The 72,089-nt window shown below is 47.1% G+C and overlaps 2 protein-coding genes across 2 annotated transcripts; both read right to left on the bottom strand.

Annotated features, from left to right (window-relative positions):
* Nucleotides 1-9,284: 9,284 nt before the first annotated feature.
* LOC142587020 (uncharacterized) lies at nucleotides 9,285-22,476 on the bottom strand. Its single transcript, XM_075697895.1, has 4 exons — nucleotides 22,335-22,476; nucleotides 12,899-13,072; nucleotides 11,485-11,601; nucleotides 9,285-9,568 (listed from the first exon to the last, which is right to left on the bottom strand). Exons 1-4 carry the CDS (start codon nucleotides 22,395-22,397, stop codon nucleotides 9,419-9,421), a joined length of 504 nt encoding a protein of 167 aa, XP_075554010.1. The 5' UTR covers nucleotides 22,398-22,476; the 3' UTR covers nucleotides 9,285-9,418.
* A 1,883-nt stretch (nucleotides 22,477-24,359) lies between these two features.
* Nucleotides 24,360-55,381, bottom strand: LOC142588785 (uncharacterized). The gene is made up of 9 exons (XM_075700605.1): nucleotides 55,302-55,381; nucleotides 55,163-55,189; nucleotides 54,350-54,373; nucleotides 52,721-52,768; nucleotides 45,470-45,567; nucleotides 42,301-42,744; nucleotides 30,017-30,230; nucleotides 28,241-28,394; nucleotides 24,360-24,479 (listed from the first exon to the last, which is right to left on the bottom strand). The coding sequence occupies exons 5-9, from the start codon at nucleotides 45,537-45,539 to the stop codon at nucleotides 24,360-24,362; spliced, it is 1,002 nt and encodes a 333-aa protein (XP_075556720.1). The 5' UTR covers nucleotides 45,540-45,567; nucleotides 52,721-52,768; nucleotides 54,350-54,373; nucleotides 55,163-55,189; nucleotides 55,302-55,381.
* Between the last annotated feature and the right edge of the window lie 16,708 nt (nucleotides 55,382-72,089).

A 72,089-nucleotide genomic window follows, 5' to 3' on the forward strand; every position in this document is an offset into this window, starting at 1 on the left:
CGCTCGGCAGACGGAATGCGCAGTTCTTCCCTCCCAAACCTATACTAGCGGTACATTAGCGATGCAGGTTGGGCATCCTCTTTCGTTCAGCGCGCTGCTAGCGGCATCTGGAAAAGGGACAACTTGAAGAGTGTTTTTGTGGGGAGTGAGTAGGCTCGGGTGGTTCGAGTGGCGCCCACTGCCGATGTGAGTCATGAAGCCCGGACCTTTGGTCCCGAGGCTGGGGGTGAGAATTTGCGCCGCTGAGCGGGCAGTGTGGTCCGAGACTTGAGAGGCAACGAACCGATATCCCAAGTGCCCGATCGGAACGACGGACTGCCCCGAGGCCTATGCGCAGCCTTATTCGATAAAGTGAACTCGCTTTCGTCGTTTATTATATACTCAGGGTAACCACTAACGTGAGTCTGCAAACAAATTTGGTTAAAATTTTTGATATCCACGATTTCGAGTCCCCGAACGCCGAAGCACGAGAACAGTTCAGCCGCTTAGGAAGAGCCGACAACGACAACGAACTAAAATTACCTATTATGAAATAGGGCTCTTTCTCTCCTCAAATTCAGAGCATTCCGGCACATCCCTGGCATGTGATAAGGGCCCCTTACTCTACCTAACACATCTACCTTGTCCACTACGCTGGTGTCGGCAATAATTAGGTAGGAAAGTTGTCATCTCTTTTTTGCCCATGAGTGCTTTTGCAGGTCCACTTACTGTTATTGCGCTTCTGGAAGAAGGTATCATTTTGAGTCGATTTTTTCCCGCTAACTCTACCATACAATCTCTTATGCTATTACCGAAATCAATTCCGCAGTGGCCTATTTTCTGCTACGAGCTCTTTTCCACTGCTTTCACATCAAATTGGACCGTGGAGCGCAGTATCTTGAGTTGCCCTTTTCTCAGCTAACTTCACGTTCCTCAAAGAACTGTTCTATCTCTTCATTATCGTGACTGGAGATTGGATGATATGTTTGTACTACACTTAATATATATCTCCTATTTAGATTTGTTACGATGACAGCTAGACTTTCATTATTCTTGTAGAACTGACCAATGTTGTCCTCTGTGTACTTATAGATTAGAAATCTTACCCCGTATTCTTGTCTGCGGGGAAGACCCCTGTAGCAGAAGGCATGGGTGTTAGTCAGCGCTGTATTTGGCTGCCTACGTCTCCTAATCTTTCTAATATCCATGATGTCCGAGGCAATGCCGAATAGTTCCTCAAAGAGGCTTGGAAAGCTAAACTCACTTGAGACGGGTTGGCGTCTTCAACGCTACCAGGTTCAGTATCCCGTAGTAATTTGTCGGGATCCACAGATTCTTAGCACTCTCTGCTACATTTCAATGCACGGAGGCGCCCAGAGTGCTGCGCGAAACACCGCAAAGCCACATTAGATTAGCTCCTGTGGTTCGTTCATGAGAAGAAGCCACAGGAATACACCTCAAAGTGCTCATGTGCCCGTACCCTATTATTTGTTATTTTTCCATGCCAATTATATCCCCCGTCAAGATTGCATAAGTATTTCAAAAAAAAAAACATACTTCAACAACGACTGGGCTACATCAAAGCTCTGACCGCCGACTCGGTCAAGTGCTTCGCAGCCATGGGGACACATAGGGCAAGAGTTAATTGAAGCAATCGTGAACGGGGTGCGGCAATATACTGCACCTCGAAGGGTAAATTCTATTTGGTCGCACCTGCACCAGTATAGCTCCTTCGGCTCTCGGCATAGTCTGTTTCTCTTTTTTGCCGGTTTTGGACACCATTTAGGTCTGAAAGTATAGTGGCCTGGGTTATTTATTTATTTATTTTACAAGTACTGCCAGCCTTGTTACCAGGCCTTAGGCAGGAGTAGACATTTGAAAAAAAAACAAGTATGAAATAAAATAAAAGATATCAGACACTGACCAAGAATCTGCATAACAAACAACATAATAGAAACTTTTTCACAATCGTGATTTGACTGGTAAAAACGAGGGATGAACGCCATGGTTTATTCACAAAGTGCATAAAGAAAGGATGAAACCATTGGACAGCCGACAGTTGTGGCAGGCAATGCGTTCCGTTCGGAAATTGTGCGCGGGAAAAAGGAATTTTTAAGTGCATTCGTCCTGCAGGAAAAATATCTAACCTTTTGTTGTGATAAGAGCGCGTGCAGCGGTGGCTAGCCGGTAGAATATATAATGTTTTATCTATTCCGAATTGACTGTTATAGAGTAAGAAGAAAAATTTCATTCTGTCCCGGCAACGCCTTATTGCAAGGTTTTCCAGTTCTGCAGCTTCTAGAAGGGATGATGGGGATGTGCGCCGGCTGTACGAATTGAAAATAAACCTGGCTGATTTTCTTTGGACTTTCTCAATTTCAGTGATGTTGGTTTGTGTGTGCGGATCCCAAACAATCGCAGCGTATTCTAGAATGGGTCGGATGAATGTTTTGTACCTAGGATCTTGTACGTTGGAGTACTACCAGATTGACGATACAAGCAAGTGCATAAATGGGACCAAGAAATAAAGTTCCCTGTGCCTCAGAAGCTGAAAAGAAGCCATACAAGCATGGTGCGCCTGATTGACCTTTGTGTCGTATTTACGAACAGTTACACCCATCTCACAGATTCCTGTGATACTATTCGCAATTGTGAATACTGTCAAGTGCCAGAAAAATCTGATGACATATTTCGCGTTTGTCCCGCGTACGCGCAAGAATGACAGCAACGGGTCTCATCCATTGCAAACGTCGATAAGAGGCCGCTGTCAGGCGAGTTTCTCTTGGCTCCTAGGCCTAATGCAAACAGTGCAGCCTTGAGAAGAAGTGCCGCTATAGCCTTTCTACAATCCTATGTAGGGGATACACGACCTTTTTGGTAACGTTGTTAAGGTGCCGATAATCCACGCAAGAACGCCATGAGCCGTCCTTCTTTTTTACCAGCACAACAGATGACCGCCCACGGACTAGATGACGGTTCAATGATGTTCTTGACAAGCATTTTGCGAACTTCGGCGTGAATAACTTGACGCTCAGCCGGTGACACTCTATACGGGCGGCGATAAATAGGAGAGGCATCGCCGGTATTAATGCGATGTTTAACAGCTGTAGTTTGGGCCAAAGGACGATCGTTAAAGTAAGAAATATCGTTGTAGGAAAACAGAACGCGGTAAAGCTCACGAAGCTGCTCGGACGGCATGTCGATCACAATTATTTTCTGTAAGTCGGCGATGGTACAAGTTGCCGACTGCGATGGTAGAGGAGGATCGGCTGAATTGTCGTCTACTGCAATAGATGCTACTGAGTCATCCTCAAATGAGCAAACCTGGGCCAGAGACATCCCGCGTGGCAGCACTTGTGTCGTCAAGCCAAAATTGACCACTGGCTGGCAGACGCAATTCGCCGTAATAGATAAAACTGTATGAGGTACTGTGATCCCATGTGTAAGGAGGACGTCTTGCATAGGAGCCGCGATGTAGTGACCGTCGGGGACTGGTGGTGATGACACTAAGTCAACGTAAGTCAGTGCCGAAGGTGGCAAGCGAACGATGTCGATGGAACTGAGGCGACTGGGTTGTGGTTCAGTGGGATCCAGAACAGGCAGGTCAAGGCGGAGAGTACTGGCGGAACAATCGATGAGCACAGAATGTGCAGAGAGGAAGTCTAAGCCGAGGATGATGTCGTGCGGACAGTGGGCAATGACTGTATATAGCACGATAGTGGAGCGATCGGCGAAGGAGACGCGGGCGGCACACATACCAATTACGGGGGCTATTCCGCTATCGACGACGCGGACAACAGGCGTTGTGGCGGGCGTGATTATTTTCTTCAGCCGGCTACGAAGGTCAGCGCTCATTACCGACAAATGCGCCCCAGTGTCTATAAGAGCAGACACAGAAACACCGTCAACTTGCACGTCAAGAAGCTTCAGATAAGTGGGCAACGTCAGTAGAGGATTTGGCGGCGTAGGGAGCTAGCAGCGTCACCTTGAGGCGCTGCATCGTCTAGTTTTCCGACTGGGAGCGGCGTCCGAAGGGAGTCGGTGAATAGGAGCGACGGGTTTGGGGAGAGCGAGTTTGTCGTCGTTGGGGCGAAGGCGAACGAGAATAGGGGCGGTTCGGCGCAGGAGAATCAGTGTTGGCCTTATCGGAGTGTGCGGCATAGGGACGAGAAGGGCCGCCAGGGGAGTGGGAGTAGGCAGCATAAGTAGACCGGGTCGGGGAACTCCAGCGACTGCGACAGTGCCGAGAAATGTTCCTGACTCGATGACAGTGAAAATAAACGGGCTTGTCGTCAGCAGTGCGCCATTCAGATGGGTTGCGGAAACGTGGTGGGTGAGAAGATGCGGGACGGGACGGAATTGAAGAAGCCAGGTGGGTATCAGGGTGATGGGCCGAGCAGATGGTGTGAAGACCCATGTTTTCCCAACTCCTGGCGGACAACTGCCTGGATCAGGGAAACCGTGACTGCACGTGCGTTGGAGGGGCTGGAGTCGAAGGCAGCCGGATAGGCGGCCTCGATCTCACGCCGGACGATCCTGGTAACATCGTCGGTGTTGTTGGGACGCGGAGCGTCGGCACAGGAAGATGTCACTGGGGTGTTGGGCAGACGGGCAAACTGCTGGTTGATATATCGGATTTTAGCGAGTTCCAGGCGGCGGCACTCTTTTATAACTGCATCCACCGTCGCCACGTAGTTGAAAACGAGCAAGTTGAAGGCGTCAACGGCAATGCTTGTGAGGATGTGGGAGACCTTGTCGGACTCAGTCATGTGTGCGTCAACTGTGCGGCACAGAGCTTCGCGGCACAAATCTCGTCCTATCTCTGTAGCAATCTCATGTTGTAAGTCGTTAGTTGTGAGTTGTTAGCCATATTACCAATTTTATGGAGCGAAACTGAGCATTACCATATTATCAGCACAGTTTCTTAAAGAGTAATTCGGCAAGCTCACACTTTGTTACAGTCGTTGAAAATTGCTAAGCAACCAAGCCACGATGGCCACACTGACGCCGTATTTCATTTCATTTCATTCATTCATTCATTTATTAATACTGTTAGCCCATTTTCGGGCAGTTACAGGGTGGAAAATATTTGTTGCAAATGCAGTAAATCACAGCCTTGCAGACATGCGAATACAAAATAAATTTAGTGCGCACAACCTGCGGTTCACAACAAAATACAAATGCGGTAGTAGAAGCACACACAGCAACAATCATATTTCCAAATAGGTGAGATTCGCTACAAACGAGCTGTCGTGGTTAATTTGGTAGGTCAAGGTAAAGGTGTATTGATTTTTCAAACAAACTGACAGAGTCTGTTTGTGTTATGTGCTGTGGCAACGAGTTCCATTCCTCAATTGTTCGTGGGAAGAATGAATATTTGAATGTGTTGATCCGAGCTTGGAGAGTTGTAAGTTGTTGGTTGTGGCTGTTTCGTAATGTTCGGGCTGAGCGCTTCGTTATGTACAGTCCGGTGTTTATGTTAAAGAAGTTACCCCGCAAAAGATAGAGGAACTTAAGTCTAGCAAATCTTCGCCGCTCTAGCAGTTGAGGTAATTTAATTTCTGACAACATACCCGAGACTGAATTGATGAACTTTAGTAAGACATTTGATACAGTTAGTCACCAAAAGCATATGCTCAAACCCACAGACCATCTATCGGATATACTGATTTTCTTTATCAAGAATTACCGCGCAAACCAGGGTTAGTTTGTGTAAGTAAGAAGAACTCCATTTTTCTTTCTGTGACGACGGGTGCACCTCAGGGTAGTGTTATTGGGCAACAACATTTTTTGTACATCAACTACTTCGTTAGCGTAGTTACACCCCCCCCCCAAACATACACACAGACAAACACTAATAAAGGTTTTTAGAAAACTTTTATGGTATTTCGCAAAATTAAACTTCCGAGTGAATAAAACAAACTGTATCCTGATATAGAAAACTCCCTCCACTGGTGCAATAAACGTGCCGCGTATATTAACACTGCTCGTTTTGAACAACCCGCAAATATAGTCTAATGGAGCTTCAGTATAGACTGTGAATATTGCCACTGAAGGAGGTCAGTAGCTGCAAGTACGCAGGTGTAACAATCACCAACAATCACTCCTGTAATCTACACATAAAAAAACTTTGCCTTTTCCACATTCCTTTAATTTCGTTTCTTGATATATAGGCTTAGAGATTATCCCCTAAACGTAAAACAGCTACCATATTTTTGATATATCTGGCAAAAACTTGAGCATTTTTCTTTAGTGTGGGACCCTTATACTAAACAGGAAATAGTGAAACCGAAATGTGTTCAATGAAAAATAGCAAGGTTCATTTACCATAAATTTGAGACAACTGATTCTCATACAAAGCACCAAACAAATAGCATTCAAACAGTTAAATCCAGACGGGAAAATTGTAGTCTCCAGTCTCAGTCGGCTGTTTATTAATCACAAATTAGCACTCAACCGGACTTCACAGTTACCCCTTTTATCTTCAAGGTACGTATAGCCCCATCACAGGGCCCACTGTACAAGACATTATTCTGCGCATGTGATACCTGCATGTATTGTTCTATTTCCTTTTGCGTGCAATTATTGTAAGGATTAATGCCAAAGAACCTTATTTGAAGCGCACAGAGTAGTATTTCTATGTACATTCTTCGAGTATTTTTAAGGTTTCTGCTATCTTTTGTATTTTTGTTGCTAATTGCATCATCGTATTATTGATAATTGTGTCTTCTTCTAGAATATGACGCTATGTGCATTCAGTTGACGATTGCAATATTTTACATTACCATGTTTCTATTTTTTTTGTGCCTGTATCGATGAGTTAAATATTTTTACGGTACCATTTCAGATTATTTGATTAATTTTAATATCCTTGTATCTTCTGCTTCTCCGTTGTTAATAGCACCATTGCGATGAATAATTAATGGCATTTTTTGTTATGTGGTGTATCTCCACAAAGTGTTTTTTAGTGTAATACTTTTATACGATGTGCCTGTATTGCCTGGAACATGCGTTGGTCTGCAGTCGGCACGAAGTAGATAGCCAAAATGCAAGCATTTGTTCGCGAATTTCGTACAATCTACAAACTCTACTTGGCGTGAGTTTAAGTTTCATGACAAAGAGATGGAACCGCACCGATTATGCCGCAAATATTCTACAGCCGTTGCAAATGCCTCTAGCCTTTCAAAGATCGATATACAGAGCGAAGCAGGGGCTTGTCAAGCTGCTTTCCTGCTATTTCCCCCCTCCTCTACATGTATATTTGGAAGAAAATGGTCTAAAGTAAAGTATCAGCATTTATTTGACCTTTCAAACATTAATCCAGGATCTCGGGTTAAAGCCAAAAAATGTCTTGAAGACAATGTTGTCGGCAATGTTCACGAGCTTCATCTGAAAAGAATGAGCTCAGGCTATGCTGCGAGTATACCAACAGGTCTTGACCATGTCACCCCGTTTTCTTGGAGAAAAATGCCGAGAGTTTTCCGGTAAGTCAAAGTGATCATGAGCAAGGAAAAGAAGTTGTAGTATCTCTCCATACAAGGCGTGCAGGACTTAACTTTTTACCGGCCTTGAAGGTGAACCCACCGTTGACATTCGTCTACGTCGTAAACAAAGCAGATACATTCGCGCAAGACGTTTGACTCACGAGCAAGGCTATAAGAGCCACTACTTGCAAGCTCTTCATACCAGTTATTTCGACTTCGCCGAAAGTTACCGCTATTTCCTATATGCCGGGTTTTATGATTGCGGAACCATCTGGAGCCGAGCCAACAGAATTCTGTGTGTTCAAGAGGCGCTGAACAGGTGCTGTCACTATCGGGGAGAAAAAGTTTGGGCAGAACCCATCTAACGATGACTGTCGACGTTAATGCAGTTCGCAGTTAAAGGGCCGCTGAAACGGTTTGGACAAATTTTGTAGACGCGTAAGGTACGGCTACAGTTAATCATTCGCACCATAATTTGTGTGATACGCCTCATATTTAAAGAGCTACGTACGATTGCAAGTTACCTTCCTCCATAGTCATGCATTTTCTCCTCAACACGTTCGCCGAGTGATCGGGGCTAAGCTCCGCCTCCACTGGCTCTGCGTTATGATGGCACGTCGTGTCGTCGACTTCCGGTTCTCTAGGAGCGAGCATGCGAAGCCTCTACAATATCTTCGCCAGCTGCTTAGAACTCGACCCCAAACGAGAGCTATCGAAGCAGCGTGCGTTGCGAGCATTCTGTCGCAGCGCCGAACGTGTCTCGTATTCCGGTAACCACAGGCGAGCTGTGCGTTTCGACGGTACGGTCGAGACAAATTCAAGCTGATGAAGGAACTTTGCCGTAGACGTACGTGAGCTGGCTGATCGCTCTCCAGGGTCCAGCCACCAATTGGCGCAGAGCTTAACCAGCCAAACAAAGAGCTAATATTACTCTAACCAAGTGTAAAACATTTTAACCGTTTACAAAAACAACGCGTTAACGGTTACGCTCCTGCGAAAAATCTGCGCCAACAGCAGAGAAGAATACATTTCGTTGATGCTACTGTGTGTGGTTGAGCTCTGTGCCACCAGGTGGCTGCACCGTGCAGACCATTCACATTTGAGCTTCTGCCCATCCCGTGAAACCGGAACGGTTTCACGGGATGGGCATGGGCAAAACGGGATGGGCAAAACGGAACAAGCATTCGCCGGCCTCGTCACATCATGACTGCATAGGGACTCGAGTCAGCAGCGGTACGCAAAAGTCAAATGCTTGACTCTATACTCTTAAGCAAAATTACAGCTTTTGCCGCACAACAATAAACGTCATTTCTCTTGTCCGCATTTCCTTTCTTTAACGCGGCGAGCCCAATACTTGCCAGTAACGAACGGCATTGGCGTTATCAGCGTGATGTAGCATTCCCGACAGGAAAGTAGCGGGCGCGGCGTTTTCAAGAAAGGAAACGCAAGCAAGGCAGATGACGATTATTGTTGTGTGGCAGAGATACACCCCAAAGGGTGTAACTTTGCATAAGAGTGTACTTATCGACCATGTAAAAAAGGCAAGTATAAGGCTTGAACCGTGAGCTGTCTGACGAAGTCGGACGACCCCAGATTCTGCTACATATCGTGATAAACACGTGGGCGACTAGAGGACACGGGGAACAGGGGAAGCAAGCGAACAGGTGTTCGCTTGCTTCCTGTATAGGTCTGATACATCGCCGCCACCATGAGCGCCGAGGCTAAAAGCGTCACGAATTCGGCGACATATTGCTATTGCCTCCCGGGGGAGCGGGTGGCTATTTTCTCTTACAAAACAAGTTAGAGAAAGTGCTTCGCTTCAGTAACAACATGTATCTAGCACCATCACAGACGACTCAAAGCTTCTTTCGCTGGCACGGTCTGTATTGTTCCACAATCGATCAGGTGGAAACCGTCCACCCCCCAAACAACTCCAACCATCACGCTCCGAAGACTCAGTCAGACGCAATCAGACGATCTTTGAGGAACTGCACCCTCTCGAAAGGGTCCGCCGAGCATCTCCTGGAGATGTCCCCAAGGTGAACGTTGTAAAGAAGCCATGACCAGCCTTCGCGAAGTTTGCTGGACTTCTTGAGGGCGTCCAGCTGCAAAGAAGGTGAATGCAGTGCGCGGCCTTTGTTAACGATAAGTTGATGGGTACACGCGTTTTTTTCCCTATTTTCAGCCTATTCGAAGCATATTCGCATATTCAGCATATTCGAAGCATATCAATGTTTCGAATATTCGAAGCATTAATATGCCTAAAATACGGTCACAGCCGGTTACTGTGTTTAACACAATTATTGCGATTGTGAACTGTAACATCCGTCATGGTAATTTAGAGGCCATGGCTTCGCGCTACTTTTCTTCGAGGTCGCAGGTTCGATCCCGGGGGTGTTGAAGTGCAAAAAAAAAGACAAACGCTCGTGAACTTTGACTTAGGAGCAAGTTAAAGAAACCCAGGTGGTAAGGATCAAGCCGGATTCTTGCACTACAGGGCGAATAATAATCATATCGTAGTTTAGGAAATACAACAGCCGAATTGACTTATGTGGTAATAGAATGACGTCAGTGCACAAGACATGACCTCTTAGGAACCCCGAGACTACGAACCATATTTGAGACATTCTAACCCAAAAAACAGGTTTAGAACACTACTGGTACATGATAATACGAGTAGTGTTCCACTGTAGTGTCGCCCCACGCCGTATGAGGAAAGTTCTGTGGGAAATTGGAACGTCGAATACAGGTGTGCTGTACCGGAAGTCTGCGAGTATATTTCTAGTCTCGGCATTCGTACAAAATGCGCATGCCTTCAGCAATGAGTGATACTAATTTTCAACCTCGAACTGAGCCTTAACATATTTGAAGAAACGATAACTTTAAAGAATTAATGAACCTATCGGCTATCATATCGTAGAGCCTTTGATGGTGTCCCATCGCATAAATAGTTTTTGTCCAGAAAAAAAAAAACTAAAGAATACCCTATTTTCGGGAGCGTGCGTGCATGTCTCGTTCAGTCACATATGTCCAAGGTGCGCATATTCGCGAACGCAGATATACACATTAGGCACAGCCTAGTATTTAGCTTTCCAGTCTGCACCAGTGTACACGAATACCGCCCAATGTTCTACGCTTTCATCAACTATACTGCAACAAACTGCGGAGAAGGTCCACGTTTTTTCATATACCGTGCCTCGTAAAGTTCTGGCACTGGATGTACCTCCGACAGAACCAGACCGCTCTTGTAAAAAAAAAAGCAAAACGTTATTGTATTGCAACTGAAGAGCTTCGTTTAGTGCAATACACTTTGGCGCCGTTGTCGGCGACGTGATAAAGTTAACAGCGCATGCAGATTTTTATGCGCGTTTGCAGTGGACAATAAGGAGCGCCTGGAAGTGCTCCAGCGCTAATCTCTTGAGGGTTTGTGGAGGATTGGGGAATGCATCCGAGGTGTGCAACGAACTAACATTCCTATAGTGTTCGTGCAGTGAACGAACACGAAGAGCACAGAAAGCCACGTGAAAAGCGTTTTGACAGTAGCCAGCGCCTGTAACGGATGTTTACGAGCAGTTCTAGGTGGTTCTGTTTTCTCGCTAAAATGCTTTGCTAGAGCAGTACTGAGTGCTTTCTCACGGCTACACAGACACGGCAGAGCAGTTAAGAGTCGGTGGCTGCCCAATGGCAAGCCCTTTCCTCACGTTCCCCGAAACATTGTCAACAGCATTCTAACCACCACATTCTAGAACGTCCCTCCACACTGCTCCGCCTCAACACAAGAAAGTTGATGACAACGCGTCACCTCGACATTACATGTCACTGGGCTACAGTGACTCTCCACGCCAGTTCTTCAAAAGTTTAGAATCTTCTTCAGTTGAGGAATGCACTGTACTCAACTTGGTATATTGCAGGAAGAACTTCGGAGTCAACGATGGTTTGAGAATGTGGCGGTTAAGGCTCGGGTGAGCAGTCTGTGGCACGGGATTATGGAAGTGAAAGTCCTAGATGTACCAGGGCTTACCTTATCTGTTAATGAGTCTTCGTCCTCCCAAGCGAGAAGTATGTCGCTACGAGTTAGCGGCGAGCCTATTTTCATGCCACCAGGCAGCAAGATGCTGTCTGTATGACCGTGACAGTCCTGCGTTGAAGGACATGGGAGAGATTCATCGTTGCATTGCCACCCATGGCTTTAAGAACGAGCACATTTTTGAACAATTCTTTTCACCTTTTTCTATTCCTTCTGGCGCTGTTATTTTCCCGCATGGAGCGGCTTCCCGCCTCTGGGCGGACGGATGATCAGAATTAATCGGAATTGGAGGAACACAATCTTTCCAACATAGAAGCCCTTGGCGATCTTAAATCGTGCTGGCGAAGCAGACGCTGACAAAGACCCGGCATTCGACGAATCCACTCAAAGGGGCGCACCTAATTTCCGCAAGAATACCTTAGGTTTAACTGACGGAACACGGCGGCTTCGCCCACAATGCAAATTTTCGAAGTGGTGTCCTAGCTGCCACTTGTTCGAAGGAAGTTATCACGGCCGTTGACATTTACTCGACGTGAGCGGATCTTCATAAAACCGGCTGACACGACCGCGCCTTAGGTATATTGGGTCGAGAGAATCAACCGCGCATTTTGTCAGGCTGCCCCAAACCACGCCGACGCTCCTTCCGGCTGATCCACTTGGGTTCAAAGAACAGTAAACATGTTATGCGTGGAATGAACACAACAAAGGAGAAAACGTACAACAATGTTGTGCTGTCGATTCCGCGCTCCACTTGGCTACTTCTGAATATTGCCAAATAGCCCCACGCCACGTCGTCTACACTAGCCCGATGAGCCCGAGCCCGAGAAGCAAACCGGCTCCGATTTATGGTCGGGCTCATCAAAACGTACCCAATGGTCTTGACACACCTGAAGAAGCGCCAGCGATGGTGATTAAAAGGTCACGCTTGCCTTAGCAAAAAAAAATGCAATGTACGGCGGTCTGTCTGTTGAGCGCATCCCCAAATTATGGTACATGCAATCGAATGACATGACAACTGGTTGTTGCAGGGTATCAGGATCGTGCGTTGAAGAGGAGCGAGCCTGCCATACAATGTACGACCTGCCTGGGAAGTAGGCTAAACCTGTGTACTAGCTACTCGCTTCAAGCATGCCGCCAAACATGTCACGTGTGAACGAGCATTGTCGTCCCTGCGATTTCCTAATTTAAAGCATGTTTGTATTTGCACTGATCCTCCCGTTCCAAGGCCATACTTCCTGTTTGCAATATATTACGCACACGTACACGCGCACGCACGCACGCACGCACGCGCGAGCATGCACACAGACAGGCGCAATCATTTCGCATATCATATCCCGTGTTGTGAGCATTACTATGGCGGAACCTGGGCCTAAAAACATTGAATGCAACTAAAAAGAAAGGTAAGTACCACCACGGTGTCTGATTGTGTGAGGTAGAAGTTCGTGCACTGGCGGTACGCCCTTTTATCGACACTTCCTGTGGTTCCGTTCAGCACGTACAGCAGCGTGCCCATCTCCACAGAGATACCCAGCCTGGTGATGTTCTTGGTGTACCTCAAGGTGGCCAGGTACGCTTGGGTGTTCTGCAAGTATTTTTAATGCGAATATCATTTTTTGGCATTGTCACACCAGTTTTCTTTCCGGCTATCTGTCTATTATACCAAAAATGTTGCTAGATCCCGGAGGCAGTGCAGCCTAAAAATGTAGACCATTTGCGTGGCTATGTGCCACTGGGTATTGTTACGTCTGAAAACGGCAACGGGTATTTTTTGGGTGCTCCCCACGAACAGACTCCGTCATCAGCTCTCATCTAGATGACGACATAGGCCGTCACTGATTACTGAGGGGCAAATAAGCAAACTCTCTTCGAAGTGACAGCAACCAACACAGTCTGCGGAAGCTGAAACAATCGACAAGTCTAGGGTTCTCAAATCGCTACAAGCTGACTGTCATGGAGAGTGCACAAATTGATTCAAGGGGCCCACGTCGACGACTTCCGTGGGAACAGCGTCGACTTGTGGTTGCGTCGTGGTTGCGACGTATATGGGAGCGATTGCAAATAACCAGAGGGGGAGGCCAGCAAGTTGGTGCGACATCAAGGGCGGAGAGCTGCGAACACTTCGACCCTTCTGGTTGGCCAGGACAGAGTAATGTAATTATCTCGTCTAATGACCTAGAAGAAGCGATGGCGTAAAAACGCGGCAGAACCAAATTCACGATTACTGTCGAAGGTAATGCGTTAGCAATGAATCAATATAGCGACATAACTTATGGCCACTGTTGAAGCGAAATAGCCATGATGTGTCTACTGAAGCGGCACTTTTATTTCACGTTTCCCTAAGAACACTTGACACCACCTAGCGCCGCCACTGCGGAGCTTGGGCGTGGCGTCCGATATGCATGGCTCGCCGGTGCATTGCGAACGCAGAGAAACGTGCCATGTGGCAACTGGGCTCTTCGCGTGCGCTTCGTTCTGAACATAGTGCGCCATCTGGCGGCAGTGGCAAAACATTCGAGAATAATGGCCTAAATGAATAAAGTTGGGTGAAAATAAAAAAAAGAACACGATGCCTCTTAGTGGGCCACTTGCCACGTACCCCTCAAAACTTATTTGAAGTAAATTTCCTCGCCAAAATTTTGTTATCTGCAGTTGCGCATAGGGATGACAGGGTATATTGGCAGTTCGGTACACATATTACTGTTTACGGAATTTGGAAACGCCTGAGACAACTGAGAGCATACCCCCCGTGGTTGCTCAGTGGCTATGGTGTTGGGCTGCTGAGCACGAGGTCGCGGGATCGAATCCCGGCTACGGCGGCCGCATTTCGATGGAGGCGAAATGCGAAAACACCCGTGTGCTTAGATTTAGGTGCACGTTAAAGAACCCCAGGTGGTCGAAATTTCCGGAGTCCTCAACTACGGCGTGCCTCGTAATCAGAAAGTGGTTTTGGCACGTAAAACCCCAAATATTATTTTAACTGAGGGTAGCGACAGCTTTTAGCGTTTTGTTCAACCCGTAGCGTTAGACCCGCTTTTTGTGTCACTTAATAATACAGGAAGCAAGAGCCACTAGGCAAGTGGCAAAAACGCACGATAACAGGCTAAAATTTTGTTTCCGGTGGTGTAATTGACGTACTGAGAGCAAAAGACAAGCAAGGGACTATTTACAGGGACATTGGCAGCCTATAAAGCGGCCGAGTTTACACATCTTGCACGCTCAATCAAACACTCAAAACTCTACACTGAGGGCATTCTACATATACTTGTTCGCTTGGCGCGCTCCTGACGGCCGCTGTTCGGCTGTAAGAAAGTCCACCATCCAAGGGCGATAACGTCGTCACCGCGCGCCGTATGCTGTATGTGCGAGTGAAAGCATGTGAGGATGAGCAGGCGATAGTGGCTAAAACTCGCGCGCGCAATGCAGTAAAGCCGAGAGGGAGCGCGCCGTCTTCAGCCGCGCGCAAGGCGCCGGGAGTAGAAGAGGGAGGGGTGTTTTACTCCGGCGGCTGCTGCGTATGGTGCGGTCGCGAGTGGTCGCGTGGGCTATATCTTGAAAGCGATCTGCGATGAAGAACTTGAGTTTGGACTAGTTGGGGTTTAACGCGTATCATATTCACCGCTGTCAGATTTGTCGGACGATCTCGCCGCTGCCACCATTTGTAGGAGTTGTAGGTCGTAGAGAGGAACTCGGGAGGACAGGAATAGGCGAGCAGGATTTATTTACAGATATTTACACTAGAACAAGAGATACATTCAACAGACTAGCGTGGCTCCCAAATGGAGCCCGCAAGACGAAGCATACAACATGTGAGCACGAGGCTCCAAACACATTGCTTCTCCAGCACGAGCACGCAGCTCACGAGTACGATCACAGAGCACACACTAGCAGCGACAAACAGATGATTATAAACACTCCGTGTTCCCTAGATCCCTAGGTGAGGCAAACGCTCGAGTCATCGTAGCTGGCCCGCCTTTGAGGGAAGGGGGAGGGGGCTTACATACACACATTCCGCACAGGTTTCACTGCCCCCTCCGAAGTGAGACAGGCTTCGCAGAATTCGAGGCTTACGTCTTGAAAGGCGCGTCTTATTCCCCGAGCTGAGCGCCGCAGCGTGGCCGCCGGTTGTCCATTGTCGTGCGTCTTGAAAGGCGTGTGCGACGCTGCTGCCAGGTACATTCCTTCGGGAACTCCCTTGCTCACAGCAAACCAGGTCGGTCGTGGCGGGTTCAGTGACAATAGTTGGTCCGCCGATCGCGTTAACCATAACGGCGCCGAGGGGGTGTTGAAGTGGCACCACGAGGTCTCTACGAAATGAGTCACCGCAGCAATTGTGGTAGGCTTCCATGGTTCTCTTCGTGGAAGCTCGCAACGCTCGCAGCTGCAGCTTGCTGAGAAAACTTGCATGTTGCCACCTCGGCAGGCCATTCCTAACAGCTCCTCCATGGCCCGGAAAATCTCGACTGGCCAGTGCTGACAACCGCTGGGCAGGAAGAGATTGGCTGGCGAGCAAGAATATGGCTTTGCTCTCTGCAACCCCTGCGCACTCGGAATGCCTGCAACCATCTCACAACAACGGGCACAGAAGAGTCGGTCCTGGCAACACAATACCACTCAGTGTGCAAACGCCCGGAATCAGCTGTTAACCCACCAGGCTTCCTATCAAAATTTCAATGCAAGCCACTCAACTGGGAATCCCAAATTTTGCCCCAAAATTTCGTGCCGCCAAAGCGAGCGTTCATGTTCCCCCTGAGTTCGACAAAACCTGACCGTCGGGCCGCACAAAAATGAAGGTTAACGCAGAACTAAACCGAAGGCTCTCAAACATCAATAGCCGAACATAACTTAAGCAGCCTAAGTTCACGAACAGCTTGTTCTTACCCTATCGCAGTGGCGTACTTATGTCACGTACTGTCGCCACTGAACAGTCTGGCCAACTCCACAGGTACGTAATTACAATCGCACTAGCTTTGTGGTTCCTATTCCGAACACGTGCTTGCGTCGCTCGCAAACGTTCCATGATGCTTACTCATGTGTCTTTCTCTAGTCCATACAGGACACGTAACTTAACCGACCTACTAAACTTGCGTATCTCACGCACACTGCAGAACCCTCAAAAATGCGTCTTAACAAGTTCTACGCACGCGTACTAGAGGAGTCAGAATACGGCTGCCCTTAACATACACGAGCAACCCACTCGAACATTCTTCCTTCCGTCCGCACAGGAAACGCGCTAATGAACCTAAGAGCTCTTCTCATTGCAAATGATGCACTAACCGAAAATCTACGCGCTTAACCTTAGAAAATTCAAAAACACTTATAAAAAAAGAAGGTTAACTAATACACCCGCGCGTAACCATAGCCCTCACAACGATAACCCTGACCTTCATTTTACTCACACACACACACACACACACACACACACACACACACACACACACACACACACACACACACACACACACACACACACACACACACACACACACACACACACACACACACACACACACACACACACACACACACACACACACACACACACACACACACACACACACACACACACACACACACACACACACACACACACACACACACACACACACACACACACATACACACACACACACACACACACACACACACACAAAAATAAAAAAAAGCCTATCTATTCATTAATGAACATCTCGCGAAACTACAGGTTTACATAAAACGCATCTTTCAAATCTCGGAGCTTCTCAAACAAAACATTAAGCTCATACCTTACTTACTATAAGAAATACTAGCCTCAAATCGCGAAAATTTTCAAATGTTCTAAAATAAAACAAAACAGCATGTTTTCCTTCTACGGACGCTCTCTTGGCCTCCCGTTCCAAATGTTTACGCATCATCATCATCATCATCATCATCATCATCAGCCTGGTTACGCCCACTGCAGGGCAAAAGCCTCTCCCATACTTCTCCAACTACCCCGGTCATGTACTAATTGTGGCCATGTTGTCCCTGCAAACTTAATCTCATCCGCCCACCTAAATTTCTGCCGCCCTCGGCTACGCTTCCCTTCCCTTTGAATCCATTCCGTAACTCTTAATGATCATCGGTTATCTTCCCTCCTCATTACGTGTCTTGCCCATGCCCCCCCCCATTTTTGTTTCTTGATTTCAACTAATATATCATTAACTCGCGTTCGTTCCCTCACCCAATGTGCTCTTTTCTTATCTCTTAACGTTGCACCTATCATTCTTCTTTCCATAGCTCGTGGAGTCGTCCTCAATTTAAGTAGAACCCTTTTCGTAAGCCTCCAGGTTTAGACACAGCTGTTATAAACTTTTCTTTTGAGGGATAATGGCAACCTGCTGTTCATGATCTGAGAATGCCTGCCAAACGCACCCCAGCCCATTCTTATTCTTCTGATTATTTCATTCTCATGATCCGGATCCGCAGTCACTGCCTGCCCTAAGTATGTGTGTTCCCTTACCACTTCCAGTGCCTCACTGCATATCGTAGACTGCTGTTCTCTTCCGAGACTGTTAAACATTACTTTAGTTTTCTGCAGATTAATTTTTAGACCCACCCTTCGGCTTTGCCTCTCGAGGTCAGTGAGCATGCATTGCAGTTGGTCCCCTGAGTTACTAAGCAAGGCAATATCATCAGCGAATCGCAAGTTACTTAGGTATTCTCCATTAACTCTTATCCGCAATTCTTCCCAATCGAGGTCTCTGAATACCTCCTGTAGACACGCTGTGAATATCATTGGAGAGATCGTATCTCCCTGCCTGACGCCTTTATTTATTGGGATTTCGTTGCTTTCTTTATGGAGGACTACGGTGGCTGTTGAGCCGCTATAGATATCTTTCAGTATTTTTACATACGGCTCGTCTACACCATGACTCATACTTTTGAGCCGTACTCGAGGTAATCGCGGTTCGAAAGCTATTCTGGCTACCCAGGAACAACAAAAGGGCTGACACACTATCAGTTCCTTCAAGACGTTACAGTCTCCTGCCAGTTTGCGTCCCGGCGCCACGTTTTCATCAAGAACTGGACTTACCGCGTCGCGACTCCCTACCACTTCGTCTCATCTTGCCACCTTGCGCGCCTTCGCACTACATGCTGCACTCCGAAAAGAGCGACGGAACGACGAGGAACGTAACTGCCCCGTGCCCTTTGTCTGCGTTCGCACAGAACATGCTTCTTGGTCTCTTTTTGACCGGTGGCTCAAACGAGCTTGATGCGCCAACGTCGGTAACAACGTCCGCAGCTTTCTTTTCTTTGCGCTTTGGGTTTTCGCGCCTGTCGCCCTGTTTGGCTGTGCTACCTTATCTACGGCTTCCCGATTTTACTGCGCTTCTTTCTGCGGCGCTTTCTCTTTGAACTCCCTCTCATGCCGCCTTCTCGCGCCTCGTGCTGGCCGGTACACATCTCGTCGCTCCAGATCGCTCTCCTACCCGCACAGTCTGAGTGATTGTTATTTAAATCAGCTCCCATTTTGCCACGACTGGCGGACAGCCCAACCGACTCTGGAACAATGCAGCAGTCTTTACTCGAGCTATGCAACTCGCACTCTTGCGAACTGCCCTCTACTGCATTGCCCAGCTCACGCTGTGCATCGGCACACAGCCCGTCGGTCTCTATCGCTGTCTCACCCGCACAGTCCGAATGATTCCTAACTAAATTATCCCTCGCTTGGCTACCTCGACTGACGCAGAGCTGCACCGATCCCTGAACCATGCAGTGGTCTTCCCTTGAGCTACGGAGCTCGCAATCCTGTGAACTGCCCTCAACTGGATCGTCCAGCTGGCCCTTCACTTCGGCACGAAGATCTGACTCGACATGGGTGCTCGCGTCTGTCGGGTCAGCAGTACTCTGTACTTCGTCAGCAGCATCGCTAACATTGCAAGCGACGCACACGCGCGGTAACTGTGTTAATTTATTCACAGCTGACCTAGCTGTCTCTACAGTGCTCTTTTGGCACAGCACCTCGTCGCTCTCACTGCGGCCTTTAACGGCCTCTGTTGCCACTAAGGCCTCGTTGGCTGCCTAAGGCCTCGTTGGCTGCTATCACTTTGAGTTCACATATGAACGTGCTGCTAATCTCACAGGTACTACTACTTTTCACGTCTTTTGACCAAAATCTGCTGTCGACTTCCTCCCACTTTCGCTGCGTCCAGCCTACAGATTTCTCAAGCCGCTGTTGACTTCATGCGTTTAACTGCTGAAAATCTTGTATCTGTTTCTTCACTGTTGCCATTTATTTTTCAAGTTCTTGCCGTTTTTGCTCACGCTCTTGGCGTTTTCGCTCGCGCTCTTGGCGTTCTTGCCTAATTGATTCCTGTTCCTGTTTATTGTTTAGAATTCTGTTACCTAGTTTTTCGATGAGTTTCAAATCATTGCCACATTGCAAAATGGTTTTACGAATTTCTGCTTCCGTCAAGTCCTCCTCTACGTCTACCATGAGCTCTTCACACAACCATAACAGGTCAGCTCCCGTCAAACACAATAGGACCTTGGTCGCTGCTTTAAGCTTTGGCTCTGCTGTCACGCAATACGTGTTGCTATACCCACGCAAATCAGAATACAAGTAAAATATCCCAGCGAATCAAATCTACACACAGAGAAATTGAAGCCTGGTAAATCTTACAGCCAAAACCAAACGCTTACCCACTGAAGCAGCACCATATCACCAGTCTTTTTCCACCGTACATTCAGTTGCAAGAGGTGGTCAATCTCAAGTCGCCTCCAACTTGATCGGGATACCGGTCGGTCACCATGTGCCAAAGTCCGTGGGCTGCCGTTGCTGTCTACGAGCCGTAGGCCGATCTCACCGCTGCCATTCAGTTGTTCGAGTTCGAGGATGATCCCACCGCTGGTGTGCAGTTGTAGGAGTTGTAGGTCGTAGAGAGGAACTTGGGAGGACAGGACTAGGCGAGCAGGATTTATTTGCAGATATTTACATTAGAACAAGAGATACATTCGACTGACTAGCGTGGCTCCCAAATGGAGCCCGCAAGACGAAGCATACAACATGCGAGCACGAGGCTCCAAACACATTGCTTCTCGAGCACGAGCACACAGCTCACGAGTACGATCACAGAGCACACACTAGCAGCTACAAACAGATGCTTATAAACACTCCGTGTTCCTTAGATCCCTAGGTGAGGGAAACGTTCGAGTCATCGTAGCTGGCCCGCCTTTGAGGGAAGGGGGGAGGCGGTTTACGCACACACATTCCGCACAGGTTTCACTGCCCCCTCCGAGGTGAGACGGGCTTCGCAGAACTCGGGGCTTACGTCTTGAAAGGCGCGTCTTATTCTCCGAGCTGAGCCCCGCAGCGTGGCCGCCGGTTGTCCATTGTCTTGCGTCTTGAAAGGCGTGTGCCGCCAGATACATTCCTTCAGGAACCCTCTTGCTCACAACAGACCAGGTTGGTGTTGGCGGGTTCAGTAACAATTGTTGGTCCGCCAATCGCGTTTACCCATAACGGCGCCGAGGGGTTGTTGAAACGGCACCTCGAGGTCTCACGAAATGAGTCACCGCAGCAATTGCGGTAGGCTTCGATGGTTCTCTTCGGGGAAGCTCGCAACGCTCGCAGCTGCAGCTGGCTGAGAAAACTTGCATGCTACCACCTCGGTAGGCCATTCCTAACACCGCTAAGAAAGACGAAGATGGGTGAAGAGGACACTAAACGACGACATGGGCGGGTCAATTTGATATGGAGATCTGCGATGAGTACAGAGTCTAGGTTCGCCTGGCGCTCATAGCTTCGTGTGTGCTGTGTTATCGTCGCTTAGTCTGCGTTGAAGCGAGAGGCGCACCAAGGCCAATTAGCTTGCAGATGCTGCCGTTCTTCCCCACGCCAGCGTTCTGACAGCGAGTGTCCGCGCCCATCGAGTGAGATATGTTCATGTTTGCCTGTGCGCGCGTGACACTATACTTTTTAATTTAGTTAGTAGCCGAATGTTTTACCAGTTTATAAGGACAATAAAGCTACTATCCTTGCTTCGTGTAGTTGTCTACTAATTTGCTATCGCAATCGATGCCTCACCTTTCGGGCAAAACTGCGACTTTTTATGTTAGTTTTTCTACAGTCATTTTCACTGTCGATTCTACTGTGTGGTGACGTAATGACTCAGGAGGTCGTCTGGTGGGAGCAGAATATTGCGGCGTTTTGACACTCCAGCATGCTCGGTCGTTCGCTATGCTGCTACATCGGCTCTCGAGACAAGCAAGCAGCATAGGAGCCGACCGAGCGAGCGAGATCAGAACCTCGCAATGATCTGCTCTCACGTGACCACGTTAGTTGAGGCGCTGCGAGGCTTGCCAGTATTGCTTCAAATCTTAAGAGGTCTACGACTCTCACTTGACGAAAAAAAAAACTGTACTCTCAGAAATGCAATGTCAGTATTCCGGTAATCGCCCAGCGCACGCTCCGCGCTAATGCCCCGGCACTGCGCAGCAGCGCCTGTGCATCGTCGTGCTGCAATACTGAACAGAGTGTGGTGGTATTTGCTTATGGCCGTTGCACCTGGAGCGATTTTGCAGCTCAGCGTCTTTCCGAACCGTATCAATCAATCAATCAATCAATCAATCAATCAATCAATCAATCAATCAATCAATCAATCAATCAATCAATCAATCAATCAATCAATCAATCAATCAATCAATCCGCATTCGGATTTCACATGGAGTCGATCGCCTCGACTGTTTGCACATGTATGACCTCTCACATCTGAAGCTTGAGTTACCGTTGGGTTGATATTGTTCAGCACGCTTCTTGGGTACTACAAACACTGAAGCGAACTAGAGACTGTTGTAGTGCTCAGCTACAACGAGGCGGCACTCACAAGGTCGGGGTAGGACATCGCAGCTGTTCTCTGCGGTTCGACGAGTCTCTTGTAGTCGAACATCGAAGTCGGAGCGGCGACGCACTTCTTTAAGTTCTCTATCCAGCCCGTGGAACTGATGGCTATGACCGTGTCAGCCACCGTATTTCTGCGTCGAGTTAAGCGGAACGTGATTCAATTGATTTCAGTTTTATTTGATAAAGAGCAGACAACGCCCTTAGAACATCTGCAACAATACCTTTGTTTGGGTGAGTTCGTTCATCTTGACAGTTTTCATAAAAACGCTCTAAAGACGAAGACAAAAAGAACACATACAAGTAGACTGGCCCTACTTCCAACTCCAGACTTTAAGGTTGGAAAGCTCCCCTTAGTATAGAAAGGTAAGCGCTGCCGTTTCTGCAATGCTTTTGAAGGTAAGGGGTCAAGTATAACTCCAGCTGACAAGAGAGCATTGTGGCGACGCCTAGTGAGCTTCAGATGGCATTGTCCACATGTACTGCCTTGTATGTACACGCTGCGAACAACCTCCCGACGCGGCGCTCAAGACAGCGACAGCAGCAGTAGCAGCAGTGTAAAAGTCTAAGGAAGAGAGGAAGAAAGCCCGGCTTTTAAAGGCCTCTAACCAGGCCACATAGCAAATTTTGGTTATACGCTGCAAGTTATGTGCCGTCTAGGGAACGTTCTACGGCAAGGATAAGTTAAATTGGTTCAATAATAGCCAATATAATGACAGCGCTGTTTTTTCTGTGATAATGAACTAACGAGACCGTGAGTAAATCTCTGCTAGCCGAGATAGGAATAGTTCAAGTTCCTCGAACTCATGATTTCAGGACGCGAGCGTCAGCGCCAACGTGACACTCTTTCCACTTGGCCCCGTCTAGCCTCTGTAGGCGAAATTCGTTTTCCAATACGGGCGCTGGAGGATCGTTTTACGCGTACGTCAAAAACCCCGCCTTCTTTTTTTTTCCTCGTTTTTTTTTCTTTCTTGCTGCGAGGCGCACTTTCAGTTACGGCCTTGCGCGCGAGCTGTTCCGTTTGTCTCGTTTCACGTAACGTACAATCTGGCGCGTTTTGCAGGGGAACACCTGACTAGCTATACAAGTCAATGCTACACGAACACTGAAGCAGACGCAAGCGGATCACAGAGCATGATCGCGCGCTGGAACACGGCAGAAAACAACACTTTTGTTCTATGCGTGCGGGACTGCACAGCACGGGAACAAGCAGACGAAACGCAAGTGCATCTCTCTTGCTACACTTACGAAATAAAACAAAGACGCACAGCCATTCGGTTTGTAGGTTTTGTTGTCTCTCTATGGTTTATTTCGTCTACTGAAACAAGAGATCAAACAAATAACTGTTGCTGTTGCCTCAACGATTTCTCAGTCACGTGTCAGCGTCAGTGGCGCCACAGTACTGCGAACTACGCAAGCGCAGTTGTGCTATTGACGTCGGCTCTCCCGGTGGAAGCACGGTGCCCGTGAGGAGAACGGCGCATGTCGTTTGGTTTGAAATGACAGCTTCTTTTTTTTCGTGGAGCGTAGCGGTGTAGTACTCTGTAGGCACCGTCGTTAGCGCGCGCGTTGGGTGTATTGCATTTGCCAGTTCAAAATGGCCAGAACTGGTGAGGGGCCCTTTAAGAGGATCGATCGAACGACCTGCCCGGTCGATGGTGGGATGGAACCTCGGTAACCGGAACCCAGTGCTCGAACCATGCATTGGACCACAGTAACACTTACACTACGTTGTCGTATCAACGCTACCTTGCTCCTAGGTGATGGTCACGTGTGTCATACTGCGTAGTGCCGGAGCGCGAGAGCCGAAGCGTGACGCAGCAGCTTCCTGGGCGCCAAAGACGCGCGAATGAAATGGGCAAAACTTATAGCATTTGAATAGCCGCTTCGAGAAGGCTCCGCTGCCCCATACATACCAACACGTGCGCTCGATTTGCATAACTTCCTTGCGGCATCGAATGAGCGCGTGAACAAGGGGAACACTGGCTGCGGCGTCAGCGACGCGGGATACTTACTCTACGGCGTTTTTGATCACGGAGCGGTAGCGGTCCCCGGCCTTCGGCTCGGCGTAATCGTACAAGCCGATTGCCAGTACGATCTTGCCGTTGGTGCGTTGAGTCGCTCTTAATATCTGTAAGCACGTAGTGAAAAAAAAGGAAGACAATAAATCTAAAAAATTGTGGGCTTGGAAATAAGGGCAATCAACAGGAATATGTTTTTTCTTTCGCCTCTATACTTCTTTGTTTCAATAAACCACAACCGTTCAGCTCCATACTGTTTTCCTGGGTTCATTATTTGCTTCATGCGGTTGCTGCTATATTAATGGGTGCAAAGTAGCAATGGCGAGGCCAAGAAATTTCGAGACAATAAAAGCTATAATAAAACCGATACTGCGTAAGATTAAGTCCGGCTAATGGCAGAAAAGACGACGAATGACTCGAGAACGCAGCAAAATAGCCGAGTTTTATTAATCTATTTTTTTATGTTTGGGTCTCTGCCACAGCACGGAGCTCTTTCCTGATGTTAGAGGTTATGTTAGGGGTTCTCTCGCTCTGATCTGACACTTAGTCATTGTCCTTTTTTTGCGAGAGCCGGCGATTTGCACGTAACAGCATTTGGAATGAGCACACTAACTACATTATGCATTCTGTGAAAAAAGTAGCTATGCGCAGGACAATTCAAACCAACAACGGAGAAAATTTAGGTTCCACGAAAGCCTGATTTGATAAATGGCCTAACGTCGAGTTCAGAAGGGAAAGATCAAAAAGCTGCTACTCGTTCGTTTATTGCCGGCTCTTTCTAGCAAATTATTGGTAAACGGTTAAGGACAGCACTCCACGATGCTTCTGCAAGATGATTTTTGTTAACGTCAGAATCGTTTGCGCCGTGAGTGCATACTGCGCGACCGAACAAACGATGGGTGCGTTGCAGGTTTAAAGGATTCGCCTTGTCAGCTGAATCTGCTGCCGCCACTCATTCTGGTGTGGCTATGGCGCATAGCTCGTGACACGCAAGCGCGTAGGTTCGGTGGCCCGAGAGGAAGTAGCCTTCAAATTCTGCCCGATTGTCAAGATCTGCGTTGGTGGCGTATTGAGCCAATCACAGAGGTCGGGGCAGCCCCGCTGGCCAATCAGAGCTGACGAGATGGCGAGTTCGACAGTATTGTCACGCGGCAGTGACGGCGTCGGTATATCGCGGAACTTCATAGTATCCCTGGCAGAAAAGGGCTATTACGGCAAATTAGGTGGTCGTCAAAATAAAAAAATTACCTTCAGTTATAAGAAATTATGCCGGAACCCTTCACTGGCAGTACAAGTGGGATCACTTAGAAAAGAAAAAAACTCCGTGCGAAAGAAAGAAACGTTTCTGTGGAATTCGTCGTGTCGAAACGAAACATTGATAGCTAATGTATAAAAGAAAGTTTCAGTCTACATATTAATTTCACAGATTTTTCAGACTGTGCAAGCTACAATACAAGCTACAAAAAAAAATATGTGACCGATCCTCTTCCCTGAAATACAGGCCACAATGGATTACAAGCACTTGCACTAATATTATGAAGCACATTGTATGCTCTCATGCTGCCACCTTTCTATAATTTTCTGAACACCAACGAACATGGCTTCAGGAAAGAGATATCTCGTCACACTCAGCTTGCTCTTATCCTTCGTAACTTACACCAGCCCTTGATACTAGTTCTCCACTGATGCTATCTTTCTTCGCTGCTTTTGACCAAGTGCGCCTCCTTTCGTCTAATACTTAAGCTTTCACGACCTTAATCTCCATCGGACGGTCGCAAACTGCATTCATGGGTCTCTAACAAATAAGCAACAATCCGTTTATCATACCTCTTACTCTTTCGGTTTTTCTTACGTTCGTTCTGGAGCACCAAATGGTAACCCCCCAAGTTCCTTTGCTCTTTCTACTATAGATTAATGACCTGTCCCGCAATCTCTATTTTAAAATACGTCTTTTTGCCGATGGCTGTGTAGTTCACTGCCCCATCACCTCATCAAACGATGCCTCTATTCTTAAGCATGACATTAAACTAATCAAAGAATGGTACAGTAAATGGCTAATGTCACCTAACTTAAAAAAAACAATGCTAATATCGTTTAACCGTCGACGTAACTATACACCAAATGCTCTAGTTCTCAGCGATACGGCAGTTTCCACGGCTCGTGCGGTAAATAGTTAGGTCTGCACATTTCTCCAGGTGTGACTGTTGAAATTATTTACGTCATTAATTCCGCAATTCTTGTTCTCGTGTTTTTTTTTCTGACGACCTACACAGACTTAGCGCCGCGTGATCCAAGATTTCTCGCCTGCGAAACCCTGGTTGGAATACGCGTGTTTCTGCGTTCGACCTTCCCCAGTATCGGTTAACGTACGCCCTCGAAATCAGTCCAATGCCAGGCCGCGCGATTCGTAGTCTTTGGTTACTTTTTTCCCCGCCAGCGTTTCGGCTTTAAAATCGTAGTTTGATTTACCCCCCGCTAACCTCTCGCCGCAAAAGAACCCGTCCATACTTTTATCACAGTCTTTTTTTTACCAATCGCATTTCATCGTGATAACACGTTCATCACACCAGCACACCGCATCGCCACAACCAGCGACATGAACACGGCCTGCCCACCATGGGCTCGCACGATTACGTATACGAGCAGTTTTTTTTTTGCTTCGGCACACTGCGTGAAACTGGAATGCTCTTCCCTGTTCCATTGACACTATTAAACACTTCGCTTTCTTCAAATCTATTTTTGACGACGCACAGAAATCGTCACAATCACAACGGGTCGCCATGTAATAACCCACATCACCCTGACCGCCCCCCCCCCCCGCCCTTGGAGGTAACAATAAATAAAAATAAAATAAATAAACGAAGTAAATAAACTGTACTTCGCCGTCAACTTTAGGTACAAAAATTCACGGAAAGCGCTGAAGGGATTTTAGCAACAATTTGCGGATGTTTTTGTACTCGGATAACGGTGCAGTCATTTTTAAGACGCCATAGCACGACTGCTCATATGGCTCCTGAATAGAGACAGCAATAGAAAAAATATATGTTGCGCAAATGTATTCAGTGTAAATATAAATGAAGGCACTGAACTAAATTGAAATCTGTAGGCACTAGTGCGGGAAAAAGTTGACACTAAAGAAAACATTTCATCATGAATGTTGTTCGCGTAGCTATCTTAGATGTGCCGCGAATGAATTGCGTTGTTGTTATACTTCTGTACTACTTCTTCCCGCCGTCAGTTCTGCATACCCTACTGACATATTGAGCGCACAGAAGAATTGCACAAGATACGTCCTTGTAACATGTAGCTCACGTATCGGTATTAGGCGGGTGTCATTCTGACAACACGTAATATGTTAAGGGTAAAGGCGTGCTGTAAAATGTTAACGACACTGATAACAGGTCGCAGTGACAATGGAATGCAGACGCACGATTAGCAAATCTCTTTTCTCGGTGCGTCCGTTTTCCGTCGCAGCTGCACCTGGTCGACGTGACTATAAAACTGGCTCACGCGTGACCGGCTGGTGGAGCTTACTTTAAGCAAGCTGCTCATGGAGGCATCAAGTCCCGTGCCAAATAAAGACTGCTGCTGTTTAAGCTCTTCATTGTTAAGAACAGGAGCAGAATATATTTCTGCGCCCACTATTCTGTTCGCACAACTCTGCGGAGCATTAATGCATGGTTGGAGACCAACGCGACCTGAACATGAGCGGTACACTGTAAAATTTGCAGCCTTAAAAGCGGAAAAGCGTGTAAATTAGCCTATAACTCGTGCTTCTAGGTACAAAAATGGGCGTAAGAATGTGTTTTATTGGCCGATTTACACCCTTAAGTTAATTATTTAGCAGTGCAAATGGAAGGAGCGTACTCACTTCAAGCACACGTATGGCGTTACTCATGTATATATCCAGATTGGTAAGTCGTGCTAATAGTTTGAGTACGCCGTAGTTCTTTATGTTGTCCGCTGCCAGATTGGTGAGTTCCTGTTGCAGAACCCTGTCGTTCATCCTCTTCGGGTCCAAATAGCTGCATAGAAACAAAAAGGATAAACTTCACCCACCGTTTCTGCCAAACAAATTGGTGTAAATTTGGGTGGAGAGAACAGTATGCGTTCGTTATACGTTCATTATGCGCGGGAAAAATGTTTCAAAAGATCTTTCGTTTTGTAAGAGTGAAAGTCATGTCGCGATGTAGATAATAAGAATGGCACGCGACCCTAGTCTTTCATTTAGGCGTTTCTTAGTGGTATTCGCACCTCGGCGTTGGTGTTCGTTAGGTTAAGCGAGTGAACGTCCTTCCCCCGGCACGATATGCGGGCGAGGAGCGAGGGAGGGCGAGGAGGAAGCGCAGCGCGTGCCACCTGGCGGGGCCTAGCCCCCTAGCGAGCGGCGCACGAAGCGCACATCACCCTCCTGGCACCTCTGAGGTCACCACCTCTCCGGTGCTGACGTCAGAGCATGTAACGAGCGTTCAGGTGCACGCCGGAAAAGGAGAAGCGAGAGAGGAGGAAGTGGCGTCACATCCGCTCTTCTGGTCTGATGTTCAGTCAATGCCAGGCAACTGCTTTCCATTATTTAGCCGGTTAAATATGATGCCACCTTCTTGTGCGTGACGTCACTAGTGACACCATTACTTCCGCTTTATGCTTGCGGGTTTCCAGGAATTTCGCCAATGTCGCGCTCACGTTGCGAGTCTCTGAAGTCTACGATTCTGTGCTTTGCTGTTTGGTAGTCAGTGATATCTAATTAATTCTAGTTATGGCACAGACCAGTATCCCAACTTGAAACTAAACTTATGCAGCGATATCATACCTATAATCGAATCCATGAATGTTGTACTATATTATTTTTTTCGATTTCATTTCTGATTTATTTTGCATTTCGTCTCCGGTCGTCTCAGAAGCGGAACCGCAAGTGCTGCGCAAGAAAGAAGTGCCACTCGATGCTTGTGTCAATATAGAAGTCGCAATCAAAACATTACGTTTTGACATTATGTGTTTTTGAAACAATACGAATCGAATATTGAATGCTCTGATCATTTCATTCGTGAATGGAAAATGTGCTATCCAGTCTTTTAAAATATATATAAGTGCAGTTTGAGCGTGACCCACGTCACCTTGGCTACGCGCGGAGCTGGGACGTTGAGTCAGGTGAGGTGTGTTCCGCGCTTTCATTTGTAAAATTTTCTAAAGGACCAAAGCATGGCTAATTACAACAGCGAAAACGGAACGTTACTGGTAACAATGAGTATAGCCCGCCAGAGTTTGACGGTGCTTTTGGTGCCTCGGAACAGACGCTGAATCGACGCAGCTTCCACTTGCCACGTTTTCGCGTTTCCTCAGACGCCGAAGGGAAAAGCCGCAAAATAAGCAATCCTTTGCAATCGGTGGTGTGTTCTGTGTTACTTAACTGCTGCTAATAAGGTGTTTATGTTTTAGCTTTCCCAGACTAAACTAAGGTTGACTAAGCCACCGAAAGTTGTCCGCAAGCATAGGTAACGCGCAAATTTTCAACGTTCTCGCTGTATTGCAAGTATGGCAGCCATTAGCACGTCGGCGCATACTCCCTTTGTGCATGGAGAATCAGTCACCGATAAGCCTTGATGAATCGGTAGCATAGCACTGGACACGCGGTGAAATGTTCACTGACCGGGTGTCGAAGCTAATCCCGCCTTGTGTCACGGTGTAGGTCTTCATGTACTTCTTGAACTGCTTCCAGCTGGCGTCCACCTCGATGCCGTGCAGCGAGCCATTGACCACGACGACGTCGGTGTAGAACATGTAGTTGCAGAGGTCGTCCGGCGGGTACATGCTGCGTAAGATCGCGAAGCTGCCCACCGTGCAGATCAACTCGCTGGGTGGAGCTGCAGGGTGGCGGCCGATTATTATTATTATTATTATTATTATTATTATTATTATTATTATTATTATTATTATTATTATTAATATTTGTTTTGAACACATATATGCAAATAACAGGAAAGAGAAAGCGCGGAGCAGGCTGGCAATTGTCACCGTGGCGGCAAATTAAATTCAGGAAACACGCGCTGCAGGCTCAGCTTGCCGGCCGTTATTTGCAAGTAAGCCGAGAACACCACAACCACCTAAACGCCATTGCGCGTCAACGAAACAAGTTGTTGACATTTATTGCCGGCCATGGAGAGTATGTTCTCGCGATGAAGACAGTGAAATGTAACTGACTTAAAGTATAGTAAGTACAGTAATAAAGTAAGTAGTAAATGATCTGCTAAACTATCCACATCCGGGAACTCCCTCCATTATATAAAAACCAAACGCTAATATAGGCTTTACATTGCCTTTCCAGCGCTTAAATCAGTTTCTAGGCGTCAGATTAGGCGTATCCAAACAGAAACGTTGACCTGTGTGGGATTAAGGACCTTTCCTTCAGAATTCCCTTCAATCCCTCTTTAAGATCGCACACACCCACGCGTGTGCGTTGCAAGTATGCGTGCGTTTTCCAAGAACCGCAAGCTGGGTTGGTATTCACGTTGAGACGATGTTGTGCGCAACAGGTCGGTTGTCTAACAAAACACAGGAAGGGATACACTTCGCACAAAACCGCAGTTGTGCACTAGGCGACCTAAACCGGCGGCAAGTCGCACATTGACCAAAGCGACAGGTGTATAATCAATGGGCTCAGCGAACACGATCTGTCCCAGTGTAGCTAGGAACGCTGCCAATTCGTAGGTCATTGGCGTAAGTGTGCTTGCAGACCAACGTTCACGGCCAACCGCATTTCATTAAGAGACAAAGACAATATTAACAGAGAGATCATAGAGGCGTTGTACATAAAAAGAAAAGATCGTATATGTGCTGTATCTGAGACTCAGCCGCAGTGAGGTACATGAAGCGTCTGTTGCCTGCAGCAGTGGTCTGTGAGAACTATAAGCAGTAGGAGCTTGATGTGGGTGAGTTGGTGCAACATTCCTGAGGAAAGACAGTGCAAAAGAGACGAGGCCGAAATTGAGACAGGTACTTCAACGGACGCGCGCCAAAATCCAACAACATTTTTATAACGAAATTCATATACATGAAAAAGGAATTGCATCACCATGACGCCATGAACACCCTGTCGCATCAGAAACGCTATCTCTTTCTAAGCAAATGCTACTGGCGGGCAACTAATGCACGAGCCCTCGGCCCTCGCAATGTAAAAGCCTTCCAGCCTCTCCCTTTCTAGTCTGTCTCCGGAACGTGCCAGAAACTTGGTGTGATTGAGGTTTGGACTTCACTTGCAACGCTTGCAGTGTTCAGCCAGATGCTCGCCCGCTTTGTTGTTTACGACCTCGTTTTGCCCAATATGTACCTGCTTGCAGCTTATGGGGATTTCATAGGCGACATTTCTTGTCCATTGAGTTTTGTGCATTCCATGTTTCTTAGAGGGAGGGTCTGGTTATGCTTTCTTGGAGGGCCTGCATTTGACAATTTACACGGCGAACTTAGGAAAATATTAAGATTGTGCCTTTGCGCACCCTTCTTGAGGCTGTTAGACACCTTGTGCCGATATGGGATCACCTGTACCTTACTGCTATCACCCTTGCGTGTTTAACATATTGAACAACCTTTCACAAACGCTAGAAGCTAAATATGATTTAAAACAGGCTTCGATCAGCTGTGTGACCTGTTTATTAAAGCTGCTATCTACTTTGTGAACACAATATTTATTTAGTGCTTCATTTAAGACGTCACAGCGACTCCTCTTATTACTAATTTGGAGTGGGCACTGTCATACGAAATCAGCTGCTTGCTCAGCCGTGTCTGCTACTCCCAACACCAATGTGTGAACGTGTTAAACAACGTCAGCTCGAAATCAAAGTAACGAATGTACTGCTCGCACGCGACGTTTATAGCAAACCTTGGACGCGTTTTTAAAGGTGTTCATCACCGTTTCTATTGTGTCACCTAGTGTCGACTGCGGTACTTCGTTAGCGATCACTAGGCAGTCGTCGACGTAGCTCAGTACGGTAGGAGCACACGACTGATCCAGAATGCCGTTTACACGCCTGTCAAAGGTGCTAAGAAAAATATTCGATAGAATGGAGGTGAGCGACGACCCAATGCGAATGCCTTTGCGTTGAACATAATGCTTGCTTTCGAAAATAATGACGACCGACTGAAGGTAAATGTTCAGTAAATCTAAAAACTGGTCACAATTTATTCCAGTCGTACAAACGAACTAAAACTCATTTAAGTTTATTTTATCCCTAATGGCACGCAGGAAAAAAAAACGCTCGTCCGTTCAAGCTGTCTTTTTTTTTTGTCCTCGTCTCATCTGTGCTGTTTTTCTTCCAGCACTTTAAGGTACATGATTTACGGAACCAAATGCACAAGTCACATTTATTCACGCATTAGAAAGCTCACGTGCCTGACTTAGTGAAATTTTCTGATCGTGCTTGCTCCCAATTCGTAGCCGGCCCGTTTGTTTTGTCAAGGGTGTTTGAACACTAGTGTACAGAAATCACCTCCCCCGGCTGGTGACGCCCGAGATTGCTTGGCGCCGCTCAAGCCCGGCGCTCTCGCAGATGGTTGGGCTTCCTGGGCGTGCCTCAGTTCTCGTGCGCTTGCTCTCCCTATGGAGACGGACGCGTTCCACATTGGCCAATGACGTTAGATATCCATCTCTTCGGTGCACGAGTCACTTCACGCCATTTCTGAACCATACCTTTCCAACGAAGGAGGGCCAAAGCAGAACAAGCCTTAAATTACCTTATTACCCCTGATGGGCGCCAGTTTGAGTTTAAATTTAAGTTATATCCTGGCGTAATTAGCTCTCACAATTGCGACCATTCCTGCTCAGATGGACAGATGTACTCGCCAGTTTGCCATAGTTTAATGTATTCTTTGCTTGTTGTACGTTGCTTTCGCCATGCGGTGGTCCTTGGAAGAGTTCTTGTATAAATTGGCCGTTCCTTCAATAAATAAAAACACCCGTTGCCATTTTGCGGTCATGTCGACCGTTCCTTCCAATTCTCCATATGTTTTGCGCACAATGTGTGCTTGCTTGGTTTAAGCCAAATTAACAAGGAAATTAAAGGTAGCCAATAGGGCGTTTCGGACTTTCCGGAAATGTTCCCGAAGGGGCAAAAGATTACAGAGTTTAAATTTGTCCTACTGCGCGTCGCAGAATTGCGAACCATCATTGACGATGACGTGAACACCAGCGTTGGTGGTGGACTCTCATGGCGCATAGTTTAACCAGAGTGGGCACAGAGCTGGTATTACAGCTATGAACCATATTGTCTACTTAACCCTTTCAATTTAGGACATTGTGGGAGAAAGCGCACTCCAATTCCTGGGTTGCTTTCGCAGATATTATAAAACGAACACAACTTTTATTTTTGGTTATTCAGAAGGAAACAAGATGACACAGATGATGGCAAATGCAGTTTAGTATTGTTGTCCTCACTAGAACGTAGAGAACGTACGAGTACGTAAGCGACACGGTGTGACCGAAATGGCGGAAACGTACATGTGCGTCAGTGACACGGAAAGGGTTACATACGCTAGTGTAAAGTATCGACGGGGATATAATCATGAGCATTGCTTTTTTTTCCTTAAGAGGGAAGACCTGCGCATCGCAAGAGCTTTTCGTGCGTGTTGTGGTTGAACAAGGCATCATGAGACGTCGCTACCAGCGTCGGTTCTAATATACAGGGTGTCCCAACTGCCATGCACCAAGATTGAAAAGTTTGCAAATGTCATGTAGCTTGACAGAACCAAGGTAATATTGTTTCCCGTTGCTTGGAGATACTCAGGTAACTTTTTTCGTTCCGCCAAATGGCATAATCAACTTTTCAAACGCTATAATTAGATTAAAAAGGCGAATGAGCAAATTGTTGGGCAACATGAACAGCTCCCGATACAGCTTACATATTAACAGGAGAAGACGTCAGCACGTGTACACTTCATTATCGCTCAAAACTGTTTTGCGCCTAGAGCGCCATGCCAAGATTACACGGAACCTTGTTTGAAATTGTAAGATTGGCACCCCACCTCTCTTACGAGTGTAAGAGCGTAGAAACAGTGCGCCACTGCACGAAACAATGCAATAGATATAAATATTTTTTTTTGCATGCTGTGTACGACCTTGCGCCAACGCATTTACGCACTTGGACTCCGTTTTCAACCAAGCAAAACATATACAAATAATTTTTATCTTTATGTAAAGCAAAACTAGCCCAATATGGTGAACACTGGGACTCTGTCCAAAGTTGCCCTGCCTATGGGTGGTTCCAGGTCAAATTTTAATATACGCGTGAATATATAGTCTGCTGTACAGCGCCGTGACCAAATTTTCGTGCCAGGTATGTGTTCGGTGAAGCCTAGAGGTGTCCGTCAGGCCTTTTCTAATGTTCTCGCATACGCATGCATCGCCGTTTACAGATAAATATTTAATTCAGAGTGAACAGACAGCACCAACACTGCCAGAGGTAAGAACGGCGCAAGTGTACTAGCAGCATTTGGTTAAAGGACCCAGGCCGTCCACACCTTTTAGTTTGCTTGCCGAGATTTGTTCACTGCACTGCTGTACGATGAAGTAGTACTGCACATGCTAATGGGAAGGTAACCTGAGGTACTTGAAATAAAGACATGGCCGTCACGTCAGGAGTTTAGCCACTTCAATGTCCTTGTGAGAAATTGCCCTTTATCAGAAGAAATTTTCTTATTGCCTAACCTAGGCTTGGAATCCCTACACCCAGGGAATTGTTTTCTAGAGTTAGTAACACTGCGCGAAAGGGCGGTGTAAGAGTTGGGGTCCGTCATAAAATAAGTGTTAGCTCGCCTATGCCGTCGCCCGACTCATCCACGTTGAGGACATTCTTGAAGGGAGGGACTTGTTCTCATCGAGAACGAGGAATATGGGATTTATTTACAATATATACATGAAGGGTGGAGAACGCTACATTTCTTCAGTCTGACATGAGTGAAAACGAAAGCATACCAAGCAGCCCGAAACGGCTCCTTAAAAACCCTCGGTCCTCCCTAGATCCCTAGGTGAGAAAAAACTGCCGTTCAACCTTCGTCCAATGGGAGCGTCCAAAGTTATAGAAGTCGACCCGCCTTTGACGGGGAGGGTTCAGATACTCACTTCCGCGTATTGGTTTCACTGAACACCCCGAGGGGAGTGGGTCGTCGTAGACAGGGGTTGATACGCTTCACGCGAGCAGGCGCACTTTCATGCGAGTGCTCACCCCGCAGCTCGCCGCCGCGTCTATCAATTGACTGTGACGACTTCTGGGGCCCGTGAGAAAGCACCACAAAACCCCCTTTTCCTGGAGTTCCCTTGCTCCAAGTAGACCGTGAAGGGGACAGCGAATCGACCAACAATACACGGTGCGCCGGACGTGGCAGACTCGCTGGCGCCGGTAAAGGTCCGAAAGTTGCATTCCTGAAGATCGCTACTCTCGCAGGTCGATCGAAACAATTGCAGCGGGCCGTGAAAGGTTTACCGTTCGGTACCCCTGCAGGCCGATCGTAACAGCTCCTCCATGGCCCGGCAAATCTCGACTGGCCAGTGCTGATAACCGCTGGGCAGGAAGAAAATGGCTGGTTGCAAGGGGGGTGGGGGGCATGCCTTGGCTTGCAGCGACCAGCTGTGAAATGATGACACCGCCCCTAAACATCCAACAAGGACAGGCAATTGCAAAGCGAACCCCACAAAACGGCTCTGCACCGAGATGACGTTTCTTGGATCTAACTCTAGGCACGCTAGGCTTCAAAGAAAACGGAAGTGCAGAAACAACAGATGCTGCATTTCTCTACGCCAATTTTTGAAGGAATTTCGTGCTGACAAATTCAGCAATCATGGATGGAGTTCTGGTAAATGAGAGGGAATCTTCGTGGCTTAACAAAATTAACAATAACAACCCCCCAATTTAGGCGGGATCCCTTAACGCAGGATTCAATGTAGCCTGCCTCAACCATCCGCATTGCTATGAAACTATCCCTTCTTATATATAAGGGAGAAGTTGTTCTCTTGGAGAGTGAGGCTCCATCGGATCAAGCGGCCATTTTTGTGTGACGTTTGATTGAGCCACCTCAGAGGGCAGTGGTCGGTCTCGAAGATGGACCACGCTCCGTACAAGTAACATGACAACTTCTGAGCTGCCCAAACTAAACACGCCCATTCCTTCTCTGAAACCCTCTAGGCTTCCTCTCTTACAGTTAGTTTATGGCTGGCATAGAGTATAGGATGTTCCTTATTATCGTTGCCGACCTAAGTACCACGCCCATACCCCTGTCGCTTGTGTCGCACTGAACTATGAATTCATTTGCGTAGTCTGGCGCGCGAAGCACAGGACGAGAAGCCCATAGCGTTTTCAAACCTTGGAAGGCATTCTCTTTGTCCTTATCCCAGTGCACGCTATTCGGTGCTCCCTTTCGGAGGGCGTCCGTTAAGAGTTGCTATTTTCGAGTAATTAGGAATGTACCGTAGATAGTGCCCCACAAGTCTCCAAAACGAAGGAATGTCTGTTTTCGTGTGCGGCTGTGCAAAAGCTCCAATCGTAACTATTTTCAGCTCGGCCGGCCGTCTCGTGCCCTGGCCGACAACATGGCCCAGATAAGTAACTTGCAAACAGCCAAATCCACACTGTTCCGCCCTGATCGTTAAGCCTGCCTCCCTCAACCGTGAGAACACCTGTTTGATGTGCGATACGTGCTGTTTCCAGCATTCCGAGTAAATTGCTACATCATCAAGATATGGCAAGGCGAACTCCTGCAAGTCTTAAGACAATATCCATTAACTTAGAGAAGCTAAACGGCGCGTTCTTCAGCCCGTAGCTGAGGGCGAGAGGGCGAAAAGGGCCTACAGGTGAGATAAATGTGGCTTAGGGGCTGGCATTTTCTGAAAGGGGAACTTGCCAGTATCCCCGCTCGAGATCTATAGTTGAAATGTATTTAGCAGCGCTAACTCTTTCGATTCGTTCCTCAATGATAAGTATCGGGTACAGCTGATCCCTAGGGATGGCATTTAACTTACGGTAATCAACACACGGACGAGGGTCCTTATTAGGGGTTTCTACAAGTATTAGCGCTGACGTGTGGTCACCCTCAGCGGGCTCAATAACTCCCAACTCTAGCATGTGCTGTATCTCTACCTCCGTAATTTCTCTCTGTCCTGAAGACACCCTGTAATGCTTTGGTCTTACGGGTTCGGTTGATGTCAGCTCTGTTTCATGCGTTATTAATGCGGTTCTACCTGGCCGATCGCTGAATGTGTCGAGATATTCCCCTAATAGCCCTCTTAACTCCTCTAGCTGCTCGGGCCTAAAAGTGTGTGAGCTTACCGAATGTTTAAACCACTTCTTCCAGGCTGATTTCAGAGTTGGAGGTCGCCTTATACTCATTATACTCGGTGCTAGTGTCATCCTGCTACTTGATGGTGAAGTTAACGACTCCGCTACGCTCCATGTACGGCTTCATCAAATTGCAGTGGTATATCCTCACCTCCTTCCAGCGACCGGGCAACTTCATAAGATAGTTAGTATCGGAAAGTTTGCGCAACACTTTAACGGGTCCATCCATGTGGACTTTAAGCTTGTTCTTGAAGATTTGAGGACCATTACCTGGTCTCTGGCGTTAAAGGTACGAAGCCTCGCATTCTTGTAGTAATAGAACTTGCCGTTCTTTTGAGTTACTATCATGTTCTTTTCGACTAGTTCTTGAATTGCACTTAGCCTTTCCAACAGATTTAGCAAGTATTCTACCACTGTTGGACTCTCTCTCAATTTTCCTCCCACATCTCTCTTACCATTCTGCGTGGAGAACGCAGTGTCCTCCCATAGACTAGTTCTGCTGGCGAGATCCCTGTTGCCTCATGAGGAACCGTTCGCAAAGGAAACAAAGTGGCCGGAAGACAATTCTCCCAGTCCTCCATGAGCTAGTAACAGAGCGCCCGCAAAACTAGTTTAAGCACTGAATGCCTTTACCCCGCGCTTTTGTAAGAATGTGGAAGTCAGTGAGCTGGTGAATACTGACCCTTGATCCGCCTGAATTTCGGCTGGAAACCCAACTCGTGCGAATACTGACAAAAGCATGTCTACAGCTTCGGTGGAGCTGAGTCCTTTCAGAGCGATTGCTTCCGGAACTTTGTAGCCGGACGCAGCATGGTAAATGAGTACCTGTCACTCGAGTTTTGTCTTCGGTAGAGGCCCTACCGTGTTTATCACAAATCGTCTGAAAGGTTCTGAAATTAAGGGCTCTACATTTAGTGGAGCTTTCAATGTTTCTTCTGGTTTAGCCGAGCGCTGGCAGGCGTCACATGATCTTACAAAGTTTTCTACGTCTTTGAAACAGCCAGGCCAGTACTATTCTATAAGCAAGCTTTCCTTCCATTTGTTTATGGCTAGGTGGCTAGACCACCCATTTCCATGACAGAGACTCAAAAAGTCCTCCTTGTTCTTAGTAGGTACGACTAACTGATCTAGAATCATGCCCTTTCGGTCTCTGTAGTGCGGATACAACAATCCTCCTCTCTCTTGTATCGTCACGTTGCGCCTAGCAATACCTTCTTTAGCTGTGTGATGCAATTTAGCTAAGCTGTTATTATTCTTTTGCTCGGCTGCCAGTGACGCTATGTCCACATGTAAGAGCCGATCAGAGTTCTTTGAGGCCGATGAGAGGAACGACTCTGTCTCACTTGCGAGTGCGTCAGCTGGCTCAGCCTGCAGGTGTGAACTTTGACGCCCTCGTGATCCACTCTCATTGAACTGGTCAGCTGGCAGGGTTTCCTCAACCATTTTTTCGTCCCTCGAGCCTAGCTCGGATTCGGCTACTGGTTACTTTTTTTGCTACTTTCTCTGGAGCAACTTTTGCATTTTCAGCCTAAAGCGACGCGATTTTATGAGCTTGGCCTGGCGTCAACGCCTGTACTACGCCCTCTCCCAGTTTAAGCCCGTGGTCCCGCAGTAACTTATCCGACCGATTAAAAAAACTTGTAAGGGTACTGCAGCGACAAGGATTTGCAAACCGTAGTCTCGGTCAGGAGCTCCCCGAACGGTCCACTGATTTTCACTTTGGCCATGGGTAGCCACACGCTGTGTTCTTGTACATCCTGTTTGATCCATGCTACTTCTCCCGTGAAGTCATCTACCATCACCTAAGACGGATGGACAATATCCACAGTGGCCGCACTGCCTCGCAGCACCCGACATGGTTTGCCATTAACTTGCAGGTCGAAAAGTTATAGGCTTAAAACTTCCATATTCTCGTCTTTTTCATCCACGTAGGAGAAAACTACGCTAGGCTTCCCGCAATTTACAGCGATATGCCCGAAATTGCGGCGCTTATAGCAGCGGATCGGTCTAAACCATTCGAACTTTCTTTTCTGCTCTTTCTGTACGGGAGGGGGGGGGGGGTTATCCGTTTGACTTCTCGCTCTGATCTGTGGGCTTTTCCTGCATGTCGACAGTCTCCGGTAGTCTAGTCTGCGAACCCTTTTTGAACGGAACAAGACACATGCATTCCATACTCATGTCTCTGCTCTCGTACACTTCCGCGCTTTTCAACCACGCGACTAGGTTGGCCTTTAAGCCGTATGCAAAATCCGCATACCCCTCGCTATCCTTCTTTCCCTTGCTTCTAAACCTTTGCCGAAAAGCTTCGGCTGAAAGGCGGCACTTCTTCAAAAGACCAGCCTTAACCTTCACATAATCATGCATATCTTGTGCACTGAGTGTGGCGATTACTTCCGCAACATCATACGGACAGCAACCCCTGTGGCCATGTATGCGGACCGAAGTTCATCTTCTCGCAAGTCGTTTCAAAATTTCCTAGGAACAAGCCTATGTCGTTCCCGACCTCAAATGGCTTTAACAGCCTGTTCATGCGGTATGATTCTGCCTCACGTGATCGTCCCAAAGTCCCTTCACTTCCTTGAGACAACTCCAACCGTTTGCTTTCAAGCATTTTTCTCAACTCGCGCTCCTCTCTGGCCCGTTTCTCTCTTTTCCTAAGAAGTTCTAACCGATTTCAATGTCCTCCTCACTGGTTTGTTCGGAAATAGCCTGAAATAATTCCGATTTTAGCATTTCCTTACGTACCTCTAGGCCCAGTTCGTCACCAACAGTCAACAATTCGTCTCTCAGCACTGCCCTTAACTCCATGATTGCTGCTTTACTGCCTTGGTCCTGGTCACTAAACATACCTTAGTTAAACGCAACTTAGCTAACAATCAACAACCCAGCTTCGCTACTGTTCTAAAGTGGACAAACACAAAATGAAGCCTAGATAGTCAAAGCAAGAACCAAGCGTTCACCGCAGACGCAGCACCACGTTGCCATGTCCGTCTCACCGCTGCCAGCCAGTTGTAAGGGTTTGAGTCGGGCATGAAACAAGTGGTAGCTGGCCTATGCCATCGTCCGACTCATCCACGCTGAGGACGTTGTTGAAAGGAGGGACTTGTTCCCATCGAGAACAAGGAATATGGGATTTATTTACAATATCTACATGAAGGGTGGAGAAAGTTATATTTCATCAGTCTAGCATGACTGACAACGACAGCACACCAAGCAGCCCCAAAGGGCTGCTTAAAAACCCTCAGTCCTCCCTAGATCCCTAGTTGAGGGAAAAGTGTCGTTCAGCCTTCGTCCATTAGGAGCGTCCAAAGGCATCGTAGTCAACCCGCCTTCGAGCGGGAGTGTTCACGCACTCACTTCCCCACTTTGGTTTCACTGCACACACCGAGGGGAGTGGGTCGTCGTAGACAGGTGTTGATACAGCTTAACCCGAGCAGGCGCCTTTCGATTCCAGAGCTGACACCGCAGCTAGCCGCCGCGTCCGTCAATCGACTTTGTTAATTTCTGGGGCTCGTGAGAAAGCACCGCAAAACCCCTTTCCCCGGAGTTCTCATGCTACAAGTAGACCGTGAAAGCGACAGCGAATCAACCAGCAATTCACGGCCCGCCGGACGTTGCTAGACTCGTTGGCGCCGAGAAAGGCTCGAAGGTCGGTTCTCCGAAGATCGCTACTCCCGCCGGTCGATCGAAACAATTGTACTGGGCCGTGAAAGCTCTACAGTTCAGTACCCGTGCAGGCCGAGCGTAACAGCGGGTGGCGTGAAGGCGAGCGAAAGCGAAATTTTTTTACCTCCCGCGTCGGTGTCTGGGGTAACGCGAATGAGTCCTTTGAATCGAATAGAAGTGGACAAGTAGCATTTTCTTCCATCTTATAGTGCAACGCAATGTCGTTTTAATTACTTGTGTCTGGAGCAAAGTGACAGAATTATAATGAGGAGTGGCCACGTAACCGTGCTATAGTACTCGAAAGTCACGGGTGAGTCTCAAATCCTATCCTGCGTTTACCTCTGTTTCTCGATTTGTAAAGCTCTCTTCGCAATAACACTAACGCCTTAGAGGCTCTTGAGAATTCATCGGTCCCTTCAGCGTCACCTGACATTTGCCTTCAGCGTACGTTTAGACGTGAGTGCGCGCATATTCTAGCTGGCTGTGAAGATAGAAAATACCGGTCTACCTTCGCCGCCAAAATTTGCTGCGCGTTTTTCATGTTACTTTGACTCTGTGTCACGTTTCGACAAGGTCGAGCATGTCGTGTCATGTGAGTCCCAACACGTTTTAGAGCTGAAGTAAACTTCCGATTTCTCTACAAGGTCACTGAAGCACCATGGTGGCTGAGGGACGCGTTTACGATTGAATTTTCCGGCGCATCTCTTGTCGTGATTCGCCATTTTGCCTTGCTGGCTCTCAAAAGTTTCACGTACACCAACACCCAGATCGCATTTATTCTCAGCAATACCTTCCCCTCAATAGCAATAGTTATCATCGAGCTAGTTCCACACAGCCGGTGCGCAGTTGCCTCGCGTATTCTCACAACAGTGCGTAAAAAAAACCACGTGTTCGACAGTAACCAGCACAAGCACGATAGACCGAAGACGCAACTGTGGACATGACTTACGCTTTGGTGCCGGCGTCACCAGCACGACGGAGACTGGAGGAGGAACGATAACGGGAACAGGGGTGGGGGCAGGAACACGGGCGGGGTCGGCAACAGGGGAAGGGGGTACAGAGACGCCTCGCCCGGTTCCGGACCCACCGGTTCCGCCTCCTCCGCTTGGTCCACTTCCACTCGGGACTTTTCCCCTCGGTCTGCTTCCGCTTGGTCCCCCTCCGCTTGGTCCCCCTCCGCTAGGCCCCTTTCCGCTAGGTCCCCCTCCGCTTGGTCCGCCACCACTGGATCCATCTCCGCTTGGCGCCCCTCCGCTTGGTCCGCCACCACTGGATCCATCTCCGCTTGGCGCCCCTCCGCTTGGTCCGCCACCCCCTCCCTCGCCTTCCCCGCCGCGTCCGCCACCAACTCCTCCTCCGGAATCGATCTCGGAGTCTCGACCGGTATCCGACACTACGTAGGAAAGTGATAAGACGTTAGTAACGCGGCACAAGGAGAACAAAGACGACGAAAATATTGCATTGCATGACGCATGTGATGTAAGAATTCCTTTCATTTTTATAATATTTTTCCCTTCGTCATTGGTTCTCACGACGCCCCCCCCCCCTCCTCTATTGCTCGTATCGGCCACTCGGTGGGGTAGATGATAAGAAATAAATAGAATTCGAAGGCAAAGAATCGCTTCACAATATGGCTCTAGATGAAATAATCCTTGTGCGTTCAAATCGCATTCTGTTCCAGCACACGATTTTCGAATGTACGGACTCGGATTTTCGAAATTTGCAAGGTTCCATGTCTGTCCTAACTACGCGGGACGTAATGGCCATGGTAGCGCACGGGAGCAAAGCTACTCTTAAAACTCTTCCTTCAAATGGCTGTACTCGAAGTCACCCTTAAGAGGAAAGAGCTCAGGACGAAAGAGCAGTGGTGATGCCACCTTGAAGTTGCCGCGTCTGCTCGGTGTGACGTCAGCTATTTTTACCGGTTCTGCTCAGGCCTAGTTAATTTATATCGGTAAGGATGGGCAACAGGATGGTATTTTAAACGAGGACACATGACACGTTTCAGTAAAGCTTTCATCGCTACAATGGCTCAAATATGGCTGAAATACTTTAATATAAGTGACGTCACACTGGTGTACCGTAGCTGGGGTTACGACTCCAAATAAAAAAAAGTTGAAATGTGTCTTTTCCTTTATTGACCTTTTCATGTGAAAGTAATGATGTCAGAGGCGAATTAACTAATTTCGCAGGCAATGCTGAGAAGTGGCGCACTTAAAGGCGAAGCTTAAGTTTATTGACGGCCACAAGCGGGCTGATTTAGGATATTATTACTTTTACAAACATTTCTTGAAAATTAACAATCAAATAGAAACTAAAGTAGAAAGTTTACAAATTGATAACCGATTATACTAATAGCAGATATCACTCGTTGTGTCCATTCCACCCTTTGCAGCAGCTAAAGTGGACAAACGTGATAAACGAGTTTATTGTTTCCGTGAAATTACCATTCTTACGGATGCTGTGCTAAAGTCACACTAAGTTGTATATAGCCACACAATGGTAGTTATATTACCAGCGCATTGCATATGCTACTATTTTCTTCGTTTGAGAAGTCTTAATAGTAGCAGTTATGAGAAATGCGATATCGCTTCCGATAGTGCTGAGACAGGAGTTAACTTATTATTTAGGCTTTCTGAAAAATTCGCCTTTCCGACTAACGTTTCTAAGAAATTGGTAGCCTACACTTAACATTTACATTCTACAGATTTTTATCCAACAAAATTTAATTCAGTTCGCTTGCAGGGAATGCCTAGAAAAAATAAAGCACTTTTTCCGTTCACAAGTATTTACAGAAACTATGGCCGTAAACCTTCTCCTCAAGCTCGAGTGGTTCGTTTTCTTCATAGTGCTGGAACTTTACACTGAGAGAACGATAATTGCAAGAAAGTGATCTATACCGCGAAACAATTGTTGCTCTCATGGTTTTTGTCCGTAACGCGCCACTGACGTCGCTGCCTCCGAGCGACCACGACATGTTTTAAAGACACCATCAATCATTGTTTTAATTACGTAGAGCATTTCAAATATATTAGGGGATAAATGTAGCGGGTCCCCGTAGGTCGTGCAGAGGCTGTGAAAAAAGGCGACGCGGTAGCGGAGAGACGCGCGCACGCACAGGCGCACCCCCACACACGCACACACACGCACACACACGCACACACACGCACACACACGCACACACACGCACACACACGCACACACACACACACATGTTAAGAGCCTGTAGTTGGTAAACTTGTGCCGAAATCTACTACGCAAGCGTTTATCCCTCTCGCCTCGATAGAAATGGGGGTCGCCGCGGCCTGAATCGAACCCGCGACCTTGTACTGAACCCACGAATGCTATAACTATTGAGCTAGTTCGGCGTAGCTCAATACGAGAAAGACGTTTACAGTCGCAGACAACCAATGTTTAAGAAACATCTGGAATGTGTAGCCTCAGAGAGTGGTGCTTACTGGCCGTGCTCGCTCACGTTGTCACAGCGCAGAACACAATGTCGCTGTCATCGTAATTAGCTTCAAAGAAAAGTAAAAAACGAGTATGGCAGCTTCTTTCGCAAAGGTGACCACGGGTTCCACTGTACACCGAGTGTTCCACGAAATGTGTATGCAATTCCTAGGAAAGCTGATACAGTTAAACGATTTCCTTTAGATCGCTTCTGCCATAGAGTGATACATTTAAAAATGACTCGCTCAAGTAATTAAACAAACATGTATGCAAACTACACTGACTAACATTTTAAGCAAAAGAAACCACGCCATTGATCTCAACGTAAGTGCGCCATCCGAGGGATTTGGAAGCGCTTCCAGAAATGCAAAAAAAAACAACCTAACACTGCTTATTTTCGGAAGCCTACTGAACTGCGTGGAATATAACATGGGAAAGCGAAACTATACACGTGAGGAGTGCAACGCCCTTTGTAGACACCCTTGAGTGACGTGACTTTTTGCGTCTCACCGTCGGGCGAGCACAAACCAGCCGAGAGAGCCGCTTGATAAGAAGGCTCGATTGGTGCTGTTCGCCCCACCTGTGAGGCACAATCAACACGTCACTTACTCTTTGTCCATGCGTGTGTTCTGGCCCTTCTCAGAGTATGGGTACTTCGGCATACTCACTGTCATCACCAAGCAGAAGGTAGGTGAGTACTGCAGCAATCCCGAAGATTATGATGATCGAGATGACCATGATCGCCAATGTGTTCGAAGTCGAATCCCTGCGGGAACAATCACGCGCAGTGGGAATAGGGCAACTGAGCAAAGAAGGCTACTCGGAGGCTTTGCCACTTAGGCCTGGCCTTCACTGCTAACCTTCGTCCACCAGGTTTACAGAAACGAGCATTTTGCAGCCCCTTCGCGAAGCTGTGAGTCAGCGTAAGTCCAGCGTGCTTTAAAGAAGCTTAAGGCTGCCTGTGGCGATCGTTATCAGTGATCTCTGCTGCAGATTTCTTTTTGTTCAGGAAAAAAACAAAGAAAAGAACAACTCGGATTTACCGCTGCTCTGCAATCGCTCCATTTCGCAGCGAGATCGCGTTTCACGGTCCGTACCTGCGCGCTGTCACGCTCCTCCTTTGCGGAGAAAAAAAACAGAGAAGCGAGAATTTCCACTTTTCGCTACCAGTGATCGCGGCCATGACGTTACGGGCTTGCTTCTGGCGCTTGTAGTAAGGTAAAGCGGTACTTGGGAACTGGTTTTAATAACTCTGAGAAAGTTGTTATTCAGCTGCTTTGCTGGGTGGCCCGAAGTAGAAAGCGCAAGGAAGCGCAGTTGAAGGCAGGGAAGTAAAACTGCCAAGTGTTATACTAGACTACGCTGTCCATAACATATGTCCTTGATGCGAAATTAGAGTGAAAGGAAAGCGTTTGCAAAATCTTATTTGTAAGTTTTTAATTATAAACAACATTCCACAAACAACGGCACTTGTGACCGAATACGAAAAAATTCGAGGTTCACAATTCATCATCACTTTTGTATAATTCTGACAGTGAAATATGATTAGGTCGTTTGGCAGTAAAATGATTGGTACTTTTTTTTCTGACTGTCCATTATAGATTTCACCAACCCAAATTTAAAGGGCAATTATGTTTCAAACAGTTCCTAGAGTCCAAGCAATTCTCTCAATTGCTACAAATTTCTCTCAAATCAGTTCAGGGGATGTCTAATGGGACATATTATTTTTATCTCGTTGTGAATGGGATTTGGCACCGAGACAGTGCGGCTTATCACCGGAAATGCTGTTCTCACATGATATGAAAGTTCCTTAAATATATTTTACATGAGGGGTATCTTATTGTAAGTTATCTTTTGTTTGTTTCTATAAATCTTTATCAAGCCTTTAAAGCTATAGTGGTTGGCTATATTGTACGATTTCCCGCACCGTGCAACATGCTGCCTTAAAATTTGGTGCAGTAGATGTTACGCTTTCGACAGCCTTCATTTACAGAAAAGCAAACTAACGCCAAAACATGAAACACAACCCAAATTATAAGAAGGTTTTGCGTAGTGAGGCGCCTATCTACCTAAACACGTAGGAACGCTGAAGTAGTTTTACTCGGTAGGCACTGCACCGATTTTATGCTGTAGCGTCACGATTTCTCACTTAGCCAATAGTTCTTTTTCTGAATCCCGTTGAATGTCTCAAATCTGATAAAGAAGCGTTCAAAACCCTCCAGCACAGCAATTGAGGCTACGTCCACTAAGCAGACGCCATTAGTCGAGACCTATAAAATGAATAACATCGACATTATACATAGGTCTAAAACGTACCACTAATTTGCGTGTCGGGTTTTCGCAAAAGCTTTGTCAAAATTTTCTCAGTTTCATGCAAGTTGTAGGCTAAACATATTGAATTTAAGTTCTTTAGAGGCCATTGATTTTAACAGATACAATTTACGGGACTGTGATGTATGTTTAAATGGCGAATTACAAACTTGTCAAATTCGTGCCTCCACATTATAAAACCTTGGTGCTTGGCACCTTTTTTTTTGAATATTAGAAAGCCCAAACGATTCTGCGTCGTGCAGTCTGTGATATTAGAGTTTTTATTAAATGTATTAAAGTTCATTCCAATCGTTTCAGCAGTTGTCTGAAGAGAGCATTTCGACATTCATAAGTATTTGAACTGTAATATAAGGGTAGGCCACGAGGGAGAGCTTCCTCTTAGGGTTCCCCGCGAGCTTTAATTGTAAACACAGGTCTCAGAAGAGTACTGTCACCTTCCTGTCAATTAAGTATCAACTCATCACATACTGAGCATCTACTTACTGTTCAACAGCTGGATCGAATAAGAAAAAAAGAAGAAACATGATTATGGACTGTGGAACAGAATAATTTTGGTAGGCAGTCCGACAAGGCTGTCAATGCAATGTTCCGTTCTTTCACAATCTGAACAAGAGAGCTCGGATTCAACAGAAGCAGTTCGGCACCATTTCTCACTGAAGGCGTAAAATAACGTAACACTAAAAAGAATGTAAATTCTAAATGCAGCGCAAAATACACATTAACAAAATGAAGACACGAAAGACGCTGACAAGCGCTTGTCCGCGTCTTTCGTGTCCTGTTAATATGTATGTGTATTTTTTGCGCTGTATTTAGAATTTCGAATGTTAGACCAATGAGCCCAATAGACGGTCCTTCTGAAATAAAAGCAAGCACATGCCGAAAAGCAGGGGTCAAAAAAAAGCTTGCCCGTTACAAGCCAAGGTTCAGCCATTGAAACACAAAAGCCAACGCAAATAAGTATCGCTGAAAATTATCGACATAGTCGTATTCTGCTTTCTCCACAAAGCTCTGCCAAGTTACTGAAAAGTAATTTTTGTAGCCACCATTCTTACTTACTAGAAGAAATGCAGCGCAATACCTGCTTCTAGTTTTCTTATTCAAAGGGGTGCCATCACTGTATCTTTAGTTCTTAAGCAGCAATCCCTTTGTAATTTAGTACCACCGTAATCACCCAACAATGATACATTATTGTGATGCACAATCTCCAATTTGATTTGGCAACAGACTTCCTTCTCTCAGCAGTGTCTTTTCGACAGTAAAACTTTAATATCCTGAATTCCTACTTCATAAAACGTTCGGTTTAACAAATTGCATCGGATTCCTCAACGCAGTCATACAATATAGTGCTTTGGAAACCTCGAAGTCAGCAAAATCACTTGGACATCACGCGCGATTGGACAATGTGGTCATCTGAAAAACGGAAAAATTACGGGAAAATATTGATGCGTGGGATTTTAGGTCAGGAAATACCGAAGAAGGTGGCGGTGGTGGTCGTAAACTTTATTGAAATGGGAAGGGGAAAGGGGGAAGTGGCTCAGGGATCGGGCATAAGTAAGGCCCTGGGCCTGCATGGCCTTCTCCGCCCAGTCCACCAGTTCACGCTGTATGTCGACGTCCCTGGAACTGAGCCAGGCTGTCCAGTCAGTTTCGCTGCTGACGGGGGGGATGAGAAAACGGGAGCGATGTGCATTCCCACATTATGTGTGTGAGTGTCCCCGCTTGTGAACAGAGCCTACATAGGTCGCATTCCTTGCTCCCTGTGATTTTGTTAATGTACTTTGGGTGTGGGTATGTGTTTGTCTGGAGTCGCCTAAACGCGACCGCTTGCTATTGTTATTGTTATTGTATTAGGTTTTATGGCGCATAAGCGACTTAGGCTATCATGCGCCAAACACATGGTATAACTTATTTCAAAAATTGGGTATCCTCAGCGAGGTCCTTGTCCGGACAAGGCCTCTGAGGAGCCCAACAAACCAAATGAAGACCTCAGCCTTCTTCTCAGAACTGAGAAAATGGGTGAGGTGCATCATAAGCTGCGTGAAAAAACCGGGTAGTAATATTTAAAATGAGTAGTTCTGTGATACGTTATATTTCGTTTAGGATCGCTGCGTCTTTCAAAAAACTAAAAACAGATGAAGTTTCTACTAGTGGGTTATCTCCTAAAAGCAGACTGGGATGGAAGGGAATGCGTTCATTGTAAAATACAGTAAAATGTTTATTCCTTAGCCGTTCGAGTTGTGTGCACGAGAATAAAATGTGATTCACAGTTTTATGAGTTGCTTGGCCGGTGGTGGGAGCGCAAGACGCCCCAAGCGATGCCTATGGGCTCGTGTCTCTCCTCCTCGTTCACGCCGTCCGCATCCGCGGGCGAGGCAACTCCTGAAGAAGCAACCGAATCAGAACACGGCCCGCGATGTCCACAAGGAGTGCGTAGGCTCGTAATAATTAACTCTATGTTGGAGGATCCTTAAATTATTTTTATTTTAACGAAGTTCCCAATTGAATAAAATAGCTATCCGCCCCATCAAATTCAAGATTCCATTTCATTATTATTATTATTATGAAGCCCTTTACGTTGTCCATGGAAAGTTCTGCCGTAGGCCGGGCCACATCCAGATGTATATTTAATAATGTAATCTTACTGCTTGTGCTGACGCTTGTAAAGGCGGTTCTTTGCCAGCTGTCCAAAAACATTGCCTAACTCAGGGCCTCAGCTCCAATTGCTTAGGGTCTTCTTTATGTGTCTTTTGAAGCAGTGCGTTAACTGTCGAAATGAAACTGTTCGAGTCAATTAAAAAAATTAAATTATGGGGTTTTACGTGCCAAGACCACTTTCTGATTATGAGGCACGCTGTAGCGGAGGACTCCCGAAATTTTTACCACCTGGGGTTCTTTAACGTGCACCTAAATCTAAGTACATGGGTGTTTTCGCATTTCGCCCCCGTCGAAATGCGGCCGCCGTGGCCGGGATTCGATACCGCGACCTCGTGCTCAGCAGCCCAACACCATAGCTGCTGAGCAACCACGGCGGGTGAGTCAATTTCTGTCTTCTGGTCTATTGTCCCAAGTGCTGAAGGTCCACTGCAACAACATTTTACTTAGGGTACGTGCATATTTGAGTAATATATATATCCTGTGCAAGGAATCTTGGCAAAGCTGTGTAGTGGCCGATTATCAAATAGTTTCATTATTAGCCTTCAGATAGACATCGTTTCCTGTAATAATTACAAGCAGAAACTCCAGCGCTGCAATCGTTCAGCCACCAATGGAATATTGGTTAGTACATGAATTTGTCTGATCTTCGTGCTTGTGGCTTCAAACGTTCTTGTGACTGTTTATTACGCTTTACCTGCTTTCACTGGCCTAAATTTCAAAGCAATTTATACTTTTTTTTTAAATGCAGGAGACAGTAGAACTGTCAACGCGCATAACTTTTGGTAATTGCAGCCGCTTCGCTTGTTCACGCGTCCGTGGCGTATTAGTTTGAAATATTGGGATTGTGTGCTGAAGACGTCCTGTGTTCAAATTATTCCGTAGGACAATTTTATTATTGTTTATTTAGTTAATCACAACGCAGCTGCTTCTTGAAAATGGTTAGTTTGAAAAGTTACGAAACTGCTTAAAGAATGAAGAAGGACGAAGTTTAGCCAGACCTGTTTAGCCAAACCAAACCACCCTGCTTGCAGCTCCCGTAGACACTGGCGCCACAGTTCCCTCTAGTAATTGTATAGAACTTCGTTAAAATAGGATCAAACAGGTCACACGGGTAGCCCATGGCTTCCGAGATGTTTTGCGAGCAGCGGGCGTCGCCAGATCTCGGAGTTCTTGCGGGGTCATATTAGTCGGGAGATAACGGCGGATATTTATATTTGGTTGAGTTCCGCGTTTTCCGCGGCACACTCAGTCGTATTTAAACGCTGAACGTTTCAGAGAGCCTGCGTTACGCGGTCACGATCTGAAACTATGGCCGCCCAAGTTCTGTCATAAATGTCTATATGGCCGTGAGCTGCTGGAGTTATTCTTTATTAGCGAATCGTTTTTGTTGCACTATGCACGTACGCTAATACGTCTGTCCGATGCAACAGTTCGATTGTCTGCAACGGTGATGCCTATGACTGCATTTTAAATCATTACATATCATGCACCAGGGAGCTATAGCCCCGGATAACTTCACGTGGGCTCTTTGATCAATAAAACTTTACAGCTGTGGACACTTCACAGATACTTAATTGAGGTACCTGAGGCGAAGGCACCTTAAGGTCAAGACAAAAGACATCCTAGCTGCTGCATACTTCGGCAGTATGTGTTCCCACCGTGTGTCTGTTGCAATCTTTAAGTGACTCGTTGTTCTGTGGAGCTTTTAAATGGTATACTGACGTGCAATTTTTTCACTGTTTGTTTTTAAGTGAGTGACCTTGACTCGAAACACTATTAAAAAACTGATACGCCTCAGAACGGCGTAACTGATTTAGTATAGTAACGTTCGAAATTTAATTTCAGTAGAACCAACTCGACCTTTCCCACGCGTTTAAGCTTTTGCACAGACAGTTCCACTGCGCGCACAGCTTAGTTACCAAGGCTACGAAACACGGAGTAACGTCGCGTAGGCTGATCTTTGATGTTAAAGACCTGGGTCCGTATTCACCAATGTTCGCGCTAAAGAACTATTCGTAACAGCACATGCGAGCCATTCCTGATCAGCGAAGGCCGCCAGCTAGTGGCAAAGAGAACTTACAAACGATGAGCTTCGCGAATTCGGCCCCCGGAGCTGAAGCGACAAAGCTTTTCCTTCGAGAGTTTTTTTTTTTTTGCGATTGGGCAGACTTCATCTGTAATGATATGTGCAGCGTCAGGCCTTGCTGAAATTTTTTTTTTTTGCGGAGAAATCTAATATAAGAGCTGTTGTGAATGTGGGCCCCACTTTATTTTTGCCTATTGTTTTATTCTTAGATGATGTATAACGTAACCATGATGTATTAGCGGACTGTGGCATGTTTATAATGCTTAGAAGAATCTCCGTGTGAGTAAAAGACAGCATCGGGCTGAAGCGAAATAGATCACGATGACAATAGCCGATGTCTGAAAAGACAAAATCTGTGACTTTTAAGGGTCACCTCATGCGAAACACTGTGTCGTAATAACAAGTAAGGTTTGCGGCAGAAATCATTGTGGTGGCGAGAGAGAATAACTTGCTGTGGCCTCAACAGGTCGGTCACGTTTGACTCTGCAGATCTTTGCGCCTGTGACAGGCCTCTTGCTGCAACATTTGTTCGAGGCGTGACACCAATGACCCAATTTAGAAAGATCTGTCCCATTTTATGACTACACAATACGAATGAGATATTCTGAGGGCGCAGCACAGTGCCTACTGATGCTAACTGAGATCCATAATGGAAAATCTTGCAATAGGGGCATTATCAGAAAAAAAAGTATTTGTGGACTCTAATAAAATGAAAAAAAAAATAACGACGAATACCTAATAACTACTCCAACTTTATGAACAAAAACGACCTCAAATCGTTTCCTTCCTTCTAATACACGGAAGAAAAACAAAAAGAGTATCATGGGCATGAACCAGAAATACTTACGTGGTTGCATCGGAGACATCCCGGACACCATAGGTACCTGTGAAGCGTCTACAAAAAAATAACAATAATAAAACATAAAAATAAAAGAGACGAAATACACGTTAAGGAATGGATCATTAGTCACAAGGACCTTAGTGAAATGCGAACAATAACATTTATTTCACTGTAGTTACAGTTGGTATTTATTCTTGTAGAGTGTTCTTCCTTTTAATTTTTAAATATTACATCAATGAATCGTATAATTCATTTGATTACTCAGAGCGCTTAAAAATAATTAGGACCCAGAATGGAGGCAAATTAAAACATTCAAGAGGGGGGAACTTTGGGCCAGTTGGTCCGACATGTTTAAAGAGGAAAAGAACCGCGACTTCAGACTAGAGGTGACGAAGGAGTGGACCGGACGACCAAACGAGCGGTCCTCTTTGAATTAAAACCTGCGCCACATATCGTACTAGCACTGTGCTTTTCTTGTTTTCTTTGTTTCAGGTTATATATATATATATATATATATATATATATATATATATATATATATATATAGTCACATCATACGAAGCCAACACTGATACCAAGGACAACATAGGGGAGATTACTTGTGCTTAATAAAGAAACCATAAATTAATGGAAATTAAAGTGAATGAAAAAACAACTTGCCGCAGGTGGGAACCGAACCCACAGCCTTCGCATATCGCGTGCGATGCTCTACCAATTGAGCTACCGCGGCGCTGTTTCGCCATCCGCTTTCTTGGGTATTTATGTGTCCTAGTAGAATTCTGGGAGTGTTAGCCAGCGCCACCACTCACAGATGTTGGCGGCGGACGTGGAACGTCCTTTTTGCCGCAGGCGTCACGAGAACGTGACCTTTTTGGGTGAAGGCAACTGGTGAATAACCCCACATATGCTACCTGAAGGCATCAATGCAGCCGGATTCGAGACCTTCGTTATGTAATAAACGAGAAGAAAGGGGGTTATAGCAGAAGGTCCCGATTTTTATTGGTCACATCATAAGAAGCCAACAAACACTGATACCAAGGACAGCATAGGGGAAATTACTTGTGTTCAATAAATGAAATAAAGAAACGATAAATTAATGGAAATTAAAGTGGATGAAAAAACAACTTGCCGCAGGTGGGAACCGAAATACGAAGGCTGCGGGTTCGGCTCCCATCTGCGGCAAGTTGCTTTTTCATCCACTTTAATTTCCATTAATTTATCGTTTCTTTATTTTATTTATTAAGTACAAGTAATTTCTAGCAGGCTTCTTATGATGTGACTAATAAAAATCGGGACCCTCTGCTAACCCCCTTTCTTCTCGTTTATATATATATATATATATATATATATATATATATATATATATATATATATATATATATATATATATATATATATATATATATACATATACGTAATCACTGTCACGCAAGTCACCGTTAATAGAATAACAGGAAAGTCAGCTAGGTTAGCCAGATATGGATCCAGCTCGCTGCTTCACATTTGGGTAGGCATAGTAGTCGACGTATGCTCAGTAGAAATTAAGGTGGAATTATGGAGAAAATGGGGCAAGCAACGACTAAAACTTTATCCGCTACTAGTTGCAAGGAAAGCGAGAATGCCATTGGCGCTTACGGGGGCTGACGTGCGATGGGTCACCTGAAAAAAAAAAACAAAAACAAAACAAACAGCGCATTCCGTGTCAACTGCTGTGCCAGACGACGTCTTATAGCGGAACCACATGGAGCGATTTCAGGCGCGATTAACGCGCAGATGGTGCGACGCGCGCGTCATTTTGAGGCGTGCCCAGGATGATCCGTCACGAAATCGCGCCGCCGCGTGCTGCTGCTCGGAGTGAAAGAAAAAAGAAAAAACGCGTCGTGAGGCGCGTCCGCGAATCCGAGTTCAGGTAAGTCACGTGGCATTTGGCCACGTGATGTTTTGGTTTTGGGTTTTGCCATCAGATGGCCCTGCTCTCTGCGCACTCGACGGAACCTCTCTGGCGCAATTTTCTCGGCAGACCTGGCGCGTGCGTCAAAGAAAGCACGTGCTACCTTGACTTCGTTCGCGCATCGTGTTCAGCTAAAATGCACAAAGCAACCTTCAACGAGGCCCTAATATCTCAAGTGGAAAAGCGTCGCGTCGTGTGGGACGTACGGGACTGCAATTACAAGAACAGCATCAACTTGGCAAGCTATAGCAGATGCCTTCAGCGTAGACGGTATAGCAGATGCCCTCAGCATCGCCCTTAATAGTAGTAATCGCCTCTTCTGCTCGGTAGTAGGCGGCCGACACTCTATTTTCTATGTGAAGTTGTAAATAAGCAATGTCCTCTCAGCATGCGGAAGGTACAGAGTCGCAGTTTCGCACACAATCTTGCTGCTTGAAATTTAAGTAACTTTCTCGGCTACTAGTTGCAAGGGAAGCGAGAATGCCATTGGCGCTTACGTTGGGGGTCGATGAGCTGTGGGTCACCTGAAAAAAAAAAAAAAGAACAGTGCATCCCGTGTCAACAGCCGTGCCAGGCGACATCCTATATGTATAAAAAAAATGAGTGCGCGTGTCGAAAAGTTCTATCTCTACTCACCCATAATTGCAATTGGGAAGCGGCTCGCCTTTCGAGACTCGCTTACGAACTCTGGGTCACGTGGTGGTCGGTGCCGCGGGAAATCTGTTGGCGAGCTAGTGAAGAAACAGAAAGCAGGAAAAAAAAAAACTAAGTCGGGTGCGTGCGTTTCGCATGTTTCTGCAGAAGTAGTAAGCGCGACAGAGGGTCAACCCCAGTTAATCGATGCGTCTGGTGACTATTGACGCATGCCACATCAATCACAGTGGTGTCGCCGCGACAATGACGCCGTTCTTCTGCCGGGGCACGGGGGCCGCGTTCCGATTCTGGCAAAAATGAGAAACGCTCGCGTTCTTAGACGCAGGTGGACGTCGAAGAATTCCATCGGATCCAAAACAATCCGGAGCTCCCCCCAACAGGGCCTCTCATGGCCCCAACAGTTTACTGACACCTCGAACTCTGTCAGTCCACCGCACTTAGAGCACGCAACGCGACCGCAACGAGACCTGCTTTCAGCTGACGTGGCTACGTTCAGTGCTTGCATGTTTTTGGATGCAAGTCAACCCCTTTCGGAGCCAAAAAAGGCAAGCGAAAAGCAGGATGCGACGGCGGAGGAGACACTGGACAAAGAGCAACGTGACAATCCTACGTCGCAGTGTTCTTTACCCGGTACTTTCTGAGCTGTTGCGTCATGCTTTCGTAATCAATTAGCTTAGCTTTCGATGTCGCGAGAAGACATCGAGATTTAAGCAGCAGCCCACAAACGGCTAATGCGGAGAATGTTGGAGGAGGCTTGACGATTGGTAGGTAAGGGAACAACCATCTAGGGCGAGAATAGAATCTATGGGGCAAGAACATTCTAGCCGGAATAGCATTTGCACGTTATATCATTTCATTTCATTTTTTTTTCACGAAGGTCTAGATAGACATTACATATGTGAGGCACACGACACGAAAAAGAAAAGAACTGATGTACAATGAAAGCATCTAAAAATACCAGTGCCCAACTGTAACAAGCATATAATATACACGCAATGTAGAACATATTGCGTAATGTGCATATGAATAATGCCACGTTAGCTTGAAGCATTTCATGCTCAACGCAAGATGCTACGATCGCTTTTGGTCACTCTCGTGCTAAGCGTGAAGCCTCTAGCTATCATGGAAAATCGATGGGAGTGGTTATAGAATGATGGCTGTCAAACCTTAGGATTTCATCGGTGAAGCTAGAAAAGAACGTGGCCATTGAGTGCACTGCACCGTGCGAAAAAAAAACTCAGCTCAGTGTTCCGATTGCACTAAACGAAGCGACCGATGGTGAAAGGCGGGACGTCGGAGAACACGACGCCTGACCACCGAGCGACGCGAATGTAAAAGGCGAGCGACTCCGCGTACGAAGAGGTAAGAGTAACGAGTCTCAGCTTTTGTACGTGCGCCAAATTGAATAAGCTTGCTGACATCATGGTAGCACGCGCTAATGATACCTGTACAATTCGCAGAATGCTGATAACATGAATTCGGGAACCGAAGCCGTGCATAGAGCAGCCTGGATTCCCACGAAGTTTCAACAAAGTGTTTGTACGTCGCAATACTGCTACTTCCCAAACGTATCCCAATAGGCACCGGCGCGACCTTTCTACTCCCGACTGGGACTGAGAGCCGCAGTTTAGGCCTAGTTAAATCTAGGGTTCAATGGTACCCAGAGAAGTTATCCTCGCGACAGGCTTCCATGCTGCTGTGGTATAGTGTCTCTCTCTGAGAGATCTCCGGGTTGCTATTCATTTATGTTGCGGTGTAGTCTAGCTAGATGGCGCACCTCCCTTCGGTCATGTGTCGAGCTTGGACCAATCAGGAGGTGCCATCTGGCGAGTGAAGTCTACGTGTAATAAACGGCCGCTAGCCGGCCGAGTCCTTTGTCCGGTTTCATCAGGAGCAGTTGGCTCCGCGTCTCCCTCTCTGCGTCGGGCGCTCTCCGCGCGCTCGCCGGACGCCGGGCCCCCGCTACCTGCCGCTGCCGACACATCTTTTTGGCGACGAGGATGAGATTCCCGCTCCGGTTCCGACCGAAGCCGCGGGAAATCAACGACCTTCGTAAGTGAAGCGTTCCTTCCTGTGTCTGCACTGCATGCAAACACCGCCCACGCACTTGGCGGCGCGAGGCACCAGAGCCTAAGCCTTCCTCGACCCCGCCGCTCTTGCCTGCTGCTGCTTGAAACCCCGGCTTCTCCTACCTGGCATGGCTTCCTTTACTGCGAACCTGACCGTTTTCCTTGAATTTCCTGGCCCGCCGTCAATTCCATGGTACAGATGGAAGAAAATTTTCCAGGCCCACCTTCAAGCGGCCGGCGGTGGCGACTGAGGGGACGCGCGGCGAGCGTCCGCGCTCGTCAGCGCTCTCGGGCGAGAAGGACAACGAAAGTATTTTGCAGACGAGGAGCAGGAAGCAGCAAGGCAGCTGACCGGAGCAGCGTCAGCGTCAATCGATACGGTCCCGGCAGCGTTGGAGTTCCAGAAACTCTTGCAATGGCTTGACCGGCTGTTCGCCGCGTCAACAAATGTTCTGGCGGAGAGGCACGAATTCACCAGCCGAAGGCAGTTTGAGGGAGAAGGATTCCTTGAATTCGTGACCGCGCTGAAGGAGAAGGCAGTCCAGTGCAATTTCGGCATGACCTACAATGAACGCGTCCGAGATCAGATAATACATGGAGTAGTGAACGCCAGCGTTCGCGAAAAGTTATTAGCCCATGGCGAAAACCTTCCCCTGGACAAGGCGGAAGGAATCGGACGCTCTTTAGAAGCTCTGCATCGAGCGAACCGCGCGTTCGACTCCGAAAAAATACGAAGGATCGAGGCATCTCAATATGGCGTTCCGTCGACGGGCCAAGATGAGAGACTTCTTCCGGGAAGCTGCCAAGATAGCCGACTTCGTCCGGGAGGCTGCCAAGATGGCCGACTTCTTCCGAGAAGCCGCCACGATGGCCGACTTCGCCCCGGTGGCTGCCAAGATGGCCGACTTCTTCCGATAAGCCGCCAAGATGGCCAACTTCGTCCGAGAAGCCGCCAAGATGGCCGACTTCGTCCGGGAGGCCGCCAAGATGGCCGACTTCTTCCGAGAAACCGCCAAGATGGTCGACATTTCGCACGTGGCTCCTCCGGGAACCGTAGTGCATGCGATCGGTGTGGCAGCACGAAGCATATCGCGTCTTACAAGAATTGTCCAGCAAGAAATCGGCGCTGCTACGCCTGCAACACGTTGGGCCATTTCGCTTCAGTATGCCGAAAGACGCGAACAGCTGTGCTACATGTCTCTTCCGCAGAGACGCTGTCTTCGTCAGCTTCCGCAGGGCAGCCGTCCGCGTCTAAAAAACTAAACTAAAACGATTTGGAACTAAACTAAAAAAAGATTTGGAAGTTCCGGTCGTAGTTAGCGGCGTCTCCATGCGACTGCTGGTGGATACGGGAGCGTCTGTGTCATTGATGACGGCCGAAGATTTTAGAAATCACTTTGGTCGACAGCACAGGCTGTCACAAACAACAGTGGACTTGAGAAGTTTCTCCAAGCAACGCATCGGCATTCAAGGCCTGTTTCAAGCCACTGTCCAGTTTTTCCAAAGGTCATGCTCCGTCACGTTCCACGTAACAACTACAGGAACATCACTGCTGGGTTTAGACGCCATCCAACGCTTGGGCATACAGATCGACGGTACGTCGCTGACATGTCGTCTAGCATCGCTTCCTTCAGTACAGAGCCCCACAGGTGTGCCTCCGGGTTTTGATCACCTCTTCAGTGGCGAGTTGGGTCTCGTCATAAACTTTGTGCACAGAATTCATCGGCAGCAAGGTGTGAAACCAGTATCTTCAAAGTTGCGCCGACTACCCCTGGCTCTCCGTGACCAGGTCGCAAATGAACTGCGACGTCTCGAGGACTGTGACGTCATCGAGCGCGTCGAGGCTCCTGAGTGGGTCTCTCCACTCGTGGTGGTGCGCAAGGAGGATGGAACCATGCGGCTCTGTGTACACCTAAGGGAACAGGGCAGTTTTTACCTCAAGTCCAAAAAAGGGCCTCGCAGAAACAGTGGCAAACTGAACAGTACGTAGACAAACGTAGAAGTGCTCAGGCAACTCGTATCAAGGTGGGTAACACTATACCACAGCTGCCCTATAGGCTACAGGACGAAAGATGAAATTAATGGAGTGGGAATTGCATGCAGACAAGCGCTAAAGCATACGCGCACCAAAATGAACCAGCACAAAAGTTCCTTACAATAGGCGTGTATACCGCAAGAATGCTATAAACGTCTTGGTGGGGCGCATTTCAGAGCCAGTGCAATGACGCGGCGCCCCCCCCCCCCCCCCTGCACGTCTCGAAATTGAAGTCGTGTATTTAGAGAATAGCCTGAATAAGCACTCACGTGGACACTCCCTTAACGGTGACGGAAGAGCGTCGCAATGTTAGACCCATCGCTGGAGCATGCATTAAGTGCGTAGCGTTTGAAGTTGTGCTTACCTGGGGCCGAAATCGCCGACGTGAATCGAAGTCGAGCGCCGTCTCGTACTCGACCGTCGAGTAAGGGCGTCCTGTAAGTACACATAAGCAAGAGTCGCACGGAGCCCGAAATGCGCAGTTGTGAGCCGGAACAGCAGCAGATTTCTCGCGACAAGGAGAACGAAGGCTCACTAGCCCCCTACCTGCACGGACGAGTCACACAAGACCGGCTGCGAAAGAGAGGGGCTCCAAGCACGGGCTCGGGACTAAGCTCGGGCTTGCTGCTCGCGACAGCAACACTGCCCTTCAACGATCAGGGCACCGAATGTCCGTTGCCCGGGTCAAGTGCGCGAGCTGCTCGATCTCTAACCACGAGTCACGCTGATGAGGATAATGATTCCTTCAACAACGGAACGAACCTACTGGGGGGATAGGCTAAGAAGAGGGTGGTAATATACCAAACAAAAAATATCAGTAAAACTATGTAATAGACCGATAATAAATGCAACAAAGTATCCTATATTACGGTGTACTTAGCCTTGAATAAACAAGTGTTGTCTCTGTCTTTATTTTATTTTGGGGGGGGTTGAGATAAAGTGTGTTGCGTACCCACTACGTAAAATGTGCCAAGAGTGGGCGGCATATATAACCTTAATAATCACATAACTACAGAAGAGTCTAAATGAAAAATAAACGCTGGAAGTTCAATACTTAGAAGTACGTAGTGCCAGAATGCGATCTTCTTAGTATGCCAATTTGGCGTACTAGTGTGGCCGAAACAAGACGAAGACACAGATGAGAACATAAACTCTATTCGATAAGCTTCACTCTACGAATTTCCCAAAATATATAACCGTTTGGATCTATGAATTTATAAGGGGTAGAGAGTTTTATTGTTGCCAACACGGTATTTCGACGTCTAAGCACTAGCAGGGAAGAGGTGTACCACAGGGTTCCGTTCTTTCCCCTATATTATTGATCATTTTGCTAAGCACCATTCCTTTGTCTCTGGAAGTACATGTTTATGTTTATGCGGACGATATCGCATTTTTTTCACTTCGCATGCAATATACATTCTCTTCAAAAGTCGTTGCAAAATTACTTAGGAATGCTGGGGACATGGCTAGAGAGATTAAGTATGTCTATATGTCTAAATATTAGCAGAAGTGCGGTCTTGGTATTCCCATTAACTGCACAGGTACATATATCATTGCAATACCGACAGGAAATCATTCCTCAAGGTGACGAAGTCAGGTACCTTGGTGTTATTTACGATGGCAAACTCACCAGGCGTTGCCACATTGACCGTATTAAAACAAAGGCAGAACGAGCTGTAACTGTGCTTCGCCGGCTCGGCCACCGCTGCTTCGGACTACGCAGGGATACCTTACTTATTATTTAAAAAAATATAGTTCGGCGCATATTAGAATTTGGTTTCGTAATATATTCTGGTGGCCCCACCTACAAAATTAAACCTCTCATGCTTTTAGAAAGAGAAGCTCTACGGTCATGTCTCGGGCTACCTAGATTTATGGCCAACGCTGTTTTATATCAGGAAGCTCATATACCCACCCTAAATTGCAGATTCCGCATGCTTACGGTTCAGACATTTTTAAAAATTTACGACTTTTTAAATAGACGTATGCAATATGCATTTATCACTGAACCATCTGAGTTTTTTCAGGTATCGTGGTTAAGATTCCACAGTCCTCAGATATTATTTGTGCAAGGACAGTTACAACAATTAAATTTGTCCATACGCCAAGTTTGTCATTCAAATGATGCCTTAACAGACCTCAAATTGAGTTCGACGACATATTTCCGAATCATGCTAAACTTTTACCAAGGTGAGATTTAATTAATATCTTACACGACCACCTACACCAACTAACCACTGAAAATGTAATAGCTAATGACGCTTCTGTGTGCATTGAGAAGGCAGGAGTGGGTATCTTCTCTGAATATCTGCAATGGTCTTACTCCCTTCGCCTTGCCGATTTCACACCTATATTTCAAGCAGAATTATTAGCGATTATATTAGCGTTACGAAAACTCCCCCAAAACGACCCATTAGCTGTTATTGTGACCGACTCGCTATCTGTATGTACAGCACTAACTGCATATTTAGATACAAAAATTCAAAGAACCTTTCGTTCGGTGGTACCTCCGCACTTACGGAAAGTATGTTTGCTTTGGGTACCGGGACATTATGGGTTACACTTGAATGAAATGGCCGATTTACTCGCACGAGCATCCCTGAACGGCCCTATCATATCTGTTTTGTGGACATCACCTTATGTCACCGCGGCTAGGTACAGAAATTTCGCTATATATCAAAACTCTGCAACATCCATGCTAACACCGTGTTCTGAATTCCACCATCTTGGCTTCCCATAGAATATTAATTGGTGTCCTTCAAGGCAATCGGAAGTATCTTTTACAAAATTGAAATGTCGTATACCTGCGCTAAATTTTTACTTACACAGGTCTGGTTTCGCTATGTCCCCTCTATGTTCTTCTTGCGGTGCACCTGAAACTATCAAACATTATTTTCTCTCCTGCCGCCGCTTTCTAAGACAAAGAAAACTATTAGTATACTCATTCACCAAACTTGGCCTGTCGCTAACCTCACCAACCATTCCTTCTTTTGGTGCGACCTCACTGGGATCCAGCCACAGGGATGCATTTCTTGCAATTTAATATTTTATTAGAGACAAAAAAGTACCTTGCTGAATTTCTAAAATTATCAATATTTTCTATTATTTCATTTATTTACGTTAAGTTATTTTATCAAAATTCTTACCAATATTTTCATCGCACGTCTAAATTACAGTTCTAGTCCCAGGCTCCACTATTTAAATCTAGCTTGGCTTTACTTCTAAGCATACCAAAAACCGCCTGCTTCTTGGCCAATCCACCATAGTGGGTATGCGCCCCTGTCTGGGACACAAGACAAGTTCTCTTCGGCTGCCAGATTTCATACCAATCTTTTTAGCCGAATCCATGGCCGTGATGCTGGCATTACGCAAATTAGGACCATCAATTACGTCAGCCGTGATAGTTACTGATTCGTTATCATTGTGCTCATCCCTTACAGCTTCTAGTGATTCTCACGTGATGAGGACGTTCCAATCATTGGTACCTGGGTACTTGAGAAGCGTGCGTTTGATTGGGGTGCCTGACCATAAAGGACTAATTATATATGAAATAGCAGACTGTCTAGCCAATGCGTCGATAAGTGTCCCGATTGTTCCTTGCTGCCCTTTGACTGCTCATGTTGCGGCGGCTAGATTTCGCGGGAGTGTGATTATGCAGGCAGTATCAGACTCCGCAATTACCAACTCTGTGGATTACCGACATCTCCTATACCCTTGGCACAGAGATTTTTGCCGAACGCGGAAAATTGAAGTGTCCATCTCGAGGCTGCGCTGCCGTATACCTGCGTTGAACTTCTACCTCCACACGACTGGTCTGGTCCGCTCACCATTATGCTCATTCTGTTGCGAACCGGAGACAATAGACCATTTCTTGTTGTCTTGCAGACGTTTTTCTACTATAAGAAAACGAATAATCGAAATCCCGCTTCGCTCTATTGGTCTAACTTTATCAGTGCCTGTGATCCTATCTTTTGGAGCCTCCATTATTGGGTTCAGCCACTGAAATGTTTGCTTGGCAATCCAAAATTACCTCACTGAAACCAAGCGATTTCCGTGTTAGACTGATCGTTCTCCCTCCCAACCATAGCTTTCTTTTATTTCTTATCTTTCATGATTATTATTATTATTATTTTATACCCGGTTTTCTTCTGATTATTTCTTTTTTCTCCAAACACAAGAAGTTTAATTTTAAACTCCAACGCTCAAATTGTTAACTCCGTTGCCATTATTATTATTTTTATGCACCTAATTGAACCACCCGATTTATGGCCAATCCCCCACTGTGGGTATGTGCCACGGCCACTGAGGACGACGACGACGACGACGACAACAACAACAACAACAACAACAACAACAACAACAACAACAACAACAACAACAACAACAACAACAACAACAACAACAACAACAACAACAACAACAACAACAACAACAACAACAACAACAACAACAACAACAACAACAACAACAACATTTCGTGCCCTTGCACCGCACGATTTAGGGCCGATCCCCCACAGTGGGTTGCGTCAGGACACCGAGGAACAACAAAGAGAACAGCAAGAACAACAACAAATTGAGGTGAAGCACAGTGTCCGTGTTTTTGTGTTCCCTTTGTCGTCATGTGTTCCCTTTGTCGTCATAGCGGTGCCCTAGTATCTCAAATTGAAAGGAATGTTGTATAAGATTTATTAGTCACACATGGTCAACTGCACCAGTAATCAAACGAATTAGAACGGAAGTTTCACCGAGTGGTTCAGAGCAGAAATGATTTGGTAGTGGCATAATTCAGACTGTTTTGGTTTAACGTATGTATCAGGCCTGCGTCCGCAAGCCACTCGACGTTGCAACACTCCAAACGCGTGCAACGTAACCTCAAAGCCTGGTGCTACGTACACACGCACACGTCTGTTCCTTGCACGATGACCTTGCTGGTTCTTGCGGTGTGCTCTCTCGAGATCCTGTTGCTGGTGACAGCACCAAGAACTCCGTACTCACCGCTTCAAATGTGGCCGTGGCACTCTAGCCAACCATGCGTCGATTAAATTGTGACCATCGTTGTCTTCCGCAAACAACAAGGTAAGTGTAAACTAAGTGTGAAGTTTAAACGGCAAGCGAGCGCGTTGAGACGCTTGACCACGCTGTTGCATTTTGATTTGGCCTAAAGCCCCAACCAGACGTACGCGTTTGAACGCGTCCGCACGCGCCGCGCTCACTCGACGTCGCGTCGCGCCCGGCGGAGGAAGAGGGCGCGCACCCAAACGATGCAGGAGCTGCCGCGCGCTCGACGCCACGCGTTTCGTCGCCGCGATTCAAAGCAGACCAGCCTGCGCTTAACGGTCACGTTAAGCAATGTGCTAAAGATGGCAATAGCACGCACTAAGTTATAACTTAAAATTTGTTTTCCTATTTAAAAAAAAATGGTGTTGCAGGACTCCTAGTGGTTCAGTCAGCTCAACTGTCAATATTGTGAACGCGGTGAAGCCTGCAGCAGCGTTGGCACAGCATCACTCGCGTGCTCTGTGCCTTACGTGTTCTGCAAGCTGTGTCAGGTCCCGAACGTCGGCAATGAACATTTCGTTAATAATGCACCCGTTGCGGCTGAAGACTTCAGCGGCTGCCATCAAGAAATAGCACAACCCGCGCGCAACTCCGATCACAACGCACGCAGCTTGCCCGGGCTTGCCTGCATGCCCCGCGATGAATCGTTCCGGAACTCACGTTGGTTCACCGACGTCACGTGAGGCGCGTCGGGCGGGTGACGCAAGCGGCAGCTTCCGGCGCGGGCGCAAGAAACCTAGCAGTGCAAGCATTAAGGGGCTTTAAGTGCAAGGACTCCACGCCACCGCGCGTCAACATACGATGCAGCATCCGCGCCTGACGCCGTACGTGTTCAGACATGGCGCTGCGCGTGCGGCTGCGTACCAGCACGTACGTCTGGTTGGGACTTAACTTAGTCGTACAACGCAGGCGAAAGCTTGCTCTAAGAGGAAATAGAATGAAACTACCACCCCCAGATAAGAACCTCAGTAAGGAAGAACAGGTTATATGGAGAAAGCTGCAAACGTACACATATAACAACCTGCACATTCTACATAATATTCACCCTGAAAGATATGCGGACACATGCCCATGGTGCGGAGCCACGCCAAGCTTAGACCACATTTCATGGGCATGCACGGCATACACACAAAAGACAAACACAGAAATTACGGATCATATACAATGGGAGGCGGCGCTGTCCAGCTCACAGGAAGAGGTCCGAAGGGCCATCATCCGACAAGCAAGACGGCGTGCGGAAGCCAGTGGGGCCCTTGTCTAGGGGCTCCAACCATTGATCGTTTTATTCTTCAAAAAAGTTGTTCTATCTATCTGCTCTATCAAGGAACGGGCGAATAATACAGGGTTATGAGAGCGAGGGTGACGTGTATCTACTGTGATGCTATCTGCCCTCACGCAACAGCTGGCGCGCTAGCGCGACAGCAGGTTTGCCTTTTCACCCGTTCTGCTCCGTCGAGGCGCGCTCGTAACGTGGCGTCGCAGCCAGTGAAAATTTAGGTGCCGTTTTTCGCTGCACGCTTATCATCGCGGCAACGGGTGCTCTCGCCTCCTCCCTCGTTCATCTGAAATGCATGTGCTTAAAAAATCCACTGACGACCTAAAAAATTACCGACGATTACGTTACTTCCTAATGCGAAATGTGAGCGCAGCAAATAAGCTGTTTCACCTTTTGGATAGATTGAGGCAAAGAAATCGAGCAACACATGTATGCGCTATCACATAATTTTTTTTTTATTTTTCACACGTATTCCTTTAACAAAGACTCCACTGACAGTTCTTGACAGTCATGAAGGAAGCTTTGTGGTCGGAGAAATAGACTGATATATGTTCGACTTGGTACACCAATGCTTGATTCTCAAAGACGAGATCTATACAAGTGCCTCGCGAGGTTGTCACAGCCGTGGGGGAAGCAGAGGCTAAGCGCCGCCGCCGAGAAGACCCTGCCGTTCGCGCCGCCGAAGCGGAGGCTCATCGCCGCCGTCGAGAGCAACGAGCAGTAAGCGAGGCTGAAGCAGAAGCTCATCGCCGCCGCCGAGAAGACTCTGCAGTTCGCGCCGCCGAAGCGGAGGCTCATCGCCGCCGTCGAGAGCAACCAGCAGTAAGCGGAAGCGGAGGGGGGCGGCGTGTACACCCAGCGGCAAACGATGGGGGCAGAAGCGCGCGCAGCAAGCGGACAACACGATAAAGGGAGGAGGGAAGAGATAGCAGCGACTGACTGATGCCGCTGACGGCGATAGTGAGTCAACCCCAGCTATCCGCCACCCAAGAACAGGGGGGGGGGGGACCCTTTCCTCCTCTTTCTGCATGGCGGCGACGGTGTTCTATGCAGTCACGTTATCTTGACTCTCTAGCGGCGTCAGCGGCATCCAGCGGTATCAGTCGGTCGCTGCTAGCGCTGGGGGGATGAAAGGGGGGCGGAGCTGGTTACGAGGCCGACGCCGACGACGACGCCGACGACGACGCGAAACCTAGGAACGGACGCCAAAGAGCTGCGCTCTAAAAGTTCCGCGAAACTGCCGAACCCTTTCACTGGGTCAAACTGAGGAGTCCGAAGCACAGAGCACCACGACGAATTCACTGACAGCCTTCAGAAATGCACACAACTGTTGACCCTTTGCCATGGAGTCCAGTGGTATGCAGATTTGACTTCTACCGCAACGAAAGAGGAAGGCGCTAAAGGGATTTAAGACTGAAGCGGCGCATCGCTAAAGAGAGTCACCATCAACCGCGCTGTCGTTATGGTGCGCTCTTTGGCACCGCTTCCTGCACGCCATTACCTGCTATATCTGTACATAATGTATAAAGATTTTGCCTCCTTTTCGTCTGCTCCAAGAGTCCGCCTCTCTTCCTCGACCTTGAACCGGAAGATTGTACAGACGACAGACGCCGGCTTTTTCGCTCAAAGTGCCATTTGACGCTTTCCCATCCATAACTTGCAAAAAAGTTTTATCGGCCTTTTAAACTTGGAAATATTCGCTTACTAAGTGAATTAACAAGCATTGTGTCAGCACGCACAAACAAACATGAACACATTACACTCGATGAGCACGGACACTCGCTCTCAAAACGTCGGTGCGAGCAAGCGCGGCAGCAGCAGCGAGCGAAGTGAACTTCGTGCGGGCTGTCACTTCAAAGCAAGAACGGGAAGAACACAGCGCGCACCAAAGGTATGAGTCGTCTGCACATTCCTTTCAAGATACGGCGCATGCTCCATCGCGCGTCCGTGCAAAGTATGCGCTTCTTGGCGGAGTCGACGCCGCCCTTCCTCCCGCTCTGCCTCCCCGCTTTTCTCCATATATGGCGCGTGAGATTCAGCCGCGATCATCTGTTCCCCTTGCTCTCGGTGGCCGAATGCGCAGTCCTTCCTTCCTAAACTTATACTAGCGATACATTAGTGATGCAGGTTGGGCATCGTCTTTCGTGCAGCACGCTGCTAGTGGCATCTGGAAAAGGGACAATTTGTTGAGTGTTTGGGTCGGGAGCGAGGCGGCTCGGGTGGCTCGAGCGGCGCCCACTGCCGATGCAAGTCATGGAGCCCGAGCCCTTGGTCCCGAGGCTGGGGGTGAGAATTTGCGCCTCTGAGCGGGCAGTGCGGTCTGAGACTTTAGAGGCAACGAACCGGTCTCCCAAGAGCCGATCGGAACGACGGACTGCCCCGAGGCCTATGCGCAGACGCATTCTTTATATATATATAAAGTGAACTCGCTTTCATGGTTTACTATATACTGAGGGTAACCCAGTGGCGTAGCTAGGTCGTCTGACACCCGGGGCGCATAGGTCTTCTGTTACAGCCTCCTCCCCCCCCCTTCCGGGTGTAGTCGAGGAAGGCGAGGATATCGACAGTTTCCGGGTTTCAGCGCCAGTACAGCCGCCTTAGATACCACGCACGTCCCCAGAGTCCCCCTCTCCTTCGCTTTCTTTCCCAGAAATCGCGAATGCAGCAGGTATACACGCTTTTTTTTTTCTGCGCCATATAACACAGGATGCTGCACTAATAACTTGTGATAAGCGCATGTGTGCACATGTTCTTTCAGACTGTAAGGCTTGGCAGCCAATACAAATGCTCCATTGTGGAAACTTTGGCTCAGGTCACAAGTAACAAAAATATCTTTATAAAGTTTGAATTACCAATGTTAGCAGGAATATTGGATTTGCATAATTTGGAGCCCGACATTCATATCTTGCCCAACAACAACTTCACAAAAATCGTCGTAGGTACTATGGCGGGCAGTATTTTGGTTGTAGGCAGCCCTGATCGAAAACGAAAATTAAATTGCGTGTCAGTGACGCTGATCTCCCCATCCTATTAGAAAACGCCACCTGCCTCCCTGTTGCGCGGGCGCGCATGCTGTGACAATTAGTAGTTCTCTTCATTATGATCAATAAAGCCTTGTTTTTATTTGCTGCTATACGGACAAACGTGGTTATCCGATCTGCGGTACCGCCACAAGATTGGGAACAGCATAGAGCACGCTTCGCGTCGATTCTTGGCGTCACTTTATAAAAAAAATGGCCGCGATGAAGCCCGCGCCAGCGAAAGCTTGCACTACTGTTGGTCTGCACTCGCAATGGAGAGGACTGAGCGATCAACGTCACTAGTCCAGTATTTCATGTTTCTTTCGCCGCTGCCACACTGGGCGCAGCCCGCAGTGCCAAAGTACTGTAGGCTGTAGCAGCGAAAACAATCTTGTTTAAGAAGTTTTTGTTGAGCTAATAATATGACTGTGAGTCCTCGATTCTCGAATGGAAGTGCTTGCTCAATAATTACTAATTAAAGGAATGTTCAAAATATCGTTATTACTTTCTACCATATTTTTCACGCTACAGATTTCCTAGTAATCACAAAAACACATAACTTCATAGAATATCGCGAAATATCTTTACAAAATTCACCTTTTCTTCAAAATAAAATTCCGTGCAGCTGACACAGACACTGTACTTGTGAGATAAAGTCACACAACAACAAAATGATAAATAAACAGTTAGCTAGGACTAAAAGAAATATCTTTTATTCAACACCGCGAAACTGATAAAAAACGAATACAAGGATTCAAAATTGATAAATAGAACATTGTATACATATTGCCGATGCACAAACCATGGTGGGACATCGAACCTTTTGCACTAAAGTAATGACCGGTAAGGACACATTTCCTTCAGAAGTTCTTTTTCCGACACTTCGCTTCAGCAAACTCATCAATTACAGTAGGAAAGTTTATATTTTTACGTGTTGTTTTTCTATGGTCAGTATCGTCAAGTTTGACAGTCTTTCGTCACTCATGGTGGAGCGCAGAGACATTTTGATCAGCTTTAACTTGGAAAAGTCGCTTTCGCATGATGCAACTGACACGCAGAACGGGAGGAGCAAGCGAAGTGTAACGGTAAGATTAGGTAGGGACCTTTAAGTTCCATTTGGCGATAACTTCCCGGAACTGTTGTGCGGTCCATGTCATCGTGACATCAAGGTGATTTCCAGCGGCCTTGAGGTGCCTTCGCAGCCGGAGGATCTCTGGGACGATTTCTTCACCTCAAAATTCGTCATATATTTAAGTAAGACTCCAAGTGAGCGTTTGAAGCGTTTCCACACTTTCAAACATCAGGGAAACAGGCTCAATGATGCTGAAAACCAATGTCACCTTCTCCATAGCCTTGGAGCGGATGTCCAGCTATCTGTGAAAACGATCAAGGCATTCAAACATTGCCCTTCTGGTCTGTTCTGTTCAGATCAGGCCACCGTCCCCTGCCCTTTCTCCTGACATCCTCTTGCGATGGCTAACCCGTTGTTGTACCTCAATCCCCATGTCCTCACATTTTGCCGTGACTTGGGCGATGACCTTTTCCACAACTTGAGCGCGCTGTTCTTTCCGGAACATCCTTAACGATTTGAGTTTCAGGCTGCACTGCTGGAGGATGATTCCTGCAGTCTGCAGGTACGCTTGTGTTTCGTTAATTTCCTGTAGAACCTCCGACCAGAAATACAGAAAACTTAGAAAAGAAAAGTCGCATACAGCAGCAATCAAACTCAATGCGCCCCTCCTTGTTTTCACGTTGAACTTGACATCCTGCAGTGCTTCCAGCGTCAAGATTATCTGCTCGTAGGTCGTTCCAGCTGCATGCACTGCCTCGAAGTGAGCGCTCCACCTAGTCTGGCTGATATTTTTGACCGTCAGTGCCACGCCAGAATTCTTCAGTAGTTTCCATCCTTTAGGCATGCTTGAAAAAAACTTGTACATGGCTTCCAATGTTCCAAAAAATGTCATGCATGTGTTGAGGCTTTCAAATCAATGCATGCCGCAAAGGTTCGGGGAATAATTCGCGCAGGGCACAAACAGGGCCTTTGGATTGACTTGTTTGATCCTGGCCTGCACGCCACCATGAACCCCGGCCATTACTGCTGCGTTGTCGTACCTTTGACTGCGATAAAAGCTTATCTCCAATCCGTCGTCTTCGAGTTGTTTCAGAATAATTTTTGTAATCTCAGCAGCAGTTTTTCCTTCTATTGGAAAAAAAAGTCTAAGTATAATTGTTTTACTGTGACTTCGCCGTAATTAATGCACACGTACCTTATTACCTGACACATTTGGCCCACATGAGAAACGTCCGGTGTGCTATCAAACAAAATGCCAACACATTTAGCCGCCTTCATATTTATTTTTTTACAATTTCGCTCTTCATGCGTCTGCCCAAGAGTTGGATAAACTCATTCTGCGTCTGAGGCAACAGGTATAAGGTCCCCCTTCCGCCGGAAGGGTAGGCAGCCTTAACTTTTGTGAAATGTTCCTACAAAATCGTGTCGTAATTCGAAAGGAATTCCGCCAGTTCAAGAAAATTGTCTTTGTCGTCCGACTCCATGTTTTATTTGTGCCCGTGGAGAGGAAAGTTCATTTTCGCCAGAAATAAGACTACGTCCAAAAGGCGGTGCAGTATGTCTCTCCAGCGTCTTCTCTCCGCCTCCTTTTCTCGTTGAAAGGTCGCGCCCAGTGTTTGGTCATGCTTGCGATTGACGTCCATTGTCCTCCATCGCTCATACGAGAACATGTACGACTCCGACGACTCGTGTTCCGCTACCCTAGAGTTCAACTTCCACCAGCAGGTGAACCCGGAGACGAAGCGAGCACCTGCAGCTTTTCCTTCTCCGAAGAGTTTGCAGCAGAAACAGTAAATTGAATTTGTTGACTATCCAGTTTCTCCGAACTTGGCTGCCATCTGCGGATGTTTTGTAGAACCAAGACTTCGTAAAATGTCTGCTGAACGTTTTACTGCGCCCTAATTTTCTCGTTATACCGGGGAATGGGCCGTCTTTGTTTTGTATCGGCTCACTTCCTGTACGCACTAAACTTACTCTGCCGTCAACTACGATGGGCCACGTACCTATGTCAGAGTACATGTGATCCTTAAGTACGTCTGTCGTCTTTCTGTAGTTCGATAATGCGTGAGCTTTAGTGCCTTTAGATGGCGTCACATGGTCCTCGCCTTCTTGTAGTGAGCTTGGCTGCACGTATTGTGGCTCTTGTTTGACCATCTCCACTTGGCAGTCATCGAGAATGCGGGTTTGAGAAGCATCGGACTGATGTACCGGGTCCACTCCAGTGTGCATAAATATACTGG

Source organism: Dermacentor variabilis, chromosome 7, assembly GCF_050947875.1.
Source record: "Dermacentor variabilis isolate Ectoservices chromosome 7, ASM5094787v1, whole genome shotgun sequence".
NCBI classification, from domain to species: Eukaryota; Metazoa; Arthropoda; class Arachnida; order Ixodida; family Ixodidae; genus Dermacentor; species Dermacentor variabilis.

Excerpts from the sequence above, each read along its gene's own strand:
- LOC142588785 (XM_075700605.1), bottom strand. The coding sequence starts at position 45,539 with ATGGTCATCTCGATCATCATAATCTTCGGGATTGCTGCAGTACTCACC. Across the intron at positions 42,745-45,469 it reads CCTTCTGCTTGGTGATGACA|TGTCGGATACCGGTCGAGAC; the intron begins GTGAGTATGCCG and ends TTTCCTACGTAG. Across the intron at positions 28,395-30,016 it reads GGGATTAGCTTCGACACCCG|CTATTTGGACCCGAAGAGGA; the intron begins GTCAGTGAACAT and ends GTTTCTATGCAG.
- LOC142587020 (XM_075697895.1), bottom strand. The coding sequence starts at position 22,397 with ATGTTCGACTACAAGAGACTCGTCGAACCGCAGAGAACAGCTGCGATG. Across the intron at positions 13,073-22,334 it reads CGATGTCCTACCCCGACCTT|AACACCCAAGCGTACCTGGC; the intron begins GTGAGTGCCGCC and ends AAATACTTGCAG. Across the intron at positions 9,569-11,484 it reads AAGACTCATTAACAGATAAG|CTGGACGCCCTCAAGAAGTC; the intron begins GTAAGCCCTGGT and ends CCTTCTTTGCAG.